The following is a 59,440-nucleotide window of genomic DNA, read 5'->3' as shown; positions in this document are numbered from 1 at the left end:
ACACAAAGTTGCAGCTCATCCACAGATACAGGTGTGTTGGATGATTATTTTGCTTTAGATATGTTTTTCTTATTTAAAAAGGCAGCGATTTTATCGTCCATCAGTTCAAATATATTATCGGTATTAGTTATCTCTTATTTTTCCCCTCACATGATATGTAGGCTTTTGTCTTTGATACTGCCTTTTTGATAAATTTTTGGTTAATGCACAGGTGAGCAGTGGCAGTATGCCTTGCATGCTAGAGAGTTCCCGCTAATGAAACAAGCAGCCATTTTGAATTAAACAAGAGAAAGTTAGATGAGTTGGCATAACTAAAAACAAATATCAGACATGTTTTCATTGTTTCTGCTATATATTTATAAGCTGATATAACGTTTTACACTTGTCTAGTTTTACAGACTGTCTAGTGTGTTGTGGTGGTTGATGTTTTCGTGTTTTCTGTAGCTTGTCAAAATAGTTTCCTCTGGATGATTTCACACATGGAGGCAAAACCAAATATTAGTGGCTTCATCAGTACGCCTGTGACATCTTAATATGGGCACACTGTTAAAATACCTCATAATATTGTATTGTCCAGTAAACAGTGTGCTAAAGAGAAAGCAGGTACTAAAGCAAAGAACCCAGACTTCTTATTTTATCACACAAACAAACTCAGCTGATGCTGATTTCAGTGTCACTCCACAATCGAAACACCCACAGTTAGTCTCCCACTATCTCCACCCTTACACCAACCGCCTCAGCTTTGTTAATGCAAGATGGATTGATGGCAGTCTTCCCACCTGTTGTGCAGGTAACCATTGTTGTTTCACAGCTCACAACCAGCCCGGCTGCTCGAGCCTTTCATCTGTGCTACCGGCTGCTGCTTCGCTAATCCATCAGCAGCAGGAACTCTCTCCACAGCATCACTCATCTGTCAGACCCATGTGGCACAGAGATGGAGTGAGCCATCAGAGCACGCCACTGTCCAAAAGTCAAGAATGCCTACATCCTGAAACACCTACAACAAGATCAGTCATACCCTCAGCTTTCCTCTCTGCTGAGCAGGAACTACATTACCCAGCATTCCAAGAACAACACATCCTTGAGTTTTCACCCCTGACAAACGGAAATGAGACAGAGTCCATTCATACTCTCTCCTTACCTTGCATGGACGATTTGCAGCTCCCTCGATGTCTCTCTCCATTAGAATCATGTCCATCAGCAACAAAACCTCAGCCTGTCCTCAACAACCTTGACGATCAAGTTCAGCAAAAACCATCTCCACAGGGGCGACCCTGGCTCACAGAAAAGCCTGGATCAGTACAATTTCCTCTGAGTGCCATCACTGAAAGAAAAAGTAAAAGTGTGTCACAGGATGCACGCCACAGCCGTTGGTCAAAGCAGGAACATCTGGACTTAAAAGCACAGAATAGGGGAACTGGGGCAGAATCGTGTACTGTGAAAAAGGTGGAAGAGAGAAGTACAGTATCTGCTGGTCAGCAAAATTCTGCAGAACTGAAATCTGACCCCAGGGAGGTGAAGGAAGGTGACATTACAGGTGATGTGATACCACCTAAAAGGAGGAGGACAAAATGCACCTGTCATCCCCAAGATGCTGCCTGTTCTCTCTTGCCATTCAAAGATGTGAAAGTCAGCGACAGCACGAAGAGTCAAATCAGCAGGAGTGTTTGCCAGGTGAGTTTGTCAAGCAACAATGTTCTGGTGAAGGAAAGAGCAATGGCCACCAGCTCTTTGTACTGTCCATCCAAATTTGTAGGGAAACCAAATCAACAGTCACCCATCACAGAAAGTCTGAGAGAGAAAATGTCTGGGGTGAAAACTTACCCAACTCGGGTCAGAACCAGGGGTTTTTTAAAAAAAAATCAAGAGTCACCATGGGACGCAAGCTCAGAAAATGTTTTGGTTGCAAAGCCCATTGTCCACAGAGTTAAGACAGACAATATACCAGGAGTCACAAGCCGGAAACGTGGGAGACATTCAAAAAGAAAACTTGAAGAGCGTACTCCTCTGAACATCAGTCATCAGTTTGTCGCTGAAAAGAAGAACCACAGTGGAGAAAGTCAGCAGACAACGGACAACAATTTGGCAAAGGAAGATTTGGACAAAACAAAGCAAACATGCAAAAAAAGGTGGATAAATAGAAGTACAGAAGTGGAGGTAATTCCAGTGAAGAAGACCACCAGTGTGGAGAAAACTGGCAAGTCTGAGGCAGACACTGACATAATCCCACAAGTAAGAAAACATGGGACATCCAAACGGCCACAGATGGTCTCTCCGAAGGAGTTTCAAAAGCTTATGCAGCACTCAAAAACAAAGAAGTCAAATAAGAGCCAGGAAACGAATGAAGGTGTCCGAGGTGCAGAAGGTGAAGGGATGGCTAACAGAGACAGCACCTGGAAAGAACCACCAAAGGAGATAGAGGTGGACAGGGACATCACTCAGCCTCGAGACAGGGGCGGGAGTGAACAATCTCAGGTCATCGTCAGTGTCACAGTTGATAAAAATCACAATCAAGTTTTCAATGAATCAACAGATGTGAGTAAGAAATCACAGCAAGATGACACAGATGGCTCAGCTAGGATGGAGAAGAGTTCGCCTGGTGGTGAAGATCATGCCGAGTTTTCCTTTGACGTTGTGGATGAAGAGGTGGCCGGGTTAGCAGCTGACAGGGAGCAGCCACTGGAGAGTTCTGATGAAGGTAAGATGTTTGTTCTGACAGATTTTGAAGCCTTTTTTTTCTTTTTTTGCTGTGTACAGTCAGAAAACATCAGAAACCTGGGAGCAACTGACCTCCAGTTATTGAACCACTGAATCTTTTCGTTTGATTTCTTGTTTAGGCTGAAAAAGAACATGATTGATTCTTAAATCAACTATGTGTATGATTAGAAAAGTCCACACTTTGGTGCTATCTGGTGGTAAAATTAAGAATGACATACAGCAATAACCACAGGATACAGTAACTGTAGTAATAATTTTGGGCTGGTTTTATGAAAAGCTACGAAGAGACGTAAAGCCCTGCATTCAAAAAACGAAGTTCTGGTAAAAACCCTGTTTAAAGGCAAATCACAAAAAAATATTTTTCAGTTTATCTTTCGTGGTATCTGATGTTTACAGAAGTGAAAGTATCAATACAGCAATGTATAATACTCCACTACACTATAAGTACAAATCCTGCATTCATATGTTAATTTAAGTAAAAGAACAGAAGTATTATCAGTAACATGGACACAGTAACTGCCAAATAGGTTACTGTATCCACACACTGCTGCTTCGTCATGCATCAGTGGCCCTGTTCAGGGCTGTCTCATCCAGCATGTGGGAGACCGTCACGGAAGAGGCCGTGCGCTGCTCTTTAATGGAGGTGGGACAGTTAACCAAGCATTTGAAAACATTGGTATAAAACAGACACATCTCCTTTGTCATGTTTGTCAGTGTTTGGTTTTGATGTGGAGTGAGGTCACTGTTGTCTGTTGTGGCCTTTGGGGCCAATGAACAGCAGCTGCAGCTGCAGATCTCACCAGCCGTCACGGATCAGTGGGCCTCTGGCCTCATGCGACAGTAGCGAGCTCATTACTGTTTGGTGCACCAGAACAATGCAACGAAGAGGATCCCACACTCAAAAACAGCCTGGGACACGCCACAGGAAGGTGGGACTGACGTGAAAGAGAGCTGGAAGAGAAATGACTTTGAAGAGGAGGATCAACTGGTTGGGTTTGCAGATGTACGTCTGGTTAACCGCCCCACCTCTGCGGGGCACAGCCGCTTCCTGGCACCTCTCTGCAGGAGCCATATATGTTGGAAACCACAGGTTTAATCAGTACATTGGATTTTAAAACCTTATCACATTATGTTTTATGTAAAAATCTCAATCTGAAAAGTAACTAATATAAAATAATGTACTGCACTTTGTTAATTTCCACAGCTACCTTGCGAACACAGTGTCCGTCTGGATAATCGGTGTTAGTTTCTTCTTTGTTTCTTGCAGGAACAACATGCGATACAGGAGTGTCAAATACATCACAGCAGACTGCAGCCAATGACGAAGGCTCGTCTCACAGTGACATTCACCTGCCTCAGGAAAACAAACTGCCGTCAGATCACAACGTGCACCCCCAGAAACCTGAGAGGACTGGTCCACCTTTGTCAGACGCTGGTGGGATCAGCAGGACCTCAGGCTACCATCAGGAGGAGGAGGAAGAGGAGGACGTGGAGGTGGAGGACGTGGAGGTGGAGGACTTGGAGGTGGATGTTCTGCTTTACTCCCCTGACGAAGAGCCTCAGACCAGAGGGTGTGAGGATGGACTCAGCAACACAGATTTAACTCCAGATGAAGAAGAAGAGGAGGAAGATGTGATTGATGTGACTGGAGATGAGGCAGAGTAACCTTTGTCTAGGTATATAGTTTTATAACACTAGTTCATCACTTTGGTGTGTCAAACCTCATGTTCTCTCTGTTCTGGTTTTATTTATGTTCACTGAGATGTGAAGTTATGTACAATAGATTTTCACATCCTTCTTTTTTCTGTTGCTTTTCATCACCACTGAATGTCGGGCACATTCATTTAGTTTGATTTATGCTTGTTCTCAAATGGTTGTTTAATTTTCATGAATAATATTCTGAAACATTGACACAAGTCTGAAAACAATGTTTACATTTGCTGTTTGTCAATTTTGTTCGTTTTATGTTGAATTTGAACTGTCAGACTGACTAAGGTAAAAAAAAAAAACTTTATTGGCTTGTGTTAGTAACTGTTGTAGAAAATAAACCTTATTTTGAGCCTGTTTATGAAGCACAGTGTGTTTTATGTATATTACACAATTGTGGTTTATTAAAAAAAATGTTTTCAAACGAGTGTGTTTGTTTTTCCTGACGACAGCACCATGGTTGTGTTCTCACCATGGGCACCAGAGGGCGCACTTCCACCCACCTCCCCCCCTCCCCCTGGTCTGAATCCAACTTTATTGACAGCGGAAGTAGTAGAGGAAACCATACACACGTGTTTTCTTGCAGGTTTGAAGGTTACAGAAGAGGCAGAGGGTCGGATTCTTGTCGACTGTCGGCCGGAGAGGGTCATCGGGACGGAGTGTGTGCGGTTAAAGCAGGGTGTGAGCAGCAGTGAAGCGCGGACATGGATCCCATGAAGGCACAGCAGCTGGCAGCGGAGCTGGAGGTGGAGATGATGGCCGACATGTACAACCGGTAAAGTCAAAACAAGCTAACCACTCAGCTAGCTGTTTCATTTATTCTGCCTGTGAGCCAGCACCCCGCTGTCTCATGGCGTTCATTCATAGTCTGTATTAAACTACACACTATGTGGGGATAAAAGGTCTGATAAAGGTTAGCTGAGTGAAGACGTAGCTTTAAATTAGACGCTGGTGCTGCTGCTCACGTTATAAACTACAGGAGCCACATGGGGCTCGCTGTCTCTGATCAGTCTGTCATTTCCACTGTGTGCAGCTGTACACGAAGCTTATATTTGCAGATTATAGATGTAGTCATGCACAAGATGTTTTGTTGGATCTTAGGATCTGGTCAAGTGTCAGTAACAGTCATAAATGGATTCAACTAAATCTAAAGACTTGAAATTTACGTGTAGCTGTAAATTTACAGCTACACGTAAAACCTCAAGTCTTTAGATTTTCATAATAAAATCATAGAGCGAAGTGTTTTAGGCCTTTATTTAACTTTTCATTTAGTTATGATCAGTCAGTAAGTCGTTCATTAATTAATTTATCATCTGTTAAATGTCACCAATAAGACGATTGCCTGTCCCTAGCAAAGCCCTGTGTGAAGAAAATATGTGTGTGTGTGTGTGTATGTATATATATATATATATAACGTTTAATACATCTTTGCAATCCCATTACTTTACAGCAGGGGGGCTGTTTCCTTCACAGAAAGATATTATTTAAATCTGTTTAAGTTTGAGTATTAATAACACTTTGTTACGGCTGAAGTAAATAAAATGCTCACATACAGTATGGACTTGCAGCTAACGAGTGAATCATTCACATTATCAGATATTCCAGATATTTTGGGTGGTTGATGCTCGTCTTTGTCTTCCTCTTTTTTTGGGGTGTTGATGACCAGACTGGTGGAAAGTATGAAATGTCTGACCAGGTGTAGTAGTACGAAGGTTAATTCATTGATTTTAATTTACAGTGTGGGCAGTCATCGAGGAGAGAGTGCAGGTGAACAGCTTTTGTAGAGCTGGGGCTTTCAAGCTGAGTTGGTCTACACAACATTCAGGGTGAAGTGGGGATGAAGCTGTGGTCCAGATGACTAATAGTTAAAACAAGAAGTTTGGTCTGAGGGATGATTTTTAGGGGAACTCCAGTGAAGAGTGTGGCCAGCTGTGGATGTGAAAGCAGGGCTGAACAATAGCCAGGTGTGGTCATCATAGCAGACCTTTTGACTTAATCAAGAAAATCACATATATAATTATTGACGTTAATAATGGCTGTGTTTAAATGACCAGTAATCCACAGTCCTGGTCAAAACACCCCTGAATTTCAAGTACACAAAATAAATGCAAGTGAAGCGATTTTGATTTTAAGTTACTCAACAAAAGAAAATAAAGAAAACTTGCATAATAGTGGAATAATACAAATGCAAAATGTACCCTGGACACAACTGTTGGTGTTGTGGAAAAAGCACCACACACAGGCTCAGCTTGTACAGGGAGAAGGGCTCCATGGGTTTTTTGTTCAGCAACCTTTTACTAAAATAATCAGTTTATACAAATCTGCGTTTTTCCCCTGAAGATTTTCTAAATTACATAATTGAAATTCAGGGGCACCAGTAACTTTGTTGTTGCTGTTACTACTAATAGTAACAGCTCCTCTCGTCCTCCGTGACATGTCAAAGTGTTGACTGTGAAAAGGCTTATTCAAATATACGATTAACTGCTGCTGATTGGCAGCTAGATCCCGTCTGTCAAGAGATGTCCCCACCCACCTGTCTTTATGTACAATTTTCACTTTGCAGTAGGAGACACATGTGACTCGAATGTCCACCGAAGAGATGAAAACATCATATATGACAGAAACATAAATGACATATTTCCATCATGTTTTCAGTGTTGTCTTTCACTGTTTGAGGTTTGACTGCTGTTCTTTTAATGAGCCCTCTCATTCTGCAGTGGTTTAATGGAGGCTGACTCTTCTGTTAAAATCTGCTCTGCTCTACATGTGGATGGAAGCTTGGCTGATCACCAATCGTATCGACTGAGACACTCTATTATAACAGTTGAAATACTTACATGTATAATATGGGCACACATGTGAAGGATACTGTGCCTAATTACATACAATGGGACAAAAAAGTATTTAGTCAGCCACCAGATTGTGCAAGTTCTCCTGCTTAAAATGATGACAGAGGTCTGTAATTTTCATCATAGGTACATGTCAGCTGTGAGAGACAGAATGTGGAAAAAAAATCCAGGAAGTCACATTGTAGGATTTTTAAAGAATTTATTTATAAATTCCTGCGTAAAATAAGTATTTGGTCACCTACAAACAAGCAAGATTTCTGGCTCTCACAAACCTGTAACTTCTTTAAGAAGCTCTTCTGTCCTCCACTCGTTACCTGTATTAATGGCACCTGTTTGAACTTGTTATCTGTATAAAAGACACCTGACCACAGTCTCAAACAGTCAGACTCCAAACTCCACCATGGCCAAGACCAAAGAGCTGTCGAAGGACACCAGGAACAAAATTGTAGACCTGCACATGGCTGGGAAGAGTGAATCTACAATAGGCAAGCGGCTTGGAGTGAATAAATCAATTGTGGGAACAATTATTAGAAACTGGAAGACATACAAGGTCATTGATCATCTCCCTCGATCTGGGGCTCCACGCAAGATCTCATCCTGTGGGGTCAAACTGATCATGAGAACGGTGAGCAAGAATCCCAGAACTACACGGGTTAACAAAGGTTACTGATGGTAACCTTTGTTGCTTTGGTCACCATCAGTAACACACTACGCCGACAGGGAATCAAATCCTGCAGTGCCAGACGTGTCCCCCTGCTTAAACCAGCACATGTCCAGGCCCGTCTAAAGTTTGCCCGTGACCATGTGGATGATCCAGAGGAGGACTGGGAGAATGTCATGTGGTCAGATGAGACCAAAATAGAAATTTTTGGTGAAAACTCAACTCGTCGTGTTTGGAGGAAGAAGAATGCTGAGTTGCATCCCAAGAACACCAGCAGGTGGGCTGTTTTTCTGCAAAGGGGACAGGACGACTGATCCGTTTTAAGGAAAGAATGAATGGGGCCATGTATCGTGAGATTTTGAGCAAAAACCTCCTTTCATCAGCGAGAGCATTGAAGATGAGACGTGGCTGGGTCTTCCAGCATGACAATGATCCCAAACACACCACCTGGGCAACGAAGGAGTGGCTCCGTAAGAAGCATTTCAAGGTCCTGGAGTGGCCTAGCCGGTCTCCAAACCTCAACCCAATAGAAAATCTGTGGAGGGAGTTGAAAGCCCGTGTTCCCCAGCGACAGCCCCAAAACATCACTGCTCTGGAGGAAAGCTGCATGGAAGAATGGGCCAAAATACCAGCTACAGTGTGCAAACCTGGTGAACACCTACAGGAAACGTTTGACCTCTGCCATTGTCAACAAAGGTTATATTACAAAGTATTGAGTTGAACTTTTGTTATTGACCAAATACTTATTTTATGCAGGAATTTATAAATAAATTCTTTAAAAATCCTACAATGTGATTTCCTGGATTTCCATATTCTGTCTCTCACAGTTGAAGTGTACCTATGATGAAAATTACAGACCTCTGTCATCATTTTAAGCAGGAGAACTCTCACAATCGGTGGCTGACCAAATACTTTTTTGCCCCGTTGTAGCTGGACTTTTGTTGCAGGTGCTTCTCTCAATAATGACTATATTTGAGTTAGGTCGTCCAGTGTCAGGTGACATGTCGCAGCAGAAAAAGCACAGGTGTAAATAATAAAATCAATGATGACTGAATTTCATTTAGCTCCTTCAGTGTCAGGGTCCTGGTGTGGTTCATGTTAGCTTATCATGGTTGGGTTATTATGTAATCCTTTGGTCCAGAGAGAGCAAAGTGGATGTCTTTGGGCTTTGGACTGTCTGATGACATCAAATTGGGTTTTTAAGAAAACTTTATTTCACTGTTTTCTGATATTTTATAGGCTCAAGGATTAATCAAGAATCTGACAGTGGCTTTATATGAGTATTGGTGGGACATCATATCATGTTGATCTTTGCATGTACCATTGTAAGAATCTGACTGACTCCTGGGGTTTTTCTCTCCCAGAATGACCAACGCCTGCCACAGGAAATGTGTACCGCCACACTACAAGGAGGCGGAACTGACGAAGGGGGAGTCGGTGTGCCTGGACCGCTGCGTGGCCAAATACCTGGACCTTCACGAGAGGCTGGGGCGAAAGCTTACAGAGCTCTCAGTCCAGGACGAGGAAACGATGAGGAAGGCAGCTGTCGGGAGTGGATAGAGACGCTGATGAAGGAAGTGACATGGGGTGTTTGTAGGTTACGGGATGGGGTTAGCATTTCTGGTTTCTCAAAGATGAGCGACTGGTGTTTTAATGTAGAGGGTGGGTTAATAAAATAAATAAATAAATAAATAAAAGTAATACTGGGGTCCACTGAGACAAACTACCTCCTCTGCTGCAGCAGAGGATGACAAAAAGGACGGGTTTGGAGGACGCACCGGGTGGAACGGAAGCATGTCTTGAAACTGCTCAGAGCGATCCACTGACCTCTCTGGATCAGTCTGATATGTTTTACTTTCAGCTTGGCCTGGTCCTCGAGAAGTCACCTGAAAACTGACCGGGAAGAAGAAAAACAGAGGCCCAGGACATGTGACACTATTTTGAAGTCATGCTTTGTGCTTGTTTCCAGCTGCTCAGGGTGCAGAAACTCACATTCTGTGTTGTCACCGTTGAAGCTGTGGTACCAACCATCTGGTACCTGCAGCAGGGTGAAACATACACTAAGAACGATTTGAAACTTTGATCCCAAATCAAAGGGCTGCAGGTAAACATGGGGCCCCTTTGTAAGGTTGCAACACATACATGATATTCAGGTAGCGATACATTTTGTCATGCAGACAACGTAGTGTCACTCCTGTACAAAAACCTTGAAATACAGCAACTCAAACACATGGATCATGGCGTGCACTGAGTTCATTACATGTGGCAGTGTGGTTTGAGCCAAAATGTCTTTTTTTTTTTCTTTTTTTATACAGTATGCATAGTTTACTCTGTTTGAGCCCTGAGACAACAGAGATCCAGGCTCATAGCTGGGTCGTTGTGGTTACATGGACGTGTGTTGAAGGTGGACTGAACTTTGCTCATCTGTGATGCCTGTGTAGACTGTGTTGTGCTGTGTGCCAGCGGACCATGTTTTTGACTGTGATCTTGTTGTTGTTTTTTTTCTGTGCTTAACACTGACCCAGCTTTTTATCTGCATGTTAGAGAAGCTGAAGTGTGTCCTTGTTATGAATTACTCCGATTAAACAAACCGTGCTTTGTGTAAACATTATGAATGTTGTTATGAGGGTATGAATGTCCTACTTCATGTCTTGCACTTATAGTGCTGTCTGTCAGCAGGAGCAGACAGGAAGGGCAGGGTTGTCCTAAGTGTCTGCCTGTCCCTTTAAGACAAATGTTGTGGCAGAGCGCTGTGAGGAAGTGAAGACAAACTGACTTTCGTTTCCTTCGCGAAACTTTTATTTATACCTGCCCCTTACGTCGGAAAGGGGAACTAACAGCTTCACGGCTTCAGAATCAGAGAGTGATACGGGGACAGAGGTGCAGGTCTCTACTTGTTTTCTGTCTCTCAGGTGGACAGACTCTTCAGTCCGGTGCCCGCGAGGACGCCCCCCGAGCAGCAAACATGGTGAGTGATGAGGGTTTTTTTTTTTTTTTTCCCCAAGGTGTGGGTGAGAGTTTAAAAAGAGAAACAGACGGACAGGTGTGTTTCAGGACTGTATGGACACCAAACTGAGCTGTAACGTTGACGCTGGTGCCAGCTGTATAATAAAATAAATAAACACTAGTTCAGATAAGTGTTATAACAGATGTCCTCACAGGTATGTCCGACAACACAATAAGAGGATTACAGCACAGTTACATTAGCTCAGACACACTTTTATCCCGGGAAAACTGAGGTGAAGTGAAGTGGGAATATTCTGCAGGGCGGGGATTCGAGCACACAAAGTGTAAAACGACCTAGACCTTAGTCTGTTTATCTATAATGTGTTCAACGATCCTGTTTAAAATGTTAAAATGTGCGCTTGGTATTGAGCGTAAATTGGTAGAAGGCCGTGAAGCCAAAAGCAAGGGAAGTGTGTCGTATTTAGTCTAGGTGAGGTAATGAGAACACGTTGAGGATCATATCCTCTTTTATAACAATGTGGGTCATATGTTGAGTTAAACTGAAGGGGACAGTGACAGACAGAGTCTAATAGATGGATAGATACAATTAGCATAGAAGATAAGATTTGTTTTCCACTAAAAATGATTATATTACTTCACTTCTGACTAGAATAGAGCCTGTGTAGAAATTATTAGGGAAGAGTAGTCCAACTTTTTTGGTCAGGAGAGCAGGAGACAGTCTTTTATTTTTTTCTAACTCCATGTTTCTGTTTTGTTTCATATTGTGATATGTGTTGTATATTAACGGCTCTTCATTTAAAAATAGAGTGGCTGTGTTTTCACCATGTAGTTATCCTTGCAATAGATTTATTTAAGATAACAACTAGAAATCATTTTATTACAGATTCCTCAACCTATTATTTTGTTGTGGAATTGATCCATTGTGAGATCTATTAAATGCCAGAAAATATTTAAAAAATGCCCATCACTGTTTCCTAAATCCCAAAGGGTGGATTCAGCTGAGGTGGGCACCGCTCCAACAGAGATTCACTTGCATCAGTTCTATTTCTGTGAAATATTATAACCTTTCTTATGTAAAACTCATGTAAAGTTTTGAAGGGAATTGACTATTGCTTAAAAGCCATTCACTCTCAACAAGCCAACAAGACTCCCTTTTTTAAATTTAGGGTTCAAGTTTAGTGGGACAGCTGGTCCCACGATTGTATGTGTGTGCTTGTGGTCATCCTTGAAATGTTGTCTGGAACTTGAGTTCATCTGTGGCAAACTGAATTCACTGGACAAAGTTTAGTCACACAGCTGGTCCCACAGTTCACACTGCCTGTGAAAAAGAAGTGATGAAGCCACAGAAAACTGTGGTGAGACATTGATCAGGGCAAGAGTGTAGAACACTGCTGAGATGATACTAATCTTTAGGAAGGTTAATATCATCTCAGCAGCACTTCATCAGTCAGGCCTTTATGGTAGAGAGGATAGATGAAAACCGCTTTGAGAAGAGTCATATGACAGGACACCTGGAGTTTGCCAAACAGCTTTTAAAGGACTCAGAGAACATGAGGTAAAAGATTTAGTTTAACTCTCTACTCTTTGCACTAGACACTGAGTTTTTAGCATTTTTTGTTAAAAAATAAAGACTTAATCAATTACTTGATTATCAAAGTAGTTGCAGATTTATTTTGTCTGAATCAGCCAATCACTTAATCGACCAATCGTTTCAGCTCTAAATATATTATTTTGAGATATTTGGGTATGAGGGTATTGCAGTTTTTCTTGTAAGTGAAAGGGAGTTGTCATGTCATCATCTGCCGTTTATCTGGGTCTGGTCCTAGGTTGCGGGCGCAAGTGCTGCCCAGTCCACAATGCACCGAAGTCCTACTGCACCTCCCAGTAGGACCTCCCATGGTGGGCCCATGGGAGGTGGTGCCGCCCAGAGTGGGGTTCAAACCCAGGACCCCGAGAGATTAAGTCTCATGCTTTACTGAGCTAACCAGGCTGAATGAGAGTTTTTAAAGAAAATATTATATAGCAGAATATAGCACTGGGAAGACCTTGCTTTTTTATTTTTTATAAATGAAATAAATCATTCACCCGGTACCTGTCACACAATACCTTACCTAGACTATGGACCTTTTACTTTGAATGGGACATTATCTTTCTTGCTCTAAATACTCAAATGCTTTTAATGGAGGTCACAAATACTACTACTACCACTATTAAATCTTAACTACTAGTATATAACAAATAATAGCATACTCTTCAAATCCAGTTGTAGCTGTAACGTTCTTTTCAAACAAGACAGTTTAATAGACCTTAAAAAGAGGACGCAAGCTTACTGAAAAGCTTACACAATTCTAACTGCCTTATTGAACCACACTGTAATTACTTTAAGACCTAATTATACCGAAAGTTCTCATTTATCCAACCTTAGATTTGATTTCTAATTATTAATGAATTTTTGTGGCAACAAAATTCAGGTGAAAACATGTAAATGTTGTCTGCCTTTTGGTCACCAGATGGAGGCAAGTGATGGAGAAGAGCAAGTCAGAGATGCTGATCGTCTCATAGCACCTCCTAATGGCAGCACGAATGAACTGCAGAATGTGGGGCAAGAACACAACATTCAGGGCCAGGTGAGCTCATCGTTCCTGTGAAAATCACATATCAGTCCCTGTGATTCTCAGGTTTCAGGTGAAACCTAACACACTGCTCCAGGAGTGTGATAAAATATTACCATCCTTTGCTCCTATCAAACAGTAGCATATGTTTTTTTTCCCACTTTTTTCCTCAGATGGAGGAGTTCCTGGGTCCGCAGTCAGAGTACAATGAGGAGGAGGAGGAGAGGAAATATTACAGGAGGAAGAGGCTGGGAGTCATCAAGAATGTTCTTGCAGCCAGTGTTGGAGCCATGATTGTGTACAGTGTGTATATGGGTGAGTCTGACAGGAGAAAAGATGAAGGCAGCGTTGCAGACTGTCGTATGTTCTTTTAAATGTATTTTGTGTGTGTGTGTGTGTGTGTGTATGTGTGCTACAGGCCTTCTGCAAATGCAGCTGATCCTCCATTATGATATGACCTACCGTGAGGTGAAGTACAGCAACCTTGGCCTGGAGGACATCGACCACAAGATGCTTATGGGCATTAACGTCACGCCCATTATAGGCCTGCTGTACACACCTGTTCTCATTAGGTAGACACACACACACACACACATGAATTATAAAACCTCTTGACCTGAATGTCCTTGTTCCGCCCATATATTCTCTGTTCTGTACTGAATCTCTCTTTCAGATTCCTAGGTACTAAGTGGATGATGTTCCTGGCTTCAGGAATCTACGCACTTTTCGTCTCCACCAATTACTGGGAGCGTTACTACACCTTGGTTCCATCAGCCGTAGCTATTGGTGTGGCCATCGTGCCTCTCTGGGCCTCTTTGGGAAATTACATCACTAGGTGAGAAACCATATAGAAGTGTGAAGCTCATTGTTAGGCTCTCTTCTGTCAAATCCATTCAAACCATGAGTTTTGAGTGTGTACAGATGAACGCACACACACATAAGCTTGTGTGTGTTTTTTTAATGAATGCGTCTGTGTGAATTCCTCATCACATGCAGGATGGCGCAGCAGTACTACGAGTACGTCAACTACAAGGAAGAGCACGTGCAGGAGCAGAAGAAGCTTCCTAAAGGAGCGTGCCACAGCTACATCATCGTCTTCCAGGCAGTCTTCCACATCATCTTCCACGTGAGCCTTCAGCCTTCTTTTGTTGTGTGAAGTGTTTAACACCAGAAAAGATGCTTGTGCTGCTTTAGAAAAAAAACCCCACACTTGTCCCTGTCTCTTCTCTCTTCCTCATCAGCTGAGTTTTGTCTTTGCGGAGTTTCCAATGCGTCTTGTCCTCAACAACTACCTGCATGACGACAAACACATTCTCTGCAAAGTGAAAACCTGCGGTAAAGACACACATCACTTCATCTCCACAGACAAATGATTACACACAAATGACCACAGGACAGCAGTGTATGAAGTGTCACTCCTTTCTATCCAGTGAGATATAAAGCATTAACAGTTAAGGCGACTATGTCACTGTTAGTGCACAGTGGCCACTGTGGCAACAAGCCACAATTTTGGGACAATGGCAGAGGCTAAAACATGGTGTAACAGCAGCACAAGTAGCAGAGTCATCAGTTTAGGCAACTGACTCACTAATATGAGATATATAGCACTATCTGTCTAACATTTGCTAGCATTATCTAATATTAGACGCCAATAAGCTCCTGGTCAGACCAGACCAGCTGAGACTGTAGCAGCAAAACCCATGAGTGCATTGAGTTGAGTGAGGGTGTACTTTATTGCTGATGAAATCAGCTTTTTATTTGTAATTTTAAACCAAAAAGGTTTTACAATTCAAGATCATGCAAGTACAGTAGACTGTACTTAAACTCAAAGCTGCTTTTTAAAAAAAATATATATGTGAAATGTGAAAGGGGTCAGTCTACGCAGAATTATCACCCCAATCTGTGGTTCCCCTTTTCATTGGTTATTTTGGAACTGCCACAGACTCTGCTCGTATTCAACTTGTTTCCAGCTGCAACAGGAAGGTGTTTTCAGATAAGCGGCTCTAATACACCCGCAGTACTCTACCTGCTCAGCACCAAACAGCAGTCTGTCTGCTGTTTGGTTGGCGTTTGGTTGGCGACTAGCTTGTGAACATGACTTTGAGCAAATGTCTGATTTCATAGGTTTGCGTGAAATAGAACATGTACTAGTACTGACCTTTCATCCATTAGTTGTTAGCAGTGTGCTAGAGGAAACGCAAGCTGGCCTCCAAGAGGTGCTGTGAAAGTGACACTGCTGATTTTTTTTTTTTTTTCCTGACATGCTTGACATGATCTCACTTATGGTAACAGTGCTTCCTTTTTATTATGAACGACAGCAGGAAGAAACAACCGTAGAAAGGTTCACGCCAACACATGACCTCAGATGACCTCTTCCAAACAGAAATCTATAATCACACAAACCATCCTGGTTTTCTTTGAAGCAGCTGCTCTGTTAGTTACCCTTTTCAGCTTTCTCAAGTAGATTACTTCTAACAAGCAGAGATATACAGTCTCATAGTCAGACACCTCAGCTGTGACTGGGTTGAACATGTCGGCTTCTCGTTCAAATGTCTGAACCTTCCTCTACCAGGTGCAGCGGTCAGTGGAATGATCCCCGGCTTCAACAGCACCGTGCTCATCAACCTGCCACGCTCCATGCTGCTCATCCAGGTGGAGAGCGTCCTCATGGGCTTCGCCTTCCTGGCCATGATCATAGTAAGATCTCCCTGACACACACACATCCTAGAATTCATTGTCATGTCATCATCTGCCACTTATCTGGGTCCAGCCCCAGGTTGCGGGGGCGACTGCCGCCCACTCCATAATGCACCAAAGATCAACTGCACCTCCCACAGGTGGTAGGCCCATGGGAGGTGGTGCCGCCCAGAGTGGGGCTCAAATCCACGACCCTGGGAGATGGAGTCTCATGCTCTACCAACTGAGCTAACCGGGCGGTCGAATTCATTGTGTTTAGATAATTTGTTTTTAATTACCTTGATTGTCTTGTGTCCAATCAATAATTCTCTACTCTTCAATCTTGGAAAAGGAACAGAAAACAGCAATGCTTCTCTGCTATTCATTGAAAATACCAAAACAAAAGTCAAGCAACTGAGAGAACATTGATTTGGATACACACAACACTGTGTGAAGAAACTAATGCTCAGCCAGAATTCGCTTCTTGTAAATCCCTCCAGTGCAATTCTCAGGAAACCCCTGAACTCTAGGTTACATTTCCAAAAAAAACTTTTTAAACAAAAGTCATAGTCTGTGGTTTTAATAACCTCTGGGTTTACAAAGAATAAAATAAGCCTATGTATTGATCATTGTAAATACAGTAAAATTAGACTTTTTACCTTTATCTACGTACATAACCATCTAAAATATACACTACTCACAATAAGTTGGGGATATTGTAAGAGACTCAGTGGATGTCATACATATGGTCTTTGTTTCACTTCAGAGATTTTTGGGATAGGGAGGCAATTGTATTGGGGTGATAGACACACCTTGTTTTGTGTTTTCCACGTAATGGTCTCACTGTGTACAGTGTGCATTACATATTGGGGCCAATACCAAAAAATACTAAAAGACAACCCTTTTCAATGTGCCATCAATTTCAACATTCTGTGGGTATAAAAAGCTGGTATTGTCAGTAAGTCATTCCAAGTTCATCATTCAAACAGCCATGAGCACACCACGTCAGTTAACGGACGAGCAGAGCCACCTGGACATAGCGCACCTTCTGGTCGGTGGCAGGCAGTCAGATGTTCCTCGTGAACTTGGTGTGTCTCAAAGTGGCATCAGCAGACTTGCATCAAGACACAGAACTACTGGCAGAGTTCGTGACAGACCCAGGAGTGGAGCCTCACGAGTGACAGACCGCAACGATGACCAGTACCTAAGGACCTATGCACTCAGACATCGTTATGCAACTGCCACACAGCTGCAGGCCCGTTTACGAGATGTGAGGGTTACTAGGGTTTCCAGACAAATCATTCGCAACCGACTCCACCACTTTGGCTTGAATGCCAGACAACCGTTGCAGGTGACACTGACACCAAGAAACCGTCCTGTTCACTGATGAGTGTCGGGTCACCTTGCATAGAAATGATGGTGGAGAAGGCGAGGTGAGCGATACGCCGAGGTCAACATGGTCCCCAGGGTTTGCTTTGGTGGAGGAGGTGCAACAGTCTGGGCAGGCATCACCAGTCAGCGCAAAACAGATTTGGTTATTGTAGACGGCTCAGTCACTGCACGTTCTTACCTCAGAGACATCATAGAACCCATCATCATCCCCCAATTCCGCCAGCACACCCCCAGCTTTCTGTTCATGGATGATAATGCTCCACCACATCGCGCCAGAATTGTCACAGCTCGACTTCATGAAGTCGGAGTGCCTGTCCCCTGACCTGAACCCCATAGAGCACGTCTGGGACCAGCTGAAGCAGAGACCGTACCCCACCCCCCATTGCCTCAGAACAACATCATGAGGCTAGTGAGGAGCATGAGACGTCGCTGTCAAGCTGTCATTGCAGCAAATGGTGGAAACACCCACTACTGACAATTTTTGTTATTTGGGACTATCCTTGTTATTGTCTAAATTTTTGGGGTAATAAATATTAAACTAATGAAAATGGTGTTTCTTCTCATTCATTATTAGTAATATCAAAGGGAACTTTTACTTATTTCATTAAAATTCATACCAAATAGGAAAAGCACTGTAAATAACAATATCCCTAACTTATTGTGAGTAGTGTATCTTATCTATATATCTGTACAGCTGCACTAGCATGCATTGGTTGAGTCTATCACAGAGCAAACACATAGATAAACAGATGCAGTCTCACATCTACACTTATGTATAATTCAAGTGTGTACAAACCATAGCAGTCCATCAGAATCATTCAAAATAAAACTGCTACTCACTACCGTCTGCTGATTGCTGCTACCCACAGTTCCTTGTGCTTTGTGGTGCCGCGTACCGGCCAACAGAAGAGATCGACCTGCGGAGCATCGGCTGGGGAAACATCTTCCAGCTGCCTTTCAAACACCTGAGGGACTACCGCCTGAGACTGCTCTGCCCCTTCTTTATCTACAGCGGCTTTGAAGTGCTGTTTGCCATCACCGGCTTCTCTCTGGTACTGTGCTGTCAGTGGAATTTGTTGAGCTAATAGTGGAGTAGCTTTAACTTTCATTGTATTTTTTTCTTGAGTAGTTTTAAATGCAAAATAATAAAATTGGATTTATGAAGGAGCAGGCAGATTGTAGTAATAAGTAAAACATGTATGTTTCATCCAATTTCTTTCGTTCTTCCCTCCCCTCACAGTCCTATGGCGTCTGCATTTTGGGCCTGAAGAAACTGTGGCTCCTGATAGTCGTCTATGGCCTCTCGTGCTCCGTCTTTTCCTCCCTCTCCCTCTGCATCCTGCGCCTCCCACGCTGGGCGTGTCTGATGAGCGGCTCTTTAGTGCATTTTGTGTTGCTGGTGGCTCTCATGGCGTTCTCTCTGGAACGGCAGGGGGATCATATGTATACAGAGTACCTGGGCCCTTTGCTATTGATCACCGTGCTGTGGGGTCTCGGCACTGCCCTGAACAAGACGGGCATCAGCAGTGAGTAACAGCTGTGGTCGAGATGTCTGTACATACTGTGCACTCATTTTGTTCACACACAACATGTGTCAGCAAGAACTCTTCTGTGTGTGTGTCAGCTCTGCTTGGTATGCTGTATGCTGAGGAGAAAGAACGTCTGGACTTTGTGTACACCATCTATCACTGGTGGCAGGCCATCGCCATCTTCATAGTCTACCTCTGGTCCAAGCTGCCTATGAGGGTATGTGACTGTGTGTTTAGAGAGCGTTCAGTTCCTATTTTTTCCCTTTCTTTACCCATGTTTTGTCCCTACCCCTCAGGCCAAACTCTCCATCCTTTTAGCCACCTTACTGCTGGCTTGCTACTGCTATTGGGTGATGGAGCGTCGGCTAGCCAAGGATTTGCGACCCAGACTCCCTCGCATCCCTCGGCCACGGCACAAGGTAGCGAGTCACAGTCATGTCATGAGTGACTGCCTGAATCTGGCCAGTTTCATCTTGTCAAATTTTATTTGTCAGCCAAAGATTAGACTGGCCAAGAAGAAGGTGTCCTTGTGTAGTTTACTTAACAAATTGCAACTAGTTCAGCTGCCAGTGAGGCCAACTATGGTAAAGCGGCCCTGGTGATACAGCTGGTTGATTTGTATCAAATCAAACGATGTCAATAAATAACGCTGGTCTTGTGATATAGAAGGAGAAGTATGAATCAGTCTGTACATGTGCTGTTATTTCATGTGCTTTATATATCTAATCGCAAACAGGAAACCAAAGGAGATTTAGTTGACTAAGCAGGTTTTGCCAGAGTGAGTGGGCGAGCTTTTACATTTAATTACTTCATGCACTATTAAATATATATAAACCGTGGAAACGAATTACTCGTACTGTGATTTATATGTCACAGTACGAGATTTATACTATTTAGTAAGTGAGAATACATGGAGAAAAAAAACAACTTAGAAGGTGGAGTCAGGTCAAATATTTTTTATAAACATCAGGGCATCTCAGTGCAATTTCACATTCATATCAAGGCCACTTGACAGATGCAGAACAGGAAACGGCATTCAAATAGCAATCCATTTTTTGTGTCTGAAGTTTAACCTATGGCTTGATTAAGTAATATGAAACAAATCAGACGTGATGTTGCTATGGTTACCTGTACTTTAATATACCTGGTGCACGGATTTCAAATAAGATTTAAACCACTGACTAGAAGCTTAACCTTGTTTTCCATATTATATACGCGTTTTACGCCTGCACAGCCAGTCAGAGGCAGGTATTTTCTTGGCCATCATATATGTTATGAAGTCACACCAACAGTGTACATGAATATTGTTCAGAGATGTTTTGTGTGGCCTTTAGATAGCAAATTCAGTCTCCCACTGCAGTGCTGTCTTTAGCAGATCCTTTTTTGGTCCGAGCTTGGTGTAATGTAGCCTGACGCCTTCAGTGCTACTGTCACTGTGAAGTTGTTTTATTGGGTTTTTTTTCCCATTAAGCTTGGGTTTGGTTACATATATAGACCTGACACAGATAGCTGATTAATTGATCAGCAATTCCACAGAAAAATAATCTGCAAAGTTATTAAGATCATTAAGGTCATTTTTCAGCCAGAAATACAGAGAATTACGGAGCTATAATAATAATAATACATTTTATTTATAGGCGCCTTTCTTGACACTCAAGGTCACCTTACATTAAAAAAACATACACAATAAAAACAGTAAAAAACAAAAAAGACAGTACAGTTTAAGATAGACAATAGACAATGCAGTTGTGGTCAGGGGGAGTAAGCTAATCTGAACAGATGAGTTTTGAGTTTAGATTTGAAATGTGGAAGTGAGTCAGTATTGCGGAGGTCAGGTGGGAGAGGGTTCCAGAGCTGGGGGGCAGAGCGACTGAATGCTCTGCTCCCCATGGTAACAAGGCGGGCAGAGGGGACAGTGAGATGGATAGAGGAAGAGGATCTGAGGGTGCGGACAGGTGTGGCAGCATGGAGGAGATCGGAGAGATATGGAGGGGCGAGGTTGTGGATGGCTTTAAAAGTGAGGAGAAGTATTTTGTAGTTAATGCGGTATGTGATGGGGAGCCAGTGGAGTTGTTGCAAAATGGGTGTAATGTGTTGGATGGAGGGGGTGCATGTGATGATACGGGCAGCAGAGTTTTGAACCAGTTGCAGTTTATGGAGGGTTTTATGAGGGAGGCCAAATAGAAGACTGTTACAGTAATCTAGACGGGAGGTAACTAGGCTGTGAACCAGAATGGCAGTGGAATGAGGAGTCAGAGAAGGACGGAGACGATTGATATTACGAAGGTGGAAGTAGGCAGACCGGGTGACATTATTGATGTGGGAGGTGAAGGAGAGGGTGCTGTCGAGGATGACACCCAGACTTTTTACCTGAGGAGAAGGGGAGACGAAGGAGTTATCGATGGAAATGGAGAAGTTATGGAGTTTGCTTAGGGTGTGTTTTGTGCCTATTAGAAGAAGTTCTGTTTTGTTACTGTTTAATTTGAGGAAGTTTGAGGTGAACCAGGATTTTATTTCAAGGAGGCAATTGGTAAGGGAGGTGGGAGGAAGTGTAATGTTGGGTTTAGTTGAAAGGTAGAGCTGGGTGTCATCCGCGTAGCAATGAAAATGAATGCAATGTTTACGGAAGATGTGACCAAGAGGGAGAAGGTAGATGATGAACAGCAGGGGCCCCAGGACAGAGCCCTGGGGCACGCCTGTAGTGACTGGGACTGAGTGAGAGGTGAATGATTTTAGCTGAATGAACTGAGTGCTTCAAGTAGCTTCAACATTGTGAGGATTTACTGTAATACTTTTCTCTCTCAGTGCTTTTACCTGCATCATGTAACCACTTCATTTGCTTAAGGAAATTCTTTTGTGTCATGCAGAAATAAAGGATACTCTCTCGTGTAGTGAGATTTCTCCTGCACACACTGATTTGCTCCACACACAAATTGCCCTCTGTGTAGGAAATCCTTAAGTTGTGCGGGAGTGAAAAAAGTCTCATTATGGTTAGAGCTTTACTGTAAAATACTTAAGTGGTGACTAAAAGGCGATTGCACACACATTTTCTCTTCACAGTGACTCACTTTCTCTCCTCAGTCATTAATAAAACATATCATTTGTGTCCACAGGTCAAAGGCTACCGCTACCTGGAAGAGGACAACTCAGATGAGTCAGACTCAGAGAGAAGCGATGAGGAGGAGAAGGAGGAGAACGAGCATGTGGTAGAAGAGGTAGTCCCAGAGGAAAGGGAGGAAGGGGCCCAGGGAGGTGACTCACCCAGAGCCAGGAGGAGAGGGGCCGGGGTCTCTTCCACAAATGGGATGCCCATGTGAGGGAGGGTGAGAGGAAAGAAGAAGGGAGATGGTGGAGAGATGACAGAGGAACAGAGTAAGGGATGCAGTGGATGCTGTTGAGTTCATAATTCCATTCATATTTTTTTTAGATATTTATACTTAATTTAAGTCTTATACATACTACACTAAACAAAAAGTGTTTTTTTTATCATAAGCTTTAATTAAAAAGCTTGAATTACATGTTCAGCTATAATCAAAACAGTCATCCAAATGAAAAGAGAGAGGAACTGGAAGAAAAATATTGCTGTTTAATAACAGGCACAATCTCAAAGGGTAGCACACGCTGGATAAAACAAGACTACAACTCAGAATACAACCAGAATACTTTTGTTTTCCTTTTGCTGCGGTTTGTAGCTCAGATTTACCAAATGTACCCATAATTATACTGTAGAGGGGACTGTAGTTGCTTTTGCTCTTCATCATTCATCAAACTGTTTTCATTTAAAAAGAGCCCATATCTACAAAGAAAAAACTGCAAGAGACAGAAAAAGAAATGAGGAATTGATTTTCTAAGTTTAATCACAGGGTGAAGTGTGTTTTGATGGAGTCATTTTTAAGGATCCTGCTGGATGTGAACAGCCTTAGCTACACTTGTTCTTCAGCCTTTGTTTACCTTCCACCCATTAACTAATGCAAATTTATAGAATTTGTATGTTTATAGAATTTGTTATAGAAAACAAGCTAACAAACACCATGAAGCCTTGCTGCTGCAGTTGTAGTTTTCTTTCATGGGAGCTGTACTTTTTAGTAGGAACACAAAGTAACTGTTGTTTAACTTTGGTAAATCATGATGGTTTCGGTTTCTTACAACTGCTGGAGTTGATGTTGATTTGTTGTAGAGTATAGAAAGTAAACTCCAGGAACAAACTTCATTTTCTCATAAAAGCAGATGAAAGAAATACTGCATGAGAGACTGTACTGGGTCACAGAGGCCGGTGGAACAGAGCCTAGCCCAGACCCAGCACCAGGACTTTGGCTCTCTATGATGTTTATTATATTCACCATTTTTCAGCAGGCTAATTAGTGCTAAAGAGGAAGTAACATCTGAGGCTGATTGGGATGTTATTAGTTTTGCAGTTATTTAGGGACCATAAATATCTGCACATCATTTCTTGGGAATCTATAAATCATCAGTAGATGCTGAGACGGCTGAAACACAGGAGGAACTCACTATTCAGCTCACGAGTTGGTACAACAAACAACATGGCCGGATAATTTCTGGAAACTACACATCAGGGTGCAGTTTCAAATCCTAGCGTGTTGTAAAATTTGTGTTCACTTCAGGCTTAAAAAACATTATAAAGTGTTACATTCAATACAATACAATACAATACAATACTGTATTGAATGCTATGGCTGAATTCCATTCAGCTTCTTCAGTCTCGGAGTCCTGATATTGTTCCTGCTGGCCCACTGTCACACTGTCATGACTTAATGGGCTGCCTGAATGAAACTGAGCCCACAGTCAATGTCAATTGTGACAAGTTGGGTTGTTTAGGGACTTGACTTAGTGTTTAGGAAGGAATTTTGAGTTTTCATCACAAAACATAAAGTATATGTTTTGTGATGTTTCCTCGCATCGCTTTTGTTTTACTGATGATATATAGTTTATGAAATTACGTAATGTCATGTCATGTCATCATCTGCCGCTTATCTGGGTCCAGGCCCAGGCCGCAGGGGCGATTGCCACCCAGTCCACAATGCACCGAAGTCCTACGGCACCTCCCATGGGTGGTGGGCCCATGGGAGGTGGTGCCGCCCAGAGTGGGGCTCAAACCCACAATCTCGAGAGATTGAGTCTTGTGCACTACCAACTAACTGGGGGGCCAGTTACATAATGTTCAGCTAAAAATAATTTGAATTTACCGGGCTTTTCTTTCGGTACTGCAGGCTGTCATGTATATATACTGATTGTTTCATATATTTTTGTAGGTACTATATTTTATTCGATAGAAAATATTCAATTTTTTGACTTTCTGTGAACTAAGCCAAAGGTATTTGAGGTTTCACTGATCCCCATGAAGTCAGCATATGTGATGTATTGTTACTGTGTTCACAGGCATTGATTTTGTACTTCTCTCTTCAATACACCTGTACATTTAACTAAAGATTTTGTTGAAGGTAATTGCTGCTGTCTGTGATTGTGTGTCTCATGACATGTGGGTGGTGAGTTGTCAAAGTCATCAACTTTATATTAAACCAGTGGTGACGGCCAAACACTTATCACCATGGAAACTTGAAAGCATGATCAGTGCAAAGAATTGTAAGGCTAAATGTTTCATTACAGTTGTTGTGACACAGTACAATTACATACCCACACATTTAGAAATGTAGACTATATGACTGAAAATGTTTTATGAAATTTACTTATGTAAGAGTAGAAATACTATAGTGAACTTGAAAAACAAATTTCAAAGTAAAAGTTTGAGCTGTAAAAGAACATGAGAGATACAATTACAGAACAAACTGACTTTCTAATCTTAAATTACTGAAGCATTAACTTACTGGTTAGGTATTGAATAATTAAACTGCATTTAAAACATTATATCATTGTGCTGGTGTAACTATCAGCAGGGACTGAGATGCTTTATTAATATGGGCCAAGGAGTGAAAGAGTGAGTGAAAGAGTTTTCCCCAGAGAAACACTCAAACATTGTGTCTGTGCCTCAAAATTGTTCCTCTGTACTACAGTGAATGTAATTTGCACATAATACGCTGCATACACATGAAGTGTGTCCTGATTCAGCAGAAATATAACCTGTTGAAACTTAGGTCAGTTTCACACACAGACTGGTGTGTGATCATCAGCATTTGTTGCTCAGTGACCTTTGTTTCTCCTCTGTCATTGATCCTTAACTGATCTGTAAACTGCCACGGTCACTGTCTCTGAATATGTGCGCTCACACAGGAATTACAGAAAGGACTTCTCATGCTCTGAATCTGACCTTTATTTCATTTGTACTAAAACAAAATGAGTAATAACAGAAATATGAATATGAGCTGAGATAAAGAGGTAGCTGCTACGTCACTGATGGTTTGTGTTGTAATCACAGTGCTGAGTTATTGAAGCCCTAAGCTCAGAACCAAACCTAAAGTTGGCTTGGGACTTATATCCAGGCCCTCACAACACAGTGCCCAGGTGTTAGCCTGAGCCCAGGCTCTGCTGCTGTTGTTGCCTTTTACTGATCTGTTCCCTCTCAGTGCCTGATGCGTCTGATGGACTGGATCTTGGGAGTCTGGCAGTGGGAGCCCCAGTTCCTCCAGTGCTGGTAGTCTCCGCTGTGTCTCTCACACTCCATGATGTACTGCTGGCCTCTGTAACCTGGGTACTCATAACACACGAAGCTGCACAAAGACAGAGGCAGGAGGAGGAGGAGAAGATTAAAGGACCAGTGCCTAGGATTTAGTAAGTAATTAATTTTCATGAGTTGCTTTACATAAAGACATTCTCTCTGTGGTATAATTCCTTAAGCTTTCATATAAAAGAAGTGATATATGTAGTGTTAGTGGGACATTTTACAGTTAAAAATGTATCCGTGTTTTCTTGTGAACAAACTATGTAATGGCCACACTTTCTAAATTACTGCAAATGTGTCCTTCATGTTAATTGTCAGCCACTATGTGGCTAATAAACCAGAGAACTGGGTAAAGTGCCAACATTTCACCAAAGTGGCAGACCGACAAGTCAACAAGCTGACAGCCCTGCCACTACTGTGGCTACGAATAATGGCACCATGGTGTTGTGTGTAAGTGTAATCTGGCTGTGAGAAAGTGTTAGACGTGTGATCCTGTAATGGAGATTTGAGATTTGATTTCTAACACTGAAGCTGCTCTAGGAATTAAAGATTAAACTAAGTGAGATAATTAAGCTGATGCAGGTATAAAAGAGAATCAGAGTGAAGACATACTGAGAGGCAGTACCTTAAAAGTTTATCTCTGTATGTTTACAAACCAGTTTTTTTTTAATGAGCTAAATAGCTAAATGCCTCAGGCAATGATCTGCCATCTGACTGAATGCCTGAACTGCTACAGGTGATATGGCTACATTAAGAACAGAGAGGTATGTGTGTTTCAAACTTTAGATCTAGCAAGATTTTTTTTTTTTTTTTTAAGATAAAACACCATCAGTCAACTTGAATGAGTGACTTACGCTCCACACTGCACGTGCATGGAGCCCACCTCAGGCATGAACCAGCCCATGGCCTGCAGGGAGGGGTAGTCGTCGCACAGCTCGGTGCAGCGGCCCATGAAGTTCTCCCTCTCAAAGATCATCATGCGGCTGCTGTGGTGAGACTGTGGAGGGGGTGGAGCAGAGAGATGGAGTTAGGCCTGTCAGACGGACGTACACAGTGAGCAGTCATTTGGCATTGAGTTGTGTCATTTCTATTTTTGAGGCGCCTCAGTCACTCACTGTGTGGCTCACTCCTCTGATCACTCCCTCCTTCTGTCACTGTCACACACTATCTCTTTCATTCACCCTCTCCCACTTCTCTCTTCCTCTGTCTCATTTTAGGCCCCCCCCCCCGCAGGTACTCACAGCGCAGTAGATGGGGCGAAAGGACATGAAGCGCTCTGTGTGGTAGGACAGGGAGCCGCTGTAAGCGTCCCAGTTGGGGTACTCCCCTCTCTCCAGGATGAACTGCTGGCCTTGGAAGTCGTGGTGCTCGAAACCCACCCAGCTGGACACATGGAGGGGAAGAGGTGAGATGGTCAGATGGGTGGGGAAAAAATGCTTTACCGTGTTGTCTGAAATCAGTGTGAACTTGAAACAGACAGGTGACAGGAGACATCAGACAAAAGAGAGGGAGCAGTGTGCAGCTGGGAAATTAATCCATTAAAACACTGGCATTTAAAAGAAAAAACAAAAACCTTTTATATTCCCCCAAATCTGCAGGTTTAATTTCTGTTTGGATAAGAAAAATGACTAAATAATATCAGGCAATTTTAGAAAAAAAAAAAAAAAATTAAAGAATGGAACAGTTCATTATCCTCTCTTAAAAAAAAAAGAACGACCATTCCTGTTTGAGTTTTTCCTGTTTAATAAAAGTATTAGAAATATAATGATAGAAAATCATAAGTATCATAAGTACTCATTATGTAGCGTAGCCAGTGTCAGTGTTATGTTACTGGATCATTATTAATAAAGTACAAATATTTAAGTGGTACTACAATTTTGTAGCTTCTTGAGGAGGGTTAATATCATAATGCATCATATTTCATTAACTGGTTCAACTAGTCCATATGTTTTGTGAGTAAAATCTTAATCTGAAAAGTAACTACTTGTCTCAGAAATGTAGTGGAGAATAAAATACCCTCAAATAGAAGTAGTAGTAGTACAAGTACCACAGAATTGTGCTTGAGTACTACACTTGAGTAAATATATTTAGTTAATTTCCAACCACTGATGATATGCCAGGATATTTTAAAAAATATATAACTTTGATTTCATGTCAAAGTTATATTTATTCAGTCAGTCGTGAATATTTAAAGTAAAGAGTTACCAGTGTGAAATCTGGACCACTGAAATGCACAGTAATAGTATTAATAGTTTAACAGTAGGTACAGGTTTGTTACAAGCTCGTCCCAGCAGCTAGTTCTCAGAGCAGTTTAGAGTTTCTAAAAATGGCATGTGCTTTTCAGCAGAGGGATCCTGACATTTTCCTGTGTGAGTGAGAAAGTGGCACACCATTTCATAAAAGCAGTAAAAAACATTTGTGCGGCCTTAAATTATCCAGCGCTGACCAGTGATAACTGCTGACCACAGGTGAGGCTCGTATGCTGGGTTTGAGTAACCTCCACACAGAAAAGATCCTGCAGTTTAAATGGTTTTCAAAGACCCTTTTAGCTCCTCAGGTGATCATGGAATAAACTCTGTCTTGGCATTTCTTCTGAAAAAGGAAACTGTGGTAAAAAAAAAAAAAAAAAAAAAAAAGCCAACGCTCCCCCCTCTACTGCTGCTTATGCTGGGTGCACCTTGTCTGTGGGATGGAGTGACCTCCGGGGTGACACACTTTATGGTGGGAGCCTGGACACTATTTCCTATCTCATTATCTCTCTACCTCTGTCCCACAGACACACACTTACATAAACATACACGCACACACACAGAGTCAGTCAGCTGGCCACAGAGACTTGCAGGCGTACAGGCTGTGTGACTCACGCTCCACTCTCCACTCGGATGGAGCGGATGTTGTCCAGGCCGCAGTCGTGGATGTTGCAGCACTCGGAGGTGAACTCCAAACACTTGCCCTGGAAATGCTCCTGCTCAAACACAGTCACCTGCACACAGGGGAGGACAGGGGGGAGGCATCAGGCTGTGTTCTGTATGTGTGTGTATGTCTGTGTTTATCAGTGTGTGTGTGTGTGTGTGTGTATGTGTGAATTCACCTTAAAGAAAGGGGCTGTACCCATACTGGGGAAGTACATGGTTGAGGTCATGTGGGTTTTAGTGACTCTATTCATGTCTAGAGCAGAGAGGATAAAGAGGGACAACAAGAGCTATGGATCAGAAAAGGGCTTTAAACACTAACATGTAACCGATACAGGACAAATTCAAAATGCATGCTATAAACAAACTTGTTTCAAACATTAGATATGAACTTCAAGTGATGCTTAACAGTTTCCTGTTGCTGTAAAGAAACGTTTCCCATTCAACTTCTCATGCAGCCAACGTGTGCTCGGAGAACGATAATAAATAATTATGGTCTGAGAGAAGCTACAACAAATATTTAATCCCTTTAAATTCACCCCATGGGAAGGTTCAGTTTCTGCTCATCTTACCTGGATCTGTCCTCGCGCTCCTCACTCACCAAATCCTCTTGACGTAGACTTTTGTCTCGACCTGGCGCTTCTGTTTTATACCGGCGTCCACGCGGGGCCCTCGCGTTCACGCGCGCGCGTGATTCTACTTCATGCTAATGACTCTGAACTGGGCGAGTTTGTCAAGAGTAAAGCTTTAGGTGAATTAGGGATGATACTTCCGGTAAGCTTCTTCAAAGTTAAGCTCCATTAAACAAGTTTGTTTTTCCCTGTACCCTGTATTACAGTGGTTCTTTTACAATATGTATTTGAAGTAATACAAAGTCTTAACTGGGGAATAGAACATATAAGGATCCAGATTATCTAACTTTGTTTTTTTATTTCTTGTGTGTGAGCTTTTAAGTAATCCAATTTAATTTTGGCGTCAGATTAACAGCTCCACGAGACATAAAAACTGCATCAGTGACTCTGAACCTTTTCAGTTTTGTTCCAGGTGAGCTAAATAGGAGGATATTTCTACAGTTTAATCATAATATCTTTTAAGTAATTCCAGAGACAAAACGAGTAACTGATTAATAATAGTAATATATAGATAATTTTCAAACGAAGTTTGAAGGCAGAGAGAAGGATATTTCCGGTGTTCCTCTATCTAACTGTGACCAACTTGACGCAGGTGAGAACTTAAACGGCCCGTGCGCTCCTCCGTGCTCACGCGTGTGCATTAAAAAAAAAAAAAAAACGGGTTTTGTGCGCGCGCCGGTGAGCCTGCCGCTCGGTACTCTCTCTCTCTTTGTAACCCTATGCGGCCTGTCGACTCAGCAGATCATATACAGCGCAGCCACAGAGGTGCGGGTGGTGAATGCGGGGCTGTTGTTGGTCTATTCGTATAGGTCAGCAGTGCCATCGTATAGAGCAACAATGGCCCGGGCTATAGGCAGAGAATGAGGAGGATTTGGAGAGCCATCCGGGGAGGCTGTTTCCGTGGTGCATCCCAAAAGTGGAGGAAATTGGAACAGAGAAATTCAATGAATGAAGACACTTATAAATTAATAATAACATTATGGTATTAATGTTATGTTGAAATGGAAAACACAGGTTGAAAAGTGTTTCAAGAGAATCTCCCTCTTGCAAAAACACAAGAAAAAACATGGACACACTGAAAACAAGAAAAGAAGAACTGTGTCCCCTGTGTCATATCAGTAAATCTCCAGTTCATCACTGCAGACCGTGGGACACAGTTACCACAGCAACATCCCCCCTTGCCTCATCTGGTCTATGATCCTTGACATTTCATCTTGAGAGTTTATGAGGAGGCTCATCATGTTCACCCTCACACGGGCAGACACACTCACACACACACACAAAAGTAATGGCCATGTCAAAGGACAACAAAGTCACAACCACCATCATTTTCCCAACTATATTTCCAGTCACTGCTCTACAACCACTCTAACTTTACAGTAACTGTATAAACTGTACACTGGTGCATGTGGTGGTGTGACATTTGTCTTGTGATCTATCACATCTTAATTTTTGTAGTACATGCAGATGTCTTATCACTCTTTCCTTTACTTCACATTCTTACCTGGTCTAAAGGAAGAGGGTGTTGGAAGCTGTACAGATTGTAAAGTCCTTTGAGGCATATGTGTGGTATGTGATTCAGAGCTATATAAATATAACTGACTTGACTAGATTAAGCACTGTAACAAAGAGCACAGTAACCACTCCAGTAGAGGAAGGACTTTTACTTAATAACTCTCGTGTATATGTGAAACAGAGGGGCCATCGATGCTGGGGGACCCTCAGGATCCTTGCATACATGCGATGTGAAGGATAAACGCAACCTACTAAAAGAGGGGTTTTCTGAAAATGTTCAGCTTAACTTTCTGTGTATGGAGATGCAACACGGGAGAGGTGAAAGGCTGAGATGCAGGAACTGTCATAACATGTATTTATCAAAACAGTTTTTTTTTTAAAGTTAAGTGTTACTTTGAATCTGCTGCAACATATTTGTTTGTTGTTTTAGCCTTTAAACTTGGTTTTACTCAGATAGTCCAGGGTCCTATTGTTTTGAAGCTTATCCAGTATCTCTACACTGTTCATTTCTTCAACTGAAAAAAAAAAAAAAAATCCATGAACTAACAACAAACTGTAATTTGTTCTCTGCTATGAAATGAAAGATCAGTCGAACCATTTTTCATCTGTACGGTGTATTTCACAGGTGCAGCCGTGCTCCCAGCCAATGGGCTTTTTGAAGAGCGCGTGTTGTTACAGCACATTGAAAACATCATTGGCTCAATATCATCATGTCTCATCAGATTAGCTGCAGTAGCTAATGACTCCAGCTAAGCATGTATGATCAGGTTTTACAGAGAGGAATGAGAAAGATTTTAGAAACACACACATAAGGAAAAACTTTTTTTTTCCAGTGACCTGCTGGTTGTGATGTGTGTTACTGTAGTGTCACACATGGATGTCATTGCCCTATCCTTCTCCTCCTTCATGTTCACTGACACTGTCACTATTTGCTAAAGGAAAATGCCAATAAAATAATCATAGAACAAAAGGAAACATTTTAAATAATATATTTATTCATTTTTATCATTTTATCTTTATTCACAGTGTTACAGTGAATGCAGCAAATAGCCCAGACTGGATTTGCACTCTGGGATGCTGCAGCTCAGCATAGTAAACACATTTAACCAGGTGAGCTACCTCTGCCTCATCAGGAAAACCTATTCTAACAAAGGATTTCCACACTGGATGCACTTGTTTAGCCTCACTTTTGTCTTTTGTCTTGTCCGCAGAGTGTTTTGCCATCTTGAATGTCCTTTTGGACGGTGGACCTCGACTGTATGCAGTCACTGAACCCAGCTGTGATTGGAGGAACTCGATGGAGGAGCCTGAGATGTATAAATAAAAGCTGTGTCCCAGGGTTCTCAGTTAATTTCCTCTTGCTGTTGTCCTCTTCCCTGCTTTTTGTGCAGTCACGTGACTCTCAGCAGTGACTGAGGACGTCCAACATCCACTGTGTGATTCGCTCCTTCACTCCTTCCTCCATTGCCCTCTCACTGATGCTCTCTTGAGCTCTGTGATTTGAAGAAATTCAAACTGCAGGATTAATGAACCCAGTGACTGAATCCACAGGATGAACAGTTTTACCTCAGAACATCAGGAGCTCATCTGGTGAACAGCTGTTCCCCTCTCCTCGCCTGGACGTCAGACAACATGTGACCTCACCTGTACGGCAGCGTTCGAAGCTGCAGCTGACCTCTTTGCTTGTTCCCTCATGTGCACTTTAGAATAAATATCTCATGGACTTTCCTCTCATAGCTAACACCCACCACAATATTTCTCCAGCCCCCGCAAGAAAAAAAAGAAAAGCACAGAGTTTTAATTTAATAGCTTTCTCCCACTGTGATGAAGAGGGAGATTCAGATTATTGTCCATGCACACTCTGAACCTCTTTGCTCACCCAGAGGTGGAAGAGCGAGGTTATTGCTTCTCACAGCTTATTGCTTTTCCTGTTATTGTTTGTCCCGGCACCTCGTGATTACAGCACTGAAGAGAATAGGAGTGAATAATTTTGTGACAGGCTCTTAAATGTGAACCTGGTCAGCCCGGCTATCATTACTATGAAATTGCTACAGGGGTTAGGGCCTAGAAAGTACTTTGTAAGTAGCAGCCCTCTGTAGACACAGTAAAAGTCTCACTTTTACTTCACTTTACTTCCTCTCATTTTACTTAGTTCCGGTAGATCTTTTTTTAGTTAATGGATTCATATTATGCTTAAGTCATCATGAAAGTCATTTTGTCTTTCATCCAGTCCTCTAGGGTGAGACATACACAGATTTTCAGCTTTGACACATTTTCTTCCTCATATTCTTCTTTCAACATATATCCCGGCATCTTGTCTCTCTTTCTGCCCCACCGTCTCTCTCTCTCTCTCTCTCTGCCTCCCTCTCTCTCTTTGATGATGGGGGTATTTCTATTCTGTGGGGGCTGTGAGCTCAGCGAGTTTGTTTCTGTGTCTATAATCCCCTCTCTCTGGGCGCCAGCATATAAAAGCGGCGAGGGGCCCGGCGCACTCTCACACAGACCACCAGTCTCAGCCCTGAGTCTACTCCTTTACGCACACACTGCCACAGGTAAGACAGTGGACAAACATCATACAGAAAAGAAAAGACAGAAAGGGAGGGAGACAGAGAGCAAGAGTAACCTGATGTAATACCTTACAACCAAGGCAGTCGATTATAGTTCAATCTGAAGCTATGAAAGTCAAACAGTGTTGGTAAAATGTGGATTTCTCTTGTGCAAATCCTGTAGTTGTCAATAAATGCACTGTGGCCTGTTCAGACTGAACATTAGAGTCTATTCTGAGTATAAATTATGCTAAAACCAGTATTTAAATCTTGACCAGTGGAATCTGAAAAATGATTTTAAGTTGGTTCCACTATTGCAGCAGAGAATTTATGTGAATGCTTCTTTTTAAATGTTAGGTTCAAAACTGAGCAAAGACGTCTGTTTATATCTAAGATTTATATTTAAAAAGCTGCTGTTGCTTTTGGTGATTTGAAAAAAGTATTTAGAAAAAAATTTATTTTATTTCTGTTTTTTGATGGAATTTTATAAAAATGAGTGTAAAGCAAGAGACAAGGTGATTATTTGTGTGGTTATGTTTGAACTGAACTCAGCTTTGTTGTGGAATGTATGGAAATGATTAGGACTCGGAGAGGGGATCTGAAAAGTGGGAGGTTTATGTCTGTTTTCTAAATTCATTTGGGGGAGGGTCTTTAATGGAAGAAGTGATTTTAAACAGTAAGTATTCGGTAATATGTCATTTAGCTTTGACTATCACGTAACTCAAAGATTCATGCCTGTAAAAACGTGTTTGAACTGATAAAACCAGAAAGGCTCGGTTCAAAAAATAAAGAAATGCTGGAATATTTGATGAACAGGATGCATGACATTGTTATGGTTGCCCCTGCGGATTCCACTTCTATTGTGTGATTTTATGGCTCATAAATTGGAGTAATGTTCACATTAAGTTATTAGTGGCAAATTGTAAAGCTGAATTGTTAATGTATGTTCAGATATTGTATTGTGTTACTCTGAGATACTGTGGGAGGACGGTGCAATTTCCCCTTAGTCAATGGGAGGACCTAAAGAAAATATTGGGGAGGGTTTCAATTTTTAAATAAGTAAAACCAAACTCTTAAAGCCCCACCCCCCAAAATGTTTATGTTTGTACAGTCCCTTTATACATAGTTTATATAGTTATTATTCTGATTCTGATTATACAGTCTTGACAATGAAAGACAACCAAAAACTGATTCAAAGCATCTTCTCTTCTTCTCAGTCATCATGTCTGCTGGAGGAGAGAAATCCAAGTCTGCTTCCCAGCCTGATGGGAAGGCAGCTCAGAACAAGATGTCTGAGATGGGCATGATGTCCTACAAGGTACAGTTCACACAAAAAACACACACATAGTACAGCAGATGATCAAACATCTACCAATGTACCATACAGTCTTTTTCACACAGCGTGAAGCAGCTGGCCTCACACTCACAGTGTGCCTCCTGGGCTGATGCCTATTATCATGACCTGCTGGTTCTTGTAGCTCTGTGAGGGGGCGGACGGCAACTAAAACTGACAGTGATAACAACACACTCACTTCATTTTACTCTCCCTCTTTCTTGCCACACTCTTTCCATCCTATTTATTGCTCAAGCGTTGCCCTTGTCTTTGAAACTGCCTCTGTGACCTCCTTTCTCACTCCCACTCGAATTCTCTTCACCCCAACTATCCAGATGTGTGTGTATGACCAGGAGAACTTCCAGGGCCGCTGCATTGAGATCAATGCCGAGTGCATGAACGTGTGTGACATGGGAATGGATAGGGTGCGCTCCCTGCGTGTCGACTGTGGACCGTAAGTAGCCCGTGCACGTACAACCACACGTACACACCCTCCCACACATGCAAGTAAAATGTACCCGGCACCCACACTCATCTGAGCAAAGAGCAGGTAATTTCACTGTTGTACCTCACCATTATGGGACATTTCACACTTTGCATTTTAGGCATTTTTTTCCCCCTGATGCTTTTATCCTGAGTGATTTGCTGAGAGCGCAGCAGCAGAATGAACTCCAATACCTAAACTAACTGACGTAACAAAGCGACAAACAGCAGTGACTGCAATGAGAAATAAAAGATACAGAACAAGTAGATGAGAAGAAGGTTCTTTTTTTCAAGGTAAGAGCAAATAATTACAAACAGAAAGACGACAGGAGAAAAGTTACTATGAGTCTCTTATACTGCACTTAAAGTGAATTAAAGCAGACATCCAGTGATTTATTCTTATTTGTACTGAACTTCCATTAAATTGGGACGCACATGAGAGGTGCATTAAAAAAAAAAGGTCAAAATTAAAGCAGCAGAGAGATATTCTGACTTTTAGTGTCTAGCAAGGGTGAAGCTCCAAAAACCCTGAATCTGTACTGGAGTTACCGGGGTTACTGGAGTTATTTTTACAGTGATCACCGTCCTCCCCTCTTCTCCTTCTGTTCTTTTCTTCCCCTCCTCAGATTCGTGGGCTTTGAGCAGATGAACTTCTGCGGTGAGATGTTCATCCTGGAGAAGGGCGAGTACCCCCGCTGGGACTCCTGGAGCAACTGCCAGAAGAACGACTACCTGCTGTCCTTCAGACCCGTGCGCATGGTAAACCCCTCCACCTGTCCACTCAGCTGAAGACTCGTCTATGTTTCCCACACTCCTGATGGTAGTTTGCTTGTCTTTTTTCATCTCATCCCTTCATTTCAAAATGCTTACCCCCCCCCCCCACATTTTCTTTTTCCACCACCTTGCAGGATCCTGAGAAGCATAAGATCTGCCTGTATGAAGTCGGAGAGTTCAAGGGTCGTAAGATGGAGATCATGGACGACGATGTCCCCAGCCTGTTTTCCTATGGTTTCACTGACAGAGTGGGCAGCATCATGGTCAGCTGTGGAACGTGAGTATGGTGGCGACATGTTTCAAGAATTTTCTTGTTTTTTCTTATTTTTTTTAAAGAATTGTTCAACATTTTGGTAAATACACTTATTTGCTTTCGTGTTCACAGTTAGTTGAGGAAGCTGACACCACTACTGTTTCCCAATACTGTTCCTTTAAACATTAAGAAGCCTCTGGTTTTTTTTTTTATGCCTGCCTACAGAGCAGAAAGCTGTCTCAAATCCTTTCTCTATTTGCTGGTCTCGATTGTGAAATCATCCATTTTTCAACAGTGCTGACTGCAAACATCACACCCTGCTTTTGCAACAGCTGCGTCAAAAAAAACCCCAAAAAGTCCAGCTTCACGTTTTCTTGCGTGTGTCCGACAGTTTCCACATCCGGGACGTCATTCTCAAACTGGCAGAAACAGCAGCAGAATCACCAACTATCTGAGTGCTCCAAAGTGTTTTTCTGGAAGCAAGTTCAGGAATAGAGGCTTTCATCAGCACCTAACCAAGGGTGTCATGAACGTCAGCAGCTCAGAGTCTGTGTGCTCTCAGAGGTGTGGCAGGCAGCAGATACTGTTTCTTAGCTGCTGTGATTACTTCATTTGTAGCACTCCCCGTGCCTGAAACAAACAGCTGGGAGTTAGGTGGACCTATGGTTTGATGCTGACAAACAGATCGATGTCTTTATATGTTACGTGTTTATCCTGCCTGATTTCTCTGCATCTAGCTTTCTAGCGTCTTTCTCACAATTGACTTGTCTGTTACTCATCTTTCAACCTTGTGTTTTCTTTTCCTACAATCAATTATATCTGTTCAATCAGGCATCGTTTTCCTCACAGTCCCTGTCTCTATTGTGATTTCTGCAACCTTGCTGTCCACCCTGATTCTGAAAAATGTAAATCCCCTGTCCTTCCTCTCTGCCCTTCCTCTTTCTCTCCCCAGTTGGGTGGGTTATCAGTTCCCTGGCTACCGTGGCAGCCAGTACCTGCTGGAGAAGGGTGATTACAGGCATTTCAACGAGTTTGGTGCCCGCTGCCCCCAGATGCAGTCCATTAGGCGCATCCGTGACATGCAGTGGCACCCACACGGATGCTACACCATGTCCTCCAAGTGAAACCCAGCGAGGGCGAGGAAGAGAGGGATCGGAGGGGAGACGGAGGCCGAGGGTGGGCAAAGAGATGGAGGGGATGGAGGAGGGAAGGCGAAGAAAGAGAGGAGGGAGAGGGTGTAATATTTTCTCCTCTGTCCCAAAATCTCTTGATGGTTTGAGTGCAGGATGGAGGGAAAAGAGTAGGTTGTTATTTTTAGTTGTTGGGACTTTGAAATCCAGTGACTAATGAAAAGTTATTCAGAATGAAGTAGAGAAAGAGGAGATAAGTATACGGACCGCTGAGACTGTATCTGATAATAAATGCTCTCTCCATTTTTGTTCTCCCTCTCACCGTCTCTGTTTTTCAGCTCCACTTTCCCCTCTCTCTCCCCCCTCCCTCACTCTCTGCCCCTCACACACTTCTCTCCCACATCCCACCAACGTCAGCCCTCACTCAGCCCATTAGAGCACGACTGTGGGGTGGGGGGGGGGGGGGTACCAGTGTGTGTGTGTGTGTGTGTGTGTGTGTGTGTTTGTGTGGGGGGGATCTGAGAGACAGAAGAAAGCCACAACAGGAGAGTGGAGGCAAATTCTCTGTGCTCAGATCCTGAAGCCACATCAACCCTCAACCCCAATAAAGCATCTCACATCCTGCTCCACGTGAAATGACGTCTTATTTAACTTTTACAGTTATGATAAAAATGTCCCAAATGCCTGGATGCATTATGAGACTGGGCACAGACACATAAAGACCCCCCCTGTCCTTCAAAACCCCCTGGATCACAAGTGGTCATTTCACCAAAAGGTCATTTGTCCCTACCTTTTGATCCCACCCATAGGAGCATTTTGTGAATTAGTGTCCCCATGGCAGCAAGAAACATACTCCATATATCTGTTCTGTTAAGGCACAAAAACAGCTTGGTTGGGTTTAGGGAAAAATCGTGGTTTCTCTAAATGTGCTAAGGTTAGAGGAACTTCATCGTCATGGTTACATTGGTACACATGTGGTTAAGTTTACATGGTTAAAAGAAATATCACTGACTGCAGTTTGAAAGGAAAAAACAAACAGCAGTATCCAGTGTTAAAGTCCAATGTTTTGTCAGCCCGGTTCCCCTCAGTTCCACAGAACCTTTTAGTGTTTTTCAGCTCATTGTTTTGGTTTTACAGGTGTGCTGGTTCACTCTCACAGATCTCATCAACCTTTCTTTGAGGCAACAGCAGGCAACTGTTGTAGGCAAAAAAGCTCAGAGTAACCCACTGTACACTACCAGCTCGGCACTAAACGGTGGACAGACAGTTACTGGCTACTGGCTGCTGAACATAGTGGAGCACTGGTGGAGACCAAAAGAGAGCTACAAGGACAGTGAAAGCTGGACTTTAATTAGGTAAACACAAACACGACCCCAAATGAGTGATAACATTGCTCATCTAGATGTGTGATCAAGCAACTGTTTGCCAATGAGTTCAACATCAACTTTAAAAGTTGATGATATGTTCACAACTTGTTTCTGCTGGCCTTCTTGGTGGCTTAAAAGCAGAGCTATTACGCTTAAGCATTATGTAGCTGAATATGTAGGTGAAAATTAACATTATAGTACTGAGAATAAACATTAGATCAGACAATTCTGCCTCCTAGAAATGATGTTCATTCAGTAAATCTGTTTTGTAGGAAATGTAATTGCGACCAGATTGTTTTCTAGTAAATTTGCAAATATGAAACATATCAGTAAAATGTTCACAGACAGTGTACTTGTTGTGTGCCAAAATATCACATCTTGCAGTACAATATTTACTTGTAGTGACTTTATCTGCATTTGAATGAACTCAAATGGATCATTAGAACTTGGCTTTGTGAAACTCTGACAACTCTAACGTGCACCAGAGGTTTGTGAAGTTGCATATTGGGCCCTGATTGAGTTTCAAACTGGTTGTGATGTCAGAAAATCCCACTTGTGCTGTTAAACAGGGCTTTCAAGGTAAGCAAAGAGAAGCTAGATCATTCAACACAGTGAAGCTCAGACATCCAAGTGACAATAAGCAAAACACATCTCTAAGTGGAGGGGAGTTAAAAGGATCAGCAAATTAAAACTCAGCATGTCCCTGTTTTTGACTGTGCCTTTGTACTTTCCAACAACAACAAAAAAAGTCACTTAAATGTCACAAATTAATATCTACTAGAGACAGAGTTTCTAGGTTTAAGGTCTCCTGTGTCCTTCGGGTTGGGTGATCCATCCATGTCCAAATGGGCAGTTTGGGTTTCACTGTGTTATTCACTGTAACTCTGATCAACTGGAATTGGACATTAGAAGATTCATGTTACATCAACTGGGAAATGTATAGTAGTGAGACTTCCTGTCTGGGCAGTGCTACAAACATGGTAAAATGTTTGACTGGACTTCTGTTATTTTCCTCTCTGACACTCAAAATGCATTGTTACTTGCTTTTCTTCACACACCTCTCACTGAACTGTTGTTATTGTTAGAGCACATCTTGAGCACATCGTGAATTCTACCCTCAGTTCACACACAGTGTATTCACTCAAGATAATGTGTGCTGCAGAGACACGGATTTGTACTGAGAGAAAACAATTTGGACTGACGTTGTTCATCAGTGGAAGAAGAAAGCACTCCACCTCCTCTGCCACAGCACTCTGTCTGAAACAGAACATTATGTATTGAAGCTTTTGGTAATGAATGATTTCATTTATTATTTATCTTCTTCACCAAAGAGAATATTGATGCCTGGCCTGCAAACGTCAGCACCAAAATGGATTTGACCACATTTTTGCATTCACACTATCTTTTTATAACATGTGATAATTTATACAAGGCTTACTTCTTCCACAAAGGCTCGTTAGATATTCAGAAATACCAAACTACATCCTTCATAATGTAATCTGCACGTTCTCTTTGTGCCGTGTGGCTTATACACAGCGTGACGTCAGTGAGGGTTAGACTTTTATAGCACGCTGCTTTTAAACTGCTGAGAGTGCTTCAAATCATACTAATATAATGAGGCAAGTTTCAGTAAACTGCATTAGAATATTATTCAGTCATTGTTAGCTCAGAAATGATGGATACAGTACATAAATATGATTCACTCACTGTTCTCTCTCCAGCCTCCTGACTAATCCATACTTTAATTTTAAATCTTTCAACAAAAGATTATTATTGTCATTGCTGACAAGAGGACACGTTCCATTAAGAAAATGTCTAACATGTCATGTTTATTCCCACTGTTTCAAATGTGTTTCAGGTCTGCAAAGGGGGTTAAAGTTTGCACAGAATGATTTATTTTTAGTGCACAGCATCCCAATATCCAGTGCTAATGCAGGAAGCAGTGTGATATGAATGTGATTATCGCAGTAGTTTTATAATAACCATGGGTTTTTAAGTGTGTTCTTTGTCTTGTGGAAAAGATACAGAAAAGAGAAATGACTTCTGTTCCTCTGTCTCATCAAAGTTTGACACGTTTGACAGTGTGGAAAAAACGTAGTGTCTAGTCCAATGATGATGCATAATACAGAGAGTTCTCGCAACACAAACACCTGCACAATCTGATGCAATACAGCAACCAAAGCCCCTGCAAAATTTCACCTTTTGAAGCCTTCACTGTTCATTTACAGTTGATTTGGAGTCACTGACTTTGATAAATAGGGAGGGGCATGGGGGGGGGGCAAATTAGTATGAACGTCTTGCAAGCATTCAGACTCACATTGGTGAATTTCAGCTGTTTTAAAGTAGTAAGTCTGGTTTATACGATGACTGGTACATCTGGTTAAGTCTGCATGTAAGTAAATGTGCACAGGTGCTGATCATAGACCTTCAGGTTGCTGTTTTCTTTAATAATTTTGGGTACAACTTTCATGTGTCCAAGTCCGTTCAAGTCTTCTGTTTCCAGTCTCCCTCTAACAGGAAGTTGGATCAATTTCTCTGATTGTTTATTACAGTGCTGAGATTTGGGAAATGTGGATGTTGCCTGGGTTACACATAAGACTGCACAGATGTGAAAGAAGGTTTACTTGTATCTATGAGCTTTCACACCTAAAAGTACAAGTTTGACACTGCATGCTGACGCTGCATGGCTATAAGAGAACAGCTGTGTGAGCTATAGTCATGAGCACTAAGTTGATTTTGAACTAAGTTTAATATTGACCCCAAATACACTGACCTCAGTAGCACGCTTCCAGTAGGATTTTGACATTGATGGGAGGCAGATATTGTCACGAATGTCTCTGAGGGCTCACACTGTAGCATTCTACAGGGGTTTGTGGGATTTCGTGCTGTGTGTCGCGCAAATGACAAACTAATGCATGTTTGGATCAAGTCAGTCGTCTTTGATCCTGTAGCAGAATTGTGGACCAGATCTATATTCTTGTACAACTACTTTGTATTATCTCACTAAACTCCTGATTACATAAGATTAATTACTGGGAACACCATCTCATCTTTTCACTGAACTCCATAACATCTTGATGGCTGAGTAGACATTTCAGGCGTCCATGGTTCTGGATGTAAAACCTCTGTTGATTGTCTTCACAGATGGTGTTTGAGCTGGAGTATTTGCAACCCTTCTAAGTTTTGAGCATAAAGCTGTCCAGGCTGAATCATCATAGTAAAAGATGAGTGTTGAAAAAATCTGGTGATTTAATAAAAGATCAAAGATGCAAGAGACGAGGGTTAAGGTCTCTGCGACTTCTCTATTGCAGGAAAAGACATAGAAAAACTGAGCTTAAAATTCTGAAGGCTGAGCCTTTGACGGCAGGCTGAAGTTTGAAGACTTCTGTTAATAATTAATAAGTTTTGGCTTCTGAATCACTTCACTCTCCGATTCTGGGTCAGTGTTAGAAGAATTCAGCAGCAGTGCAGTGTTTGGTCTTAGAGGCAACAACAAAGCTGTTTGAATTTGATACAGCTCTCATTTATTCTGGCTGCTTTGTTCTCCACAGCAAAGACTGATGAGGCGTGTGTGTACGTAAAGCTATTGAAAGAAAAAGTGGCTTCTCAGGAACAGAACCACACGACACTTATCATTAAATTAACCCATGCAGCAATGATGAGGGACATGAGGTTTCAAATGTGTATGTGATGTGCAGGTGTGGGTTTTTCAATTATGAGAACAAATTGAAATGCACAGTTATCACATGAATGAAAACTGCACTATGAATGGGGACACAGTCGTTACCACACTAACATGTAGGTTGGGGAGAGAAACAGAAATAGAAAAACCAATAGGAAGACTTCTCCCAGCTGAGGAAAAGAAAACATTTTTCCACTTAAAGAAACACGGCTTATTGCCTCGTTCCATTCAGATTATGTTTACTTGTTGTGTTTCAGTCTTTTTTGCGGTGTTATGCTCAATAACAGCTGGGCAGGTAATATCTGTGTATCCTGGTAATATCTCAAGACCTTGAGTGACAGGAATAAGAAAAATCCAAATTCAAGCCACTTTAGCAAAGGTCTCAGAAGTTTATTTTAATATGTGATGATGCACCGTTTCAGCACTGTCCTCTTTATTTTTTCATCCCTCCACCTCGAAATACTTCTGCATTTGCTTTTGGAATGTCTGTAAAACCCAGTTCTATCAAAACAAATTTGGATGCTGTCCCACGGCAGAAATAAACTCTCTGAGTTCAGCTCAGCCTTCTGCCTCCCTTTAGACTAGAGAGGGAAAGGCACTCCTCACCTGTCACACTGGCACCCAGTTTAGTTCAGTCTATAAATACACTGAGATAAGACACCTACAAGGTGCTATGAGCCTTCCTCACTATGCAGTTAAATGTGGATCGGAGGAGTATTGACGTCAGACTGACACGCACGCACACACATGCAAATACGCACAAGTTAACACACACATATGGATGTTCATACATGAGTAGACCTAAGCACAAGCCGGCACACTCAGACACATACACACACACACACACACACACACAGACACACATAAACACGCTCACACAGGCACACATGCGGCTACTCTTATTTCCAGCCCTGCTTCTGATGTCACTCTGTGAATTGGGACTGGCTCAGCAGCAGGGCATTATGGGATAGCTTATAAGAGCTTAATGACTCCTTGAGGTACAATACTGCTAAATAATGGGAGAGAGAGAGAGATAGAGAGATAGAGAGTGAAGAGAGAGAGAGAGAGAGAGAGAGAGAGAGAGAGAGAGAGAGAGAGAGAGAGAGAGAGAGGAGGAGGATAAACACACACTCTTACACAACTAACATATCCACCCAGGCTTCTCCGTCCAATTCCACTGCTACACTTCTCACTCCATCTGGCAATTTAGCAGGTCCCTGCCTGATTGGCTGCTCGGACAGGTGGTCATTCACTGCTGTCGATAAAGACTCTTCACGTTTATTAGAAGCTGTTAAAGATGATGAAGTGTGTTTTGGCACCTTCTTTGTCAACGTATGTTTTCTGTCACATTTCATCTCACGGAGGGGTGAGGTCACTCAGGTATGGACCTCAGAGGACACAGAAGAAGGAAGTTTTATGTAACAACAACAAGTGTGATTCTCTGTAGAAGAGAGGGCTCACACCAGCTCATTCACAGTGGAAGACTGTAGGGACTGTAATGGAATTGGAAATAACGTGAGGAGGATTTTTTCAGTCTATGGGCTTATCAAGTTTAATAAAACCATCAGAACTACAGCCCCAGTCTCCTGAGCACTGCTTTATGGAGGACCAGATATGACTCATTATAAAGTAATATTAAAGTGATAATAAATGCTAATACTAATGCTACTACCACTACTACTACTACTAGAGAAAATATTAATAATAATAACAATAATGAGGCACCTTTCAAAACACAGCTACAAAGTAAGTAAATAAACATTAAATAAATAAAATTAAAATGAATAATTTAATTTTAAAAATCCATAAGAGTCTAATTTGTCATGTTCAATATTAATCTTTCATTCATCTGTCATTGCCATTTTAAGCCTAATCTTAACAACACCTTATTTTACTTTAATATTCACTTTGTTGCTGTCGTCTAAAGGTCAATTTCTTTCAGCAAGACTTTAAGTCCTTCACAATTTGCCTAAAGTGTTGGACATTTACCTTTTTCATTTGATTTAGTCTTTAAAATGACCCTAAACAGTCAAAAATAAAGTTCTGACTTGATAAAACTGCCATTGCACTCATTTGGGTTGCCCTAATTTATTTTTGTGGGCTCATTTATGCCCAGGATTTTTCCTCTCAGGCTACAAAATACAGATACCTTATCACTGACTTCTGGTAGAAGAAACCCTTTCTTATGGGAAAAATTATGTAATCTATTTATTGATTTACAGCTATGTAATCAAATCAAAAGTAAATTTAATCAAGATTGGTTCATTAATAAAACAGCAGCTCACTGTGTCCCTTTCTGCAACAGAACCTATACAAACAATCAAGTCGTTGGATGTTTTTTTCTTTTAATTCATTTGTGAGTTTATTCTGAAATATATTTATTTTCACATATATTTTCTTTCTTTACTTGTCAATTTAATATTCAGTTAAATAGTCAATGTTATATATTAAATAAAATATTTATTTGTTAATTTGCTATTTTCATTGTATTTCAAAATGTATTTATTTGTGTCTTTATTTTCAGTAATTTATTTGTCAGTTTATTGAACCATTTGATGTATTTACCCACAGCTTTCCTTTTTGTTAATAAGTCATGTTTGGTCCTCCATACATTGGACTGAATTCATTATCTTTCTTCCCACTAAGTGCACTGTAACTGTTTCTCGGCAAGCTTAATGAGTTTAGTCAGAGTTACAGGCAGATAAAATGAAAGCACCAAGCAGATGATTCTCTGTATTGTTTACTGCTATCAAAGTCACAGATTTTTTTTCTCCAGAAGTCGAATGTGTCATCCGTACTAATTTTACTGTGATATTTGAATAATACAGTCCTACATGCAGCCTTTTTAATCATTACAATTGGCAGTTATTTGGATTCTGCCTTTGTTACGTGCAGGGATTGTGATGTATTGGAAACAGCCTGAGCATGCGTATATGTTGAGTAGGAGTAGTCTGACAATTTTAGTCTCATTGTCCAATTATGAGTAATATGAACTCATTATTAGAAGTCGGAGGGAAAAAGGGGGAAGGTGTTGTACCAAATGGAGGAAAAACTTTCTCTGTCCTCTGTGCTGTATGATTCTGATGATGACTTCTGTCTAGCGTCTGCCATGCAGCCACACAAATTAACCATGCACAAGTACATTTGCACACATTTGCACATATTTGCACTCACACACACACATGTGCAAACACACACGAGCACATAAATACTTCAACCTGACAGTTGGTGTGCGTCACGGAGTGTTGATGCTCATTCAGTGCCTCTATGAAAAGTCTCAGGCTGACTGTTGAGTGATGTAAGATTGATATGTAACTCCTCTTCTTTCTGCTCAGACAAATGAGTGGGTGTGTGGAGCCTTCAGGAAGATAGATGGGATAGAGAGGGAGAGGGAAGAAGTGGGAATAGTACAATGTTGATAATGTTTTTTGTTTTTTAATTTTTTGACAGTGTACACCACAGCAGGTGATGAAAAAGTGTTGCTGGCAGGTGGTTATGCAATGTGTGACAGGTGACAAGTGTTGGGGAGCTACCTGTTTTGCTCCGAGTTATGTGTAAAATGAGTGATGATAACATTTCTCTCTCGTCTCTCTTTCGTCTCACCGCCCATCCCTCGCCCCCGGCCTTTAACTCAGTCTTTCTCCTTCCTTGTCTCCCTAACAAGACCCCTTGTGTCTGTCTGTTTTCCTCTCTCATATCAGCCTCTGTCTCTCTCTTTGTCTGCAGCCCAGGCCTTTTCCCTCTTTAGTTTACTGTGTCCGTATTACGCGCCCATCTGCGTCACACATGAGGCATGCCTGAGGGTTAAAAATAATAGATGAAAGTGGAACAGACGGACTCAAGGAGAGAGGGAGAGGGGGACTGATGACTAGGGGTGAAGATATGGAGCACAGAAGATGGAGAGGAGGGAGGACTGGTCGTAGAGGCAGCAGCCTGCAAGAGAAAAGTAATAAATCCATCCATTGATAGTTGTTTGTTCATGTATTTATTCTCCAGGCCATTACCAGTGAGGCGTCACAGGCACTGAATGCTTTCTATCAGGCTGTGTCAGCGGTTGACAGTGATCCTAATGAAAGTCTCTGAATCCTGAGTGATGGGAGATAATGGCCATTAACCACTATAACCAGAAAATAGACTGTGTATCCTGGAAAAGTGTGTGGATTTCTATCTTTAGTAAGGCCAAATGATGACGAAGAACCTCTTAAACTGAAAACAAGTTTTTGAAATTTAATTCTGAGTCATTTCTGAGATACAGTTAGGTTTTGGGTAACAAGGATTATATCGTGGTCTCAACTCGTGGTTGAGATTAGTTGTGTGTTTTTGACTGAAGACAAATTAAAACATGATTATGCAACATGTAAGAACAAATCTGAAGTAATAGATCAAAAAGATTTGGTAATAAAGCAGGACCTACTTTAAGACCATTTACCATGTTGTTAATTTGTGCTTTAGATGTGCATATTCCCAACCATATTTTAGTACCTCTTGGTGAAAACATTCATTGTCATGTCAATTTTCAGAGTTTAAGTATTAAAACTGTAAAAATATTGGGGTTATTTATTCATCTTTCTTGGTCAACTCACACATAAAAAAATGAAGTTCACCTTTTAAATATTGCAGAACGTATACTGATGGCTTGATGTGATGTCCTGTTTTTATTTATTTATTTATTTTTTACATTTTGACGTCTCACTTCTTCACCCCTGTCTCTCTCTTTATTGCATTATCCAGGCTGGTGAAGGATTTTTCTTGGAAATGGTCTGACCAAGGTCTCCAGATTTTCTCACATTCACAGTCCTAGATCCTAGAGCTACTCTTTAACTCATGTGTGTTACTCTGTCTTGCTTACCTTTATTTTATCTTTTGGTGCAAAGCATTTCACAGCCCCATTAACCCACTCACACATTCATGCATTCACACTCAGCTATTCTGCTCCAAAGAGGCTGTTATTAAGCTAGGATCATTGCCTTTCCTACTCACTGTAATACTGCCTGACCATGTGCCTTTGTTCTCAGTGAGTCGGTACATAATTGATTTGGCAATATTATTAAAGAACTGTCATATTAGAAGACTGATTTAATTAAAAGTAATTGGAAGAGACAGTGAAAAACCCACAACTTCCTGTAGAAGAAGAGGAAGCATTTTCACAAGACTAAGAAAAAAAAAACAAAAAGGACCTTACACCTGCAGAGAAGCGTTAATAAGAAAATGTATGTGTAAACGTAGACACGTATGCACACACAGGTGAAACAAACACATAGTATTTGGAGGAAATGATGACGTTAAGCATGTTGGTGTGAGAAGTATGTGAAAACGAAACTGGGAAAGAGAAATAAAAATGTGGACTTAAGTTCATCTAGCATTAACAGTGGGCTTTGGCTTTGGCTGGACTATAATCATGCCAATAAAATTTCAGAGAGCAGAATCTAATTGAAATGAGAGACAGATGGACCCAGAGAGGCTCAAACACAGCAACAGATCAGAGAAAAGAACGATACAATTTCTGTTTGACTCAACTTAGAAAATAGGACCTGTCTGATTATCTGTCCACTGTGCAAGATCCTGATCAAACATGGACTGAGTGAAGACCAACTCCCAGTAGATAAAAGAAAAGGGAGGGAAGAAAGTATGTGGTCACTGCATGATAAGAAGGGCTCAGCATCCTCTGCTGTGAAAAAGATTTCTCCCTGCAGGAATCGTTCCAAGATAAAAACTCTCTTCTCTCCTCCTGCTGAGGTCAGAACAGTTTGGGACCCTTGTGGCTGAAGGATCGGTTGATGCGGTTTGCTATGAAATACACCGTTCTCAGGCAGTGACAGAGCTTCTGTGTGACTGGGCCTGATTTCAATGTGTTTTACATACAGTTTGAACCTTATAAGTTTTTTTTTTAAAGCCAGACCTCCTCAGGGTTGTTAATATTTACTTTGGATCCTCCCCTGACTTACAAAAAAAAAAAAAAAAAAAACTTCTCCAACCTGCAGCTCTTCTCTGCTTTTTGGTGCTTTATTATACATTTCAGCTGTCTGGTCTGTAACTGTTGGTGCTGTTTGTTTCAGTGAAAAAGCTCCAAAATCCCACTGTGCACAGACACAGTTAGAGACAAGCTGGTCATGAGGTGGTGGAGACCAAAGACAGAGCTAAAAGACAGAGAAACTTCGACTAACATTTGTAAAGTTGCTCTGCAACTACTGCATGTATAAATGAGCCACTGTTTACTAACAAATATCATATCAACTAACCTGTGGAGGTTTTGACCTACATGTGGTGGTATGGCACAGCAAAGTGAGGGAAGAGGAGAACTGCTTGCTAGTAAGCACAGATGTCAAAAATGCAGGTTTGAAACATTTAAGAAAAAACAAATCTGTTTTAATGTGTTAATGGAAGGTTAATGTTTACCCTATTTTTGACTATGAGCTACTAAATAAACAGTTATTACCACATTAATTTTACTTCACTTCTACCTATCTACAGTAGAACAGGTTTGGGTGTGCTGAACATGTTTTATCAGAGCTGACAGACAGACAGACAGACAGAGACAGACAGACAGACAGACAGACAGACAGATGGTAGATAGATAGATAGACAGACAGATAGATAGATAGATAGATAGATAGATAGATAGATAGACAGATAGATAGATAGATAGATAGATAGATAGATAGATAGATAGATACTGTGCGTGGAAAATGCTTTCATGTTTTTGGTAATTGCGAGAGGAAGCAGTGAGTGGAGACTGAGTGGATCAGCTCTGCAGAGAAAAATGGAGGGAGTGAGCGAGTGAGTGAATGAGGGAGGGATGATGAAGAGGAGGAGGGAGAGCGGACAATATTGATCTGAACACATGCAAACACATATGGCTGAGTGTTATACAATTGTTCTGCTGGAGATAAAAGAGAACAGGAAGTTGTATTGACCAAAGAAAGCAGAGTGAGTCCAGCCACTCTCTTGTTGGATGGCCTTTTTGTAAGAAAGTTCATTTTATAAAGGACTTTTCCCTTGAGTAACATTGAACGCTGTATATTTCCCAGTACAAAGGATGATATTTTGAGCTGTCTGCACAAATTGGGACTGAGCCCAGCATGTATTAGGTTCATGATAGTTGCTCTGTGCACTTGCGTTCTGTCATTCTGACCATGTGTAGTCTGTACTTTGATTACAAAACTAGATTCATAGTGAAGACATCAAAATGATGAAGGAACACATATGGAACTATGTAGATAACAGAAAAGTGTTAAACCAACCAGAATATGTTTTATATTTTAGATATAAAACATATAACCACCTTTTGCTTTGATGACAGCTTTGCACACTCTTGGCATTCTCTCAATCAGTTTCATGAGGTAGTCACCTGGAATGGTTTTCCAACAGTCTTGATGGAGTTCCCCCGAGGTGCTGAGCACTTGTTGGCTGTTTTTCCTTCACTCTGCAGTCCAACTCATCCCAAACCATCTCAGCTGGGTTTAGGTCAGGTGATTGTGGAGGCCAGGTCATCTGATGTGGCACTCCATCACTCTCCTTCTTGGTCAAATAGCCCTTACATAGCCTGACTCCAAATGTCTGTTCACCTATTCTGTGTCTCACAAAGACACGGCGGGTGGAACCAAAAATCAAAAATTTGGACTCATCAGACCAAAGTACAGATTTCCACTGGTCTATTGTCCATTCCTTGTGTTTCTTGGCCCAAACAATTCTCTTTTTCTTGTTGTTCTTCCTCAGTAGTGGTTTCTTTGCAGCAATTCGACCACGAAGGCCTGATTCACGCAGTCTCCTCTGAACAGTTGATGTTGAGATGTGTCTGCTACTTGAACTCTGTGAAACATTTATGTGGGCTCTAATCTGAGGTGCTGTTAATTTGCAGTTTCTGAGGCTGGTGACTCCAAACATGAACTTATCCTCTGCAGCAGAGGTAACTCTTGGTCTTCCTTTCCTGGGGCGGTCCTCATGAGAGCCAGTTTCATCATAGCATTTGATGGTTGCACTTGAGGATACATTCAAAGTTCTTGAAATGTTCCAGACTGACTGACCTTCATGTCTTATAGTAATGATGGACTGTCGTTTCTCTTTACTTAGCTGTGTGGTTCTTGCCATAATATGGATTATAACAGTATTCAAATTGGGCTGTTAACTGTGTACCAACCCTACTTTTGCAAAACACAACTGATCATCTCAAACACATTAAGAAGGCAAGAAATTCAACAAATTAACTCTTGACGAGGCACAGCTGTTAACTGAAAACCATTCCAGGCAACTACCTCATGAAACTGACTGAGAGAATGCCAAGAGTGTGCCAAGCTGTCATCAAAAGCAAAGCAAAGCAAAGCAAAAGGTGGTTACTTTGAAGAATCTAAAATATAAAACATATTGTGGTTGGTTTAACACTTTTTTGTTAACTACATAATTCCATATGTGTTCCTTCATAGTTTTGATGAATTCAGTATGAATCTACAATGTAGAAAGTAATAAAAATAAAGAAAAAACATTGAATGAGAAGGTGTGTCCAAACTTTTGACTGGTACTGTAGGCGTATGCAGTTGTAGTCGCAATTATATATGCGTTATTTTTTTCAAACCTCACAAATCTCCTTCAGGGTTACAAAAAATATTACACATCTGTTTCCACAGGCTGAATGCAGCCCGCCTTATAATGAGTAAACTAAGTCTCTTGTGTAAAATTGGTGGTGTACTTCTTTAAAGGCAACAGTGCACAAACAGTGAGAAGAATAGTGGGGTATCAATAAGGGTTCACAGATCATTTTTGCCCCTGGGCTCTGTAGCAGGTCGGTGTGGCCCTGTACAGTCCTCAGAATAAAATCCTAAACAAGCCCTTTTAAAAAACTATTCAACAACAATGTATAGTTTAATTTTCCTGATCTAATAAAGACAATAGCATGAATTGCTATATATTTTACTAATTTTAAAAGTTATAAGACAAATCACTGTTAAACATAAAATTTTGGAACATACAAGTATAGAATATCTGACTTATTAAAAAATGTTAAAAGTATTAATACAATAGCGATGACGTTCTCCCTAACTGGCTGTCTAGCATTTTTGGAAAATCAAGAACTAGTTGCCTTATAAGAAGACACTAATTACATGGCACTCCAGTATCCATTGTGTGCAGACTGAGTGCCAGTGTGTGGAAAGAAAGCAGCAGTATATGGTTAAGCGGAAGTGGTGACGCCAAGGGACAGAACAAATGAAAGATGCCGGCAAAAGAAGGGAGGGAGCCTTGGAAGACAAAGAGAAAAGTGATGTAGGAAAGGGGAGGTGTAAAAGGCGGGGAAGAATAGCACGAGCGCCTTTGTTGGTGACAGTTGGACAGACGCTGAAAGATGCTGCTGCCTCTATGAATGCGTGTGTGAGAGATAAACTGACTGTGCCAGTGAGCAACGTGCTAGATAGTTTGCGACAAAACAATAAGACATGTTGAGTCACCTTCCACAAGTACATGTCCCGAGTTTCTTTGTTTTTATGTGCGTGACACTGCACTGTTTATGTCCTGTGAGTTTCTGTCAAGTCTCTGTGTCTGCATCAGTCTTTTCCTTCATGCACATCACACTGTCTGCTGTAACTATCAGGGGACACGTGTGCACATCCTCATGTGTCTCTCATACCTCCTCATTAGCGTCCCCCAGTGGGACTCAAACGCAACATGTACAGGTTGTGCATGCAAACACAGTCTTTTGATTAAGTTAATTAATGAAATGAACCATGTAAAAGTCATCCCCCCTCACTCAGTGTCCTCATTCAATCAATACCTCTCCAGGATGTTAATAAAGAAAAGAAAATGAAGTATTTTTAAACCAATGTGAAATGTGCAAAAGGAGCTGAAGTTCAATAACAGGAAGAGATTACTTATATTTAATGTCTTCATCACAGGCCTGAGAGCAGAAGGATGTGTGTTGTTACCTTGGCAACAGACACACCTCTACTACAGTATCCCATCACACTTACCAACATCTACCCTGACCTGCTATCAGTGTGACGGTGTTGACGTCACTCAGGACAGAACTGCGCAGCTACAGCTACAGCTACAGCTACAGCTACAGCAATGAATCCAGGAGGCTCATTTAGATCAGCTGAGTGAAAGTGAAATCAGTTTATTTCAGGGTGTCTCACATCGCAGAGAGAAAGATAACAACACGCCGTGCTGGTAGGAGCAGTGACGCACTCTTCAGCTGGTAACTAACTGTGGATCAAAGCTGAGCAGAGAGTGAACCAGGCGAGGTACAGCAGGATGCAGACAGAGGGACTGATAAAGACAAATGTGCAGATGGACACAGAGACGGGCAGGCAGATGTGCTGGAGTGGGTGTGGGCCGGGGAAGCCTCGGATTGTTTCTGTGCGGGGAGTACACAAACACGATGTAGCGAGCATCATACTCATTTAGGAGACAGTGCCCACACAGTACCGCAAACCCGCTGTGTGGGTGACTGGCACAACACTGGCTGACTGTCAGTCCGCGGTGGCATTTAGACAAAGTTGTGCCTCAGCAGGCACATGCACAGTGAAACACTGACACACACAGACATTGTACACTTGCACAGCTGGTACCGTGGGTGTGTGTGAAGGGGAAGCCTGTGAGGTGTTGGTCCCGGATGGCCAGTGGGCACTAAAGCTTGTGTGCGTCCTAAAGTCCAGATACGGACAAAGCAGGAGGTGTGAGGGAATAACAACACACACCGTGTAATGGATCCCCTCAGTTAGTCATTTGTTTATCATGCCTGTGGCTCAGTTGGCTTTATGCAGAATGGAGACTGTGTATGTACTGTAATGTAATGCGTGTTGCTGTGTGTGCATGTGCGCAGGCATGCATACACCCTTACGTGTGACTACTTCATCACTCATACGCTCATCTGTTGAGCCACCTGTGTGTTTCTATGAATGGGTGTGCTTCTGTTGTCTACCTCCTCATGGCTCTGAGCCTGAGAAGCGCTCTACATTTATTTTCAATACATTCAAAAGACATTAAAAAAAAACTGGAATTATTGTCCAAGGTCAATGCTGGTCTCTTCTAACAGCTGGAGCCTCACTAATGTTACTGTGAGAGTTGTTTTCCTGTAGTTTCAGAGTGTTGCTTATATCAGGTTCCGCAAACAAAATGCTCTTAAAAAAATGCTATAAAACTTCAAGATTGTGTATTTATACAGCTCTTTATAGCTTCTGATATAGCTCTTCTTACAAGCATGTCTGAAATGTTTTACAGAGTCAGGGCTCTCCTAGATCAATCAATAATCCATTACAGTAGAATTGAGTCATAGATTAAGGAAAAGGAAACAGGAAAGCAAGCAAGTGCAAAACAAGGAGAACCATTTTGGAGAGACCTTAAAAGCTGCTATCATCTTGAAAGCCCTGCACCAGACTGTTGAACTACTTAGGTCTCAGAGCTTATTTTACACTTTCCAACCTACTCAATATACTGTACAGTAACCGTGGTACGTCACTGTATGTTTGTTGATAGCATTTATGAGCTTTAATCCCTGGGTAAAACTTGACTTGACTCTGATGTTTCAATATTGCACATGATGGCGAAAAAGGCCATTTTAGGTATTTATCAAGTATTCTCATGGCTCTCTCACGGTCACTGGATAACTCAGCAATAATATATAGATGCAGTGAGTGACATGGAAGATACATACGCCTATGATGTAATACAATCAAATTCAGCCCTGTTAATGACCCTGACTTATTTAGATGAGATTATACAGCTTTAGTTGTTTAATGTCACTTAAAAAGTGTCACAAAATTGGTAATTATTGTAGGAGTTTTTACATTGGATTGCATTAAGATGTCCGGCGGGTTTATGTTTTCCTGGTCACTCCAGTGTGAAACTACATTTTCCACTTTGGTTTGATTAAATTAAAATGACAAATGACAGTTTTCTTCATCACACTGTATCATTGTCACAACTGATGCTATCCTGCTATCTTGCTGCTGGTGGTCAAACACAAGCAGCGACAGCTTGAGGCACAGACACAGCAAAACAAACTTGAAGTGGCATGCATATTAAGGCATCTGTTATCTTTTGCTGTCTTTCTGTTTTCTGGCTTCATTACTGGCCCATTTCCCCCCATTTATGAAGATATTTAACAATATTTGAAATAGTGCAATAAAAACAGTGAAATTAGGCATAAGAACTGAGAGAATCACATTTTCAACACTCCAGTTCACTAAAGTAAATTTAGTTTAAACGGATCCAAATGTCCTTAAATAGTAAAAATAATCACACTTCTATCTGACCACTCTTGCCTTGTTTAGCAAATGAATGCCATTTCATTTCTCCATCATCAGAAGAATTATGTCAGGAGCTATAATTAATGTACAAACATGACTGCAGCATGTCGTAGTTAACCTCCACAACAAATACTACTCAATCATGGTTGTTTTGAGTGACTCTCTTCTGGCACCGAATTTTCTCTTGTGGCTGATTCATAATCAGGGGCATCCTCCTTTTCTAAGACAGGACCATCTAAGCCTTTCTCTGTATCACTCTGTCTGGCTGCCGCGCGCCGGAAACAGACCATAACGGTATCTGAGAGAGCCAGCCAGGAAACGAGCTGTGCGCTCTTCTCCTACCCGTCCTCCTCTCCTCCACAGAGCCCAGTCATCATTACCGGGCACCGTGCCTTGGCCCGCTCCCCCCTCTCCTCCCCCTCCCTTTGCTGTTTCTACTTTCGCTCTCGCCCTCCCTCCCTCTTGTTCCTATGTGCGTCGAGAAAGTCTCCTCCTCTCACAGAGCCGGAGCGCACGTCTCCAACCAGCCTTTACGCGCGTACAAGCTCTCCAAGAGAATCCCCTACGGTCGGCCCCTCCCCTTTCCGTTTCTTGCCGCCCGCACTCATTCATGACCCCGGACTGGTGACGTAGGAGATTCCACGGTGCCCACTGCCGTAGGCAATAACGGGATGCTTGAGTATATATGGGACACTGGTTGCCACCAACCGGCACACTCTCAGTCGCTCCGACTCGGGAACCAGGGCATCAGCGGAGATAGCAGGCTTTACTTCGCCCTCTTAGGCTAACTCGCTTTGGGCTTTGGTTCAGGATGGAAACCCCTTCGATTTCTCGGAGCCGACGATGCTCTATCATGCGCAACTGCAAAAGTAAGTTTCTCCCTGTCTTCTTTGGTTTTGGATAGCCCATGGATACTGCAGACAAAGAGCTAATTCGGCTTTTCAACAGAACTTGTGCAACAGTATCTAAGTTTTTAATCTAAGAACTCGTGAGGTACTTTGATATGTTGAATGTAGCATCGGAATGGATACGATTTGATGGATGGTACAAGATCGAAAGGAAACTCGGAGGCTCTGTCAGACAGTTACTTATTTTATGATTTATAATAGCCAGATTTCATGTGCAGGACGTGAAACTGAATATAATAAGAAGTTTTTGTTAACTCTAAAAAAATAGTTGCCATGTTTGGACCGATGACTTCTACGATCATGCCGTGCGTAATGCTCGGTACAAGTGTAGTGCTGAAGCGCAAACTTCATTTACTTTAGAAATGTAAGGCTGTAAAATGTTTATCCTGTAATTATAGATGCTTTTACAGCTAAAATGCCCGTTCATAAATACAATAATACCAAAAGAAAGATACAATGTTAGCGCGCAGTACTAAGTGAGCGGTAAATGTTCACCCGTTTGGACTCTGTATGCTGTTGCATGTCTGCTCATAACGGATGGTTTCAGCACCACGGACAGCTCCCGCTCACCTCTCTCCCTCTCCTCGTGTCTCCTCCAGGCGGTCTCTCCCTCTGGCTGGTGGTGTGGCTGGTCCTCGGCAAGCCAAGTCCGGCATCGGCTTGCCCGCACCTGTGCGTGTGCTACCCGACGCCCATGACTGTGAGCTGCCAGGCGCAGAACTTCACCGCCGTCCCGGTCGGAGTGCCCTATGAGTCGCAGCGCGTGTTCCTCCAGAACAACCGGATCACGGAGCTTAGAGTTGGCTCTTTTGGCTTCGGAACTCAGGTAAGAAGGAGTGAGGAAAAACGGCATTTGCGGGAAGGGACGGAAAAGTGTGAAGCTGTCTCTTAATTCTCATAGAAAAGTTACATTTCCGCATGTTTTTGAATGTTTTTTTCCATATTTAAGCCTAAATAGCTTAATATCCACAGATACGAATGATCACCTTTGTATTCTTGTGTTTTCTTGCATCAGGTTCTGTGGCTGTTCTCCAACAACATCACTTGGATTGAGGCAGGGGCCTTCAGTGAGCTGAGGGACTTGGAGGAGTTGGATCTGGGGGACAACCCTAGTCTCCACAGGCTGGAGGGGGGAGCCTTCCGCGGCCTAGAGAAGCTCCAGAGCCTCCACATGCACCGCTGCCGGCTCACTGCCCTGCCCCATGACATCTTCCACAAGCTTTACAGCCTGCAGTTCCTCTATCTGCAGGTAGGGGCGCTAAAGACACACGAATGCTTGCAGATAACTGACACACAGTTGGATACTCACACACACAAGCAGCCACCCACACATGTACTTACACAGAGCAACACAAATGTCCAGTTACAAATATTACAAATCCCAGAGAGTCTGTTCTTCTTATGCTAAACTCTTCTCCTTTTTTTCTTTTCTTCTTCAGGAGAATAATCTCCACTTCCTACAGGATGACATCTTTTCTGACCTCATCAACCTGAGCCAGCTTTTCCTGCATGGCAACCGTATCCGCACCCTCTCAGAGAATGTGTTCCGCGGCTTGGTCAACCTCGACCGCCTTCTCCTCCATGACAACCGCATCAGGCAGGTGAACCGCCGCGCCTTCCGCGACCTTGGCCGCCTGACCATGCTCTTCCTCTTCAACAACTCCCTGGCTGAGTTGCCCAGCCAGACCCTGAGGGACACTCAGGGCATCGAGTTCCTTCGCCTCAACGCCAACCCCTGGTCCTGCGGCTGTGAGGCCCGCGCTCTGTGGGAGTGGTTCCGTGAGGCCCGTGTCTCTTCATCCGAGGTGATCTGTGCCTCCCCTTCCACCCGCCGTGGCCAGGACCTTCGCTTCCTTCGTGAGATGGACTTCGCCCTCTGCCCCCTGCCCGACCCAGGCTCCATTGCTGGCTCCACTACCACCACCTTCAGCACCAAGACCCGCTGGTGGTTCCACAAGAACAAGCCCCAGTCATCCACAAAAGGCATCTTTGAGAAATCCTCAGAGACTGTCAAGGCTGGTTTGTACGGGAAAGGCCCGTCCACAACCACCTCAGTCGTCAAGTACGAGCTGGGGGAGGAAGAGCTGGCGCTGCCCAAACTTGACCCTGAAGAGTACTGGGCAAACTACGGCAACGAGGACTCAGGTGTCACTCTGCGGTGCTTCGAGCTCGAATGCCCACCTGAGTTTGATCTGCCTCCATCTTCCTCCTCTCCCTCATCCTGCTCACCCTCTCTCTTCTCACTATTAGCCCTTTCTGTTTTCACCCTCTGCCTCAACCTCCACCTTCTATTTGGCTGAATCAGACTCTTAGTGCCACTCCCCCATCCCTTCCAGCCTGTTTTAAAGGCTGTGAGGACCCGTGTTAGACTCTCTATACCCCCTTTGCCCGCTTTGCTGTAAGCCAATCCTCAAGGCACAGCGAGGGAGATAGGGGGACGGTTAGATTCTGAATCTACCACCTACAGGGCTTAACACTTTTCAGGGCTGCTAAGAGTTCTTCAGCTAAGGTCATATATATCTACAATACTCTACAGGTATGGCTTTCTGTGTCTTACCTGTACGATGTCACGATTCCCTGCAATCAGGGCTATGAGGGCTGAGTCCATCTCAAATACCAACGTGATTTGATAGCAGTTGTGAATGATGTTGTCAATTTTGTCACCTCAACTTAGTTAAGACTACTAGTGCTATTAGTGCATCCAATTAACTGGCTGCTACAAATACTACAATTACTGTTAGAATCAGTGCACAGTAATGACAATACTGTAACCACTTAAAGTGTCATGTAAATAGTTATGTATTCTGTGAGTGTTCGAACTGATATCTGTGGTCCAGCACTATCACTTTCATCTTTATCCAGGAAAACTGTGAAGGCTAGTGCTTCTACAGGACAGAGCACGATGCACAGTCAGGCTGAGAGTTTACCGGGAGAGAAATAAGGGAAGAAAATATACTGTGAAGCTGTGAGGGAGGGAAGAGAGAGAGAGAGAGAGCGAGAGAGAGGAATGCAGGGATGTCAAAGAAAGAAGACTGACAAGGGAAATGACAGCGAGGAGAAGGGATTTAAAAAAAACAGGATTAGAAAGAGGAAGCGAAACAAGGAGAAAGAAGGGCGACGACATTCATGCAGCAATAAGACAAGAAGCAGTGAGAGTAGAGTGAGACACCGTGAAGGACAGTGCTGGCCGTAGAAGCAGCAACCCGCAGGAGAGAAATAATAAATCCACTCATCAGTAGTTGTTCAATTCATCATACCATCCTCCATTTTCTGTAAATATAGTGTCATTTGCGACAACCACAGGGAACGAATGCTTCCTGTCAGGAAGCCAGAGATTTTGGTTTTTGGATGTCTTTCTGTGACATATTGATATAATGTGTAAAGATTGTTGACTTGGGTGCAGATGAAGATCTAGATAAAAAGATACACTGAATATTTCCTGAATCATGCTGTCTATTTTGCTTGTCTTTGGGGCACTGTATTACAGAATATATTTTAAAAAACAAGGGGGGGGGGGGGGGGGGGGGGGGCTTTATGGTGCTCCACATGGTTCTTTTGGTTTTTCGAAATCAAAAGCAACTAACAAAAATGGGACAAAGTGAGTAAAAAGAAAAATCCACCAAAAAGTAGCAGATTGCTGCTGTGTGAATAAACGGTGATTAAAGCGGATTAAAAGGACTGACCACATGGACCTGATGTCACAGCTAGAAGCGGCTCAGATCTGGCTGTGATGGGCATCTGTGTGTGAGTGTGGATAAACGGGGATGAATGGATTCACAAGCTGGCAACACTGCAAAAGGCAAATACGTCAGTAGGTTTGCCACTCCACTGACTCATTGCTGGGCGATGCCAGGTGGACAGACGAGGTGCAAATTGGCTGATTTGTAAATACGCTAAGAGAGCAATGAGAAAGTCTGGAGCTGG

At 42.2% G+C, this 59,440-nt stretch overlaps 5 protein-coding genes across 5 annotated transcripts; 4 read left to right on the top strand and 1 right to left on the bottom strand.

Annotated features, from left to right (window-relative positions):
* Positions 1 to 4,975: 4,975 nt before the first annotated feature.
* Positions 4,976 to 10,542, top strand: timm10 (translocase of inner mitochondrial membrane 10 homolog (yeast)). Its single transcript, XM_041035353.1, has 2 exons — positions 4,976 to 5,200; positions 9,300 to 10,542. Exons 1-2 carry the CDS (start codon positions 5,130 to 5,132, stop codon positions 9,493 to 9,495), a joined length of 267 nt encoding a protein of 88 aa, XP_040891287.1. The 5' UTR covers positions 4,976 to 5,129; the 3' UTR covers positions 9,496 to 10,542.
* A 154-nt stretch (positions 10,543 to 10,696) lies between these two features.
* On the top strand, positions 10,697 to 24,160 carry unc93b1 (unc-93 homolog B1, TLR signaling regulator). The gene is made up of 13 exons (XM_041035349.1): positions 10,697 to 10,903; positions 13,413 to 13,529; positions 13,688 to 13,829; positions 13,933 to 14,086; positions 14,188 to 14,349; positions 14,511 to 14,640; positions 14,756 to 14,849; positions 16,087 to 16,211; positions 18,452 to 18,634; positions 18,823 to 19,108; positions 19,207 to 19,328; positions 19,408 to 19,530; positions 22,225 to 24,160. Exons 1-13 carry the CDS (start codon positions 10,901 to 10,903, stop codon positions 22,426 to 22,428), a joined length of 1,845 nt encoding a protein of 614 aa, XP_040891283.1. The 5' UTR covers positions 10,697 to 10,900; the 3' UTR covers positions 22,429 to 24,160.
* Positions 24,161 to 25,326: 1,166 nt separating this feature from the next.
* On the bottom strand, positions 25,327 to 29,302 carry LOC121180174 (beta-crystallin A1-like). The gene is made up of 6 exons (XM_041035351.1): positions 29,230 to 29,302; positions 28,837 to 28,913; positions 28,610 to 28,728; positions 26,987 to 27,128; positions 26,600 to 26,742; positions 25,327 to 25,794 (listed from the first exon to the last, which is right to left on the bottom strand). Exons 2-6 carry the CDS (start codon positions 28,909 to 28,911, stop codon positions 25,647 to 25,649), a joined length of 627 nt encoding a protein of 208 aa, XP_040891285.1. The 5' UTR covers positions 28,912 to 28,913; positions 29,230 to 29,302; the 3' UTR covers positions 25,327 to 25,646.
* Positions 29,303 to 34,572: 5,270 nt separating this feature from the next.
* On the top strand, positions 34,573 to 37,317 carry crybb1l2 (crystallin, beta B1, like 2). Its single transcript, XM_041035352.1, has 5 exons — positions 34,573 to 34,668; positions 35,019 to 35,137; positions 35,793 to 35,925; positions 36,075 to 36,217; positions 37,146 to 37,317. Exons 1-5 carry the CDS (start codon positions 34,573 to 34,575, stop codon positions 37,315 to 37,317), a joined length of 663 nt encoding a protein of 220 aa, XP_040891286.1.
* Positions 37,318 to 55,279: 17,962 nt separating this feature from the next.
* On the top strand, positions 55,280 to 57,816 carry rtn4rl2a (reticulon 4 receptor-like 2 a). The gene is given in 5 exon segments (XM_041036508.1): positions 55,280 to 55,367; positions 55,370 to 55,477; positions 56,116 to 56,342; positions 56,532 to 56,765; positions 56,956 to 57,816. Coding segments are annotated over 5 exon segments (1,518 nt in total).
* Positions 57,817 to 59,440: the final 1,624 nt, after the last annotated feature.

Source organism: Toxotes jaculatrix, chromosome 4 (assembly GCF_017976425.1).
Source record: "Toxotes jaculatrix isolate fToxJac2 chromosome 4, fToxJac2.pri, whole genome shotgun sequence".
Classification (NCBI taxonomy): domain Eukaryota; kingdom Metazoa; phylum Chordata; class Actinopteri; family Toxotidae; genus Toxotes; species Toxotes jaculatrix.
This window is presented reverse-complemented; position numbering and strand designations above follow the sequence as displayed.

Coding starts and splice junctions, on each gene's coding strand:
- timm10 (XM_041035353.1), top strand. CDS start 5,130: ATGGATCCCATGAAGGCACAGCAGCTGGCAGCGGAGCTGGAGGTGGAG. Junction 5,201..9,299: donor ATGGCCGACATGTACAACCG/GTAAAGTCAAAA, acceptor TTTCTCTCCCAG/AATGACCAACGCCTGCCACA.
- unc93b1 (XM_041035349.1), top strand. Junction 13,530..13,687: donor AACACAACATTCAGGGCCAG/GTGAGCTCATCG, acceptor TTTTTTCCTCAG/ATGGAGGAGTTCCTGGGTCC. Junction 13,830..13,932: donor TGTGTACAGTGTGTATATGG/GTGAGTCTGACA, acceptor TGTGTGCTACAG/GCCTTCTGCAAATGCAGCTG.
- LOC121180174 (XM_041035351.1), bottom strand. CDS start 28,911: ATGAATAGAGTCACTAAAACCCACATGACCTCAACCATGTACTTCCCC. Junction 28,729..28,836: donor GTACAGCCCCTTTCTTTAAG/GTGAATTCACAC, acceptor CCCTGTGTGCAG/GTGACTGTGTTTGAGCAGGA. Junction 25,795..26,599: donor ATGCACGTGCAGTGTGGAGC/GTAAGTCACTCA, acceptor GTCTTTGTGCAG/CTTCGTGTGTTATGAGTACC.
- crybb1l2 (XM_041035352.1), top strand. CDS start 34,573: ATGTCTGCTGGAGGAGAGAAATCCAAGTCTGCTTCCCAGCCTGATGGG. Junction 35,138..35,792: donor CTGCGTGTCGACTGTGGACC/GTAAGTAGCCCG, acceptor TCCCCTCCTCAG/ATTCGTGGGCTTTGAGCAGA. Junction 36,218..37,145: donor ATCATGGTCAGCTGTGGAAC/GTGAGTATGGTG, acceptor TTCTCTCCCCAG/TTGGGTGGGTTATCAGTTCC.